A 71,806-nucleotide genomic window follows, 5' to 3' on the forward strand; every position below is an offset into this window, starting at 1 on the left:
GGAACCACACTTGTTTAAATGTTGTTGGTTCTTTGTTTTAATTGTTTGTAACGTGGATGTAAATAATTAAATGTAAATAAGGTGTAATTATTTTATGTTTATCGGTGTACAGTGTGCGAAACAGTATGCAGTTTTAAAATGATTGCGCAGTGAAATGATGCTGTGTGGCTTGGTGCTTTTCTGAGAATTGCGGTCTCGAATCCTGTATTTGCACGCTTTCCGTTGATTCGACTGAAGCTTTAAGACATCTGCCATGTGTGCTTCATGGGTACAATTTGGGAAAAAACAACGTAAATGTTTGCGCACGCACGACGCTGTTTGCTCGGTATGCAGAACTTGTCAGAAAAATCAGCAAAAAAAAAAAAAAAGAAGAAAGAAAGCAGAAACATTGACCTTAAGCAGAAAGCCTATAGCACCACGCTCATTCCTCAGTTGACAAAACACAATAGAAAAACCATCAAACAACGAAGAAAAAGTATCCGCACGCTAGCCTACATTGAGCACAGCGTGCGCGGTCTGCTGGGTTGGCCAAATGTGATGAAAAAAGGAGCAAACAGTAAATACACAACGTAGGTACCTTTCCTATAAAACACCTTGGTACATTATTAGCACTCTCTACTATTTTGACACTAAAAAAGAACTGTAGCTCCTCGGAGACTACCCGACGCACGCCTGCCCGGCGCTTCCCGAGGCGAAAAAGCGCTCGGGCGGGGCTCGCGAGCGCCGCTTCGTGGGGTTGACAATAAGTGCCTCCCTCGGAGGCGGCCGCTTTTTCCACTACCCACTAGCCTGGTCGTGCGTCGGAAGAAAGAAATCGGAAAGGAGCGTGTCTCGAAGGGTGAGACAGCGGAACCTAGCCATGCTAATGTGCTAGCCCGGGGCTACACCACCGCGCGACACAAGTGTAGGAACCGAAACAATTCGGCACGTGAGCTTAGTCATTCCAATTTATACCGATTTAAACTAGTTAGTTTAGTCAGTTTTACAAATTCGAGAAAACTTAGGGAACTTTTATAATCGCTATTTATCAGGACCAGTTGCTCTTTCCGCCCTTTGTATTACCTCTTAAAATACAACCAAATTGGTGTTCATCAATTTAGAAAACAGAGTATCATTCGTGGCAAGCAGTGCGCAAAAGGCTCGTTTCTCTGAAGGCAAGATGTCTATATGTGGTCTCTCCATTTTTTTCCCGCCCTTCAAAGCAATTTTTAACGTATCTTTGCCGTACAAACATAATGCTTTCGGATCCCCGTACCCAGGAGGTGCTGTCGAACAAGTTAGTCAAGCGGTGCGAAGGAAGTGCGCAATGGACTCGAAGCTGCGCCGAAACAGGCCCAGAAGAACCCTCGATAAAGCAGACGACAAAGCCGTACCCGCCGGTGCCCGCCGTCTTAAGTAGGCACCTTCTCGCGGAGAAAGCTAGGTAAATTCGCCGCGCCATCTACGGTGTGCTCCGTGAGAGAAAACCTCTAGCACCCTCCCGTCCAACCGCCTGCACCGCCGCAGCCGCGTTGGGAGTTTATGGTCCCGCATGCCGCGAGAGAACCGTTGGCAGGTAGAGGTAGAAAGCTTTGCTTTACAGAAACGTTTTTTTTTTTTGCTCAATTTTTTAGTGCTGTATTTTCGTTCCTAGGTCAACCCGCTATACAAACAAAGTCTTTATGTAGGTTTCATTGCGCAAATGTTTTCCCTTGACAAGCTTGAAGTATTACCCTGTGAGGTGAACGACCGCATCAGTAACTGAAATCAAATAACAGGTTCGCAGGGACACTTAAGGCTGCTTATGTCTTTTACCCTTTACTATGTATGTTAAGCACTACTCTTTGTTTCAGCGAGTTTGACTTGTAATTTTTTAATTGAGTTCATTTTAATAATTGAATTTAAATTTATTCTTGCTCAAAAACCCGCAGTGTCATACACCGCAGTTGTTTTGTTGAGGAAACAAAGCAAAATGTGGTTGATCCCTGTTTCATAGGAATCGGTAAAACACAGAAGTGAGATGTGCCTTCACATGATCAGTTGAATGTTTAGTCTGCATTGATATGAACTTGCACATCGGTACTTATATTTCGTCGGTATGGCACCGTCACACTCATCAACACTAGGCTCTGGATTGCACGCGCGGGAGCACTGCGTAAACCCGAATGAAACCACACGCGCTCGCAAACCATGCGAACGAAGCCGAAAGGGTTACCAGCGAATCGTTTGGTGAACTTACTGTCCGCTGTAGCGAAAGGGCATGATTTGTGGGGGCTGTCTTATGGGTGTGCTTGGCGAGCGACAACCTGCTGTCCCGTCGCTGTCGTAAATGTGCGAATACTGCGTCCCTGCTCCGTGGAGTGTCCGGCAGACGGTTGCGTTGCGAAGAGCTCAGCTGGCGCCAACTGTCGGCGCTCTTTAGCATCGTGATGCACTACTTCGCGTGACCTCGCTTAAGCGTGAACCGCATGGAGCGTTTTTTCACGCGATTTGCGCGCGTCGGCGTTGCGCGTGCGTTTTTTCAACGCCCGCGTCGACGATTCCGCGCCCGCGGCAGCATCTGCCTTGGCTAGATTTTGACGCGCGTCGCGCGCAGCAGTGGGAGGAGCTTGGCGACTTGCGCCAATGGGGAGGCGCGCGCCTCATTGCGGCGGTTTCAAAGCACTCGAGACAGCCGCCTGGCCCCGCCGGGGATCTTTAGGCTTACCACCTCGGCAGATATTGCTTGGGCGCATTCAGTAGTAGGGTTGCCACCTGACCGGTTTTGGACCGGCCCGACCGGTTTTTTAGACCGCGGACCGGTTGCCGGTCTGTACCTAACACCGGCCGACACTGGCTGGTTTTTTGGCCATCCCGCAGAGGCTATTTCTTTTTTGTCCTTTTGTAAGCGTCAATACAGCCACTACCACGATAAATGTGTCGACAAGCTCTGCAAAGACACGCAAGCCGAGAAAATATGTGGCCGAGAGCGATTCCTCAGATGGAAGTGGACCAGGGAGGAATAACACCACGAAAAGCCGCCGGCGCGGTCAGCAAGCGCGGTTAGTTTTCGCTGCAGCACATTAATAGCAGTAACCAAAATCTCGATCACTTTGAGTACGAACGCTACAATAGATGACATTTGTACATCAAAAAAAAAAAAAGAACGTGACGTCTGTTTTTTTAACACAAGTTCAACTTCTCTATAGCACGCCCCCCCCCCCCTCCCTCCCCCTTGACGGGCCGTTTTTTTCTGGGGAAAGGTGGCAACCCTATTCAGTAGCGGCGCGGATGATGTTTTATAGTACCGTTTTCACCCACATTATAAGCTCTTTTACCGCTCAAGCAACTTTGTGCGTGTCTTGAGCGGCGTATTAGAGAACGCTCAGAAGCGGTCGCTCGAGCTCCCGACGCCACTTCGCGGCCGAAGCCGCCGCCATGTTTCCGTCGCCTGCCGCGCCGCGCGCAGCGTGCGGGTGGCTGCGCGGCAGTGGCAGCGCGCCTGTGGCGTGCGGGGCGCGTTTTCGCGAGCATAAACGCTCCATGCGGTTCACGCTTTAGACAGCAGCACCATCTAAATGGAGGAGTTTACACGAAGGATATATGGCGCGTTCATACAGCTGTCTGCGCTTCTTCTCGTAGCGGAGTCGGTAAAGCGCCTGGCACCTCTCGTTGCTGCGACTGAGCAGCCGGCCCCAATCCTGTCGCAGCCGCGCTTTCCTGGGGATGTCATTTTCGTGACGGATATGACGTCTGCCAGATCTTGGTGGCTCCGGATCTTGATGGATCCCAGCATAAAACACTTTCGTATTAAAACTGATAAGTGGAACCCTTTCAGTTTTTCCTGGCGTTATCGTAATCTGCTGTAATGAGAACCGCTATGCAAGCAGAACAAAAGGGAAGAGCTTTGCGCTGGTCGTCACTGTCTAGCAAGCGTAATCATGCGAATGGCATGAACTTCCTGGGTGGCTTGTGACGGGCTCTCCCGCGTGTACAAATCACGCAACCCCACCCGAAGTTTCTGCAGGCAAGCAGGCAGGCAGGCAGACAGGTAGTTTACTGGCAGTCGGGCAGCCTTTTTGGAGGGCAGGGAACACCTCCAGGTAGCAAAGAGCCGGCCCGGCTGTCATTGTTTTAGGGCGGCCGCCTGTGGGCTGAGCCGGTGGTCGCCGTAACCAAGGTAACGATCGCAAGACCGACGAGTGAAAGAAAATCCTAAACGATGAAAGAAAGCAACGGAGGAGAGTGTCGCGAAATGGGGGGGGGGGGGGGGGGGGGGTGCGGGGCGGTTCGCCGTGGCGGCGCGAGCCAGCGCATTCCGAAAGTATGCGGTGGGGGAGGGAAGGGGCCAGTATGCTGTGCCCGCACTGGACGGCGCGACGCTGTGGGGGAAACGTGAGGGGGGCGTGCAGGTGACTATGATGTGTGTTTACTTAAGAAGCAGTTCGCAGTCCCTTCCTGTCACGCGGTTCGCGCCGCCGCCACAGAGGCTCTCTATAGCTGTCGTCGAGAGAAGCCACGAGTGAGTACTGCCGCATCGCACTGCTGCTGCGCCCTAATATCGCATTAGGCAGTATCGTAATCGGCAGTTCTTTTTTTGGGTAACATCTAACGTCTACACATGTACGCGCGCACGCACACGTATTTCCGGACAAGGAGAAAAAAAATGGCATTTTAAGAAAACTGTTTGATCTGCCACGCTTTTCATGCACCTATGGTTCCTGCAGAGGTTTAGCTTTAACACGAGATTAGTAGAAGTAAACTGTCCGGCGTTGGCGTAAGCCTACATGTGCAAGGCGTGGCAGGCGGCGTTTAGGGCGATTTCGTTGTCCCCATTTCCCACGTGCGGACGGCCCAACTAGAAGGAAGAAAGGGCTATAATGACTCACTGAATACAGGAAAACACTATGATCGAATCCTGCTAATGACACCTCTGGGACAGGTGATAGCGAGTGGGTTCAAGTAAAGGTTCTAGTATTTTTGTGAATTCTCAAGCAATTTGTAGGACGGAATTTTGCAGCAAAAAAGTTATAGAAATAGAAAAGCAAGATCTTCACATAAATGATGTGACGAAACAAAAATATAGGTTAATTCCTTTACCCCAATGCTGAAGAACAAACAAAAAACGTCCGCGAAAGAACGTTGGAAATACCTACAAAAAAAGCCTAAATGGTTCAACTCTGCAGTTCGCCCTACATTGCAGAAAATTAACTTATTTGTGAAGTAAACCCACTCAATCGCTCTACTGGTATATTTTTTACATTACTGGTGAAAAGAAACGAAATGAAACTTAAAACGAATAAATATTCCAATGTTTTTCGCTGCTCATATGCATAGTTGGCTACAGAAAATTCAGTCTGTAAAAGCGGCATAAGGATGTTACGCATTGGCAACCACTTCTCTTAATTTCTGCAGATCTTTTTCTTCCAGTTTAGTTACAATCTTACCCATTACATACAGTGAAACCCCACGAAGTCGAATTCATAGGACTGAAGGGATTTCCCGAATTTTCCCGAGTACGGTCATAACTACTAAATAACGCTTTCAATAACATGAAACCTTTATTTTTTTAAACTCAGCCACTGTCCTTTACTCACAACACAAAAGTGTTTCACACAAACGACAGAAAAAAAGACAATTTGAAGATCGCTTTATTTGCCGGCTAGATGATGGCCTCAGAAATGGGTACATTTCCATTCCCTTGGTTGTGAACCAGTGCCATGTGTGCGTGCTTGCGGGCGGGCGGGCGTGCCTACAGGCGCATTCGCGTGCGTGTGTATGCGGGTGTGGAGTGCGTGCGTGCTCATGGGCGTGTGTGTGCGTGCGTGCGTGCGTGCGTGCGCGCGTGTGGGTGTGTGCGCTTGCGCACGTGTGCATGTGTGGGCTTGTGTGGGCGTTTGTGCGTGCGTGCTTGTGTGCGGGTGTGCGTGTGTGTGTGTGTGCGTGCTTGCTTGTGTGTGCGTGCGTGCATGTGTGTGCGTGTGTGTGTGCGTTTATGTGCGCGCGCATGTGTGTGTTCACGTGTGTAGTGTGTGTGCATGTGTGGGCTTGTGTGCGTGTGTGTATATGGGTGTGTGCGCATGTGTGTGTGTGGGTGCGTGTGTGCGTATGTGTGAGCGCGTGTGTGCCTGTGTGGGCGCGCGTTTGAGTTTGTGCGCGCGTGTGTGTGCGTGTGCGCGTGTGTGTGCGCATGCGTGTGTGCGTATGTGGGTGTGTGTGCGTGTGCGTCTGTGTGCGTGTGTGTTCATGAGTGCCTGCGCGGGAGTGTGTGCACGTGTCTGTTTGCGTGTTGCTGTGTGTGTGCGCGTAATGCATGTGTGCGAGTGTGGGTGCGCGTGTGTGTGCTCGAGCGCGTCTGTGTGCGTGTGTGAGTGTGCGTGTGTGTGTATGCGCGTGTATTTGTGTGCATGTGTGCGCCTGTGTTCGTGCGTGTGCGTGCGTGCGTATGTGCGTGTGTGGTTGTATTCGTGTGTGGGTGTGTGTGCGTGTTTGTGTGTGCCCGCGCATGTGTGTGGAGGGTGTTCGCGCGCGTGTGTGTTCACGCCCGTGAGTGTGCGTGTGTGCTGAGTGCGTGTATGTGCGTGAGTGAGTGCGTGTGTGTTTGGCGTGTGTGTGCGTGTGTGCATGCGCGTGTGTGTGTGCATGTGTGTGCATGGGCTTGTGTGCGTGTGTGTACGTGTGTGGCGTGTGTGTGCGTGTTTGGTATGTATGGCTTGTGTGTGCGTGTGTGACGTGTATGTGCGTGAGTGCGTGCGTGTTTGTTTGGCATGTGTGTGCGTGCGTGTGTGTACGTGTGTGCGTGTGTGCGTGTGTTTGTGTGCGCGTGTGTGCGCGTGTGTGTGTGCATGTGTGTGTGTGTGGTTGTGTGTGTGTCTGAACACGAGTTCGTTCGTATCCAGCTCCGATCTCAAGATTTCTGCTGCGAATCCAAATTAACTGATTGCGTCCGCGTAAGAATGCCCTGTATGTAAAAAACACAGCTTCGATTCTGCGAAAATTCTCCACAGATGTAGGCCTTCACGGGCTCTTTTATTATTGCCACAAGTATGTTGCATCTTTTTGTTCCTGGAGCGCTTTCAGTGCCAGAGGGGAGCCTTATTCCCCCGTGTCTCCACGACATTGATTGATTTTGGGGTTTAACGCGCCGAAGCTTCAGAGGCGATGAGGGGCGCCGTCGTGAAGGGCTCCGGATTAACTTTGACCACCTGGTAATCTTTAGGATGCGCCGAAATCTCGAACACACGAGCGTTTTTGCTTTTCGCCTCAATCGGAAAAGTGGCGCTGCGGCCGGGAACCGAACACGCGTCCTCATGCTCAGCAGCGCAACGCCTTAGCCGCTGAGCAACCGCGGTGGGTCTCTCCACGAGGAGTTTGGCCTCGGTCGTCCTGGAGTGCGGACGTGTTTTTCGTTCGCTCCTGCGCGGCCGGGGTGGTATCGCGATTATGCCGGCCACGCGTCGCGAGCCATGGGTGTTTTGTTCGGATGGCGCGCGCTCTGCCGCGTGGGGCTGTCGAGCGCCTGCTCCCGCTCGCCAGTAACCGCTCGTCTGCCTCGAACTTCACTCAGCAAGCTCCCCACACTTCGGACCTCCGCGCACGACTCATCGCAGCACAGCCTCGCCTCTACACTCCACCGCTCCCGTCGAGAACTTCTCCCGGACGCAGCATGACGCCAGGACCTGTGTTTGTGGTGTGTACTGTGCTCGGTGGCCCCCAGTGACTGTGGCAACGCTTCTTTTCCTCGCGGCGCCTTAACTTTTTCTCTCTTTACCTATCTCCTTTTTCTCTACCCTATCCTATTCATCCCCTTCTATATTCCCTACCCCGGACTGGGTTGTATGCCGGTGCGCCCCCAGCTGGGCTCAATATTATCCCCAGTCCGTTTCTTTTCCTTTTCCATCTAACCACCTAAGAAGAAGAAGGTCTCTCCACGACGTACAGTAGTGATATCGACTTCCCTCAGATTTCTATAAATTATACAAATTTTGTATAAACTGCAACTGTTCCCTCCCCGGATACAATAACTGAGATGAACCAGAAAAAATGAAATTTTTAATTTCCGTCTTTGGCACCATATCAACCTATCTGGCCGAAGTTAAAGTGTACTGATTGTGTAAAACACGACAAAACTCTCACGTTCAGCGCCAGATTTAAAAAAAAACGCTGTTTCAATTTTTGGTGACACTTTCCCAAGATGGTGGCCGTTAAATTTACGTTGGATAGAATTAACAGCACCATGCATCATATTGAAAATACCAAAAAATATAACACCTTTTTACTACAAAGGTGGATCCGCTGGAACGTAGTCTGAAAATCCGCTCAGCAAGGAAACGGTGTTCTTAGTGGTTAGTTCTTAGAGCTTCCACTGGATTTGCTAATGCACTGACACTCTTCCTTTTTAAATCTTATGGTGTTTTTCCGGGCCGATTCATGTCACAAACACACTGGATCGGTGCCCACCGCTGTATTAAATGCTAGGGTTATATCGAATATATCCAAAAAGACAGATTTCCCTGTTTCCTGTCTAAACACCCCGCGAGGAGCATGGCCGGCAGGTATACATGCTCGCACTTAACACACTTTAGTATGGATATAAGGCAAGGTGTTTATATATATAATGAAAGTACATTCGTCCGTCAACAAATTGGGAAAGTTTCACAAAAATGACAGTGCGTTTTTTTAAATCTGTGGTGGAACATAAGGGTTGTGTGATGTTGTATCCAGTCGGTACTCTTTAAATTGGTCGGAGATAGGTTTTTATGGCTCACACGTAGACACTAAACAAGGCATTTCTCTGTTCTATTTTCAGTTCTACAGTTCTACAAGTGGAGGGGTCATTTGCCTTTTATACAAATCACACATAATTTATACAAATCTGAGGGCAGTCTCTACCACTACATTTTGTCGTGGAGAGCCGAACTCACTGAGCTCTTCTCTCGCGCTGTACACGCTCCAGGAACAAAATAATCATTGCGCCTACCTGTCACTTGAATCACGTCGATTAGTTTGTCCACTCTGCCTTGTCCATGCTTTTGTCTCTCGCCGACAATCACGGAACGTCCTCTTACAACCTTCCCACAGAGGTTCCTCCCGCATAAACCACAGCCACGCTATAGCACCAATCAACTGCCCCACCTCAGCCATGAACAACTATTTTTTTTCCAATAGAATAGCACTATGGAACAACCTGCCTGATAACAGTGTCGCGTGCGGCAACCGAAAAAAGTTGCGAAATAAACTGAACAGTCAGATGTAACAATCTGAGTGAATGCAGCAAATATATGCCCTCGTAGATTACTTTCTTGGAGCCATGTTTTTGCCTTCATTTTTACTGCAACACTTTTTGCACCATTGCGGTTTTCTCTTTTTTTTCTTTTTTCTGCTGTTTGTGTTCATGATTGAGCGGTAAATCATACCTTGTTCGTACCCCCCCCCCTTATGTAATGCCTTGGGGCCTTTAAGGTGGAAATAAATTGAACGAAATGAAATGTTTTTCGTGATAATGACATAACATGTGAGGGCCTACACCTGGCGACCCTTTCAGAAACATCGATGATGTGTTTTTTATATTAGTGCGTGTGCGTTTGTGCATTTGACGGATTTTTTTAACTTGCGCGCTAGTTGCACCTTAAGCGTACAGTATAGAGTTAATGTATAAGAAGCTCACGCGAGTAAAATTTGAAGGTTGTAACTTAGGTACTTGTAAAATGCACTGGATATTCCAAAAGAAATCCTGCACCCCTCCGTCTAAAGACTACGCCGGTGGAACGGGAAGCTTTCTTGTGATGGATTCTTTGGTCGGCAAAATTTTGGCAAAGACTGTACCTGGGGAGCAACGATTCGTCCAGTGACGGTCCCATTGAAGCTTGAGCACAGTGTCGTTATTCCCAGGCGGGGAGTCGAGCGTCTGTTGAGCACATCTGTTCAAGACCGTCCCTCCAGACAAGGGTTGCTGACATTTGTCCCTCGGGATCTCGGACCAACCGGGGGAGAAGCGGTTACTATTCAGCGCGCCCGTACCCCGTTCGCGCGTGCTACATGTTGTAGTAGTGAAGTTCTCCTCTGCTTTGGCGGCAAGCCCGCCTACTCGAACGTGTTGACACAAGCACCCGCTGTGCCCCCCCCCCCTCCCAGACCCCCAGCAATGACTCTAGACGCGGCAGTTGCAAACTACAAACCAAGTTATGCATGTACAGAAGTGCATCTGTGGGAGACGCCACACGGCGAGATCTTTTATCCTCTCTGACCTAACGTGCGCCACTACTCCCGGCTCTCACGAAACCGGCAATCCATTAAAGTTGTCTCCCTCTCTCTCTCTCTCTCTCGTAACTGACCATGTATTCCCGCCGGCGTTCAGATTTGGCTCGTCCCACGCGGAGGCCGAATCCCTTCGTGGGCGAAAGCTAACACCGACAATAAGCTACCTGATTCTACCGATCAGCCCGGCTCAGTCAGATTTACTTTTCGTATTTTTAAAGACGATAGCCTTTGTTCGTTTCTCTCTGTACTGTGTTTGAGCGAGCAATAGAGCGCGCGCGCAGCGGGAAACGGTGCGGGCGGTGCAGCGTCAAGGTGTCGATCGCTAACACCGGTCGCAGTTTACAGATTCTCTGGTTAGCCATCTGTACGGTGTGCATTGACGCATTTTTTAAGCAAAGCTACCCTGGCGCCATCTCTCGGTTCGGGCCGTTCCGGGCAAGCTCCCAAGAAAATTCGGCAGGCGCCTCCTAGGTGTTGTGAAATCGCCCCCTTCCCCTCTCCCCCCCCCCCCCCCGTACCAGATAATGGCCGCCGCGAGAACAGTCTGTCTTGATTTGACCTAACCAGCCGAACCGCTTCCGCTCACTGACTAGCCAGAGTCACTGGTAATTATTGATAGTGATGCTGGATAGTCAGTGAGCGGAAGCGGTTTGGCCGGTTAGGTAAAATCAAGACAGACTGCTCCCGTCCAGTGCAGCTGGTGTCGTTTCACAAGTGCGAGTGATTAGTCTGTCTTAATTTTACCTAACCGGCCAAACCGCTTCCGCTCACTGACTATCCAGCATCACTATCAATAATTACCAGTGACTCTGGCTAGTCAGTGAGCGGAAGCGGTTCGGCTGGTTAGGTAAAATCAAGACAGACTGTTCTCGCAGCGGCAGTCTCGGGATGGGGAGGGGGGGATTTCACAACACCTACGAGGCGCGTGCCGAAAATTCTGGAAAACGTTAGAAAAAGAGTGAGTGTGTACCTTTACGTTTTCTTATACATCAGTTTAACCCATCAAGAACGCTCGATTATCGAGCGTTCAAAAACAGAATTAGTGCGAGTTATGTATAAGAGAGGCATTAAAAGAATCCTTACCTACGCAGCACAGGTAACTATTTTAACTCGGAAGGTAACTATTTTAAGGAAACTACAGGCCAAAGGTTGCCGTTACTAATGATAACGAAAGCTTTTAAAACAACATCAAACCTGTCCTTAAACATTATGGCAAAAATCCCGCCAGTGTATCGAACAATTGAAAAAGAAATTGAACAATATAGAGTACAAAAAGAGGGCAAAACATTTTCATGTGACGACAAGTTATACACAAGTAATCAAATCATGAAAAATGAAAAAAAAATACGATCTCTGGACAGATCACCCAACAAACAAAAGCGGTATTACAATCACTCCCACAGAAGAAATAGTAGACTAACGTATATATACGGATGGTTCAAAGACGGAAAAAGAAGTAGGAGCAGCGTTTGTAATATTTAACAATAACAACCAAATAGTAAGAATGGAAAAATTAAAGCTTCCAGAATACAGTTTCAACTACGCAGCAGAACTGATAGCCATTAAAAAGGCAATACAATTTATAATAACAAACAAAGCAAACAATAGCCATCAACTATTTACCGATAGTTGGTCGGTACTCCAAGCACTAATAAAAAACCCACTTAACCCAAATTCAATAATTAACGAATTAAAACTAGTCCTTAGAGAGAATGCAGCAGTAAGTATAAAACTCAGTTATGTAAAAGCACACAGCCCTTCAATAGGCAATAACTTTGCAGATGAATTGGCGAAAGAAGCCGCAAGAAACGGAGAACCAACTTTTGTTCCAATCACAAAATCATTCATATCGAAACATTTATATACCAAGTTAAACCAGGAGTGGAATAAAGTGTGGAATAAAGATGGCAACACAAGTTATACTTATAGGTGGATTAAGAACGTTAATTTTAATCCGGACCACTTTCCTACAAACTTCTACTCTTCCCAAGCCCTGACAGGGCATGATAGATTCCCGTTTTATTTTTCAAGATTCAGAATAACACAGGCGTCTACATGCAAGTGTAGCTAGAATATAGACAACTTTGATCATTATCTAAAAGAATGTCCACACTTAATAAATGAAAAGAAAAGACTCGTTAAAAAACTAGGTGAGCACTTAGAGAACAGAAAACTAGAAATAATTAAAAAAGAGGAAACAAGAATAATTTTAGAAGAGATGGTTTTAGAAATGAGCAAACTCATTGTACAAGCAAAATAATAGACCAAACATAACAGAACACCAACACGATCAATCACGACAATATAAAAGATGGGATATGATACGGGGATGGAGCAGAAACGCCATGTTGGTGAGGCTTCCTCCGCCCACATCTCCAGTCATTTCCTTCTTACACCATAACATCACAAGGAAACCAAGCAGAACACCAACAAAACATAATCACAAATCATCAGGCGTAACAGATCTATATACCCGGTCAAGTCAGGTCACGAACAAATCATGAAGAACAAGATCAACAAACCAAGATCAAATAATCAAGAATCAAGTAAAGTTCAGGAACAAGAACAAACAAGACAAGACGTCTACCAAAGATCCAAGTCAACAGTGAAGATCAATTTTTAGAACGAAGTGTTCTTAAGGTTTAGTGCTTGTTATTTTTCTTTCAATACTTGTAGAGTTTTCTGATTTTTGTTTCAAACAAGGAAATTTTCCTTTCATGTTCAAAAGAAAAATACCCGCTGATAGTTTTCCCGTTCCCGGGTTGTGGTCGCTGATCTATCTTCTCTTCCCAATTACCCCTTCCTTTTCCTGCCCCAACCACCTTTGTACCACCACCTCAACCCATATTTCTACCCTCTTCTCTTCCCTTTCTCTCCCTGCAATACATATGTGGTGCAGGCTGGGAACCTCTTTCCCTCTCACAGTCACCTCGCCTCATTGTGTTCGAGCCATGCGGAATGAGGCTTGACCCTTGCCTCCTCGGGGGATAAATACGTGGTTCCTTCGAGCGCATAATTCATTCGGATCCCGCTGTGTCTCCGGTCGAGTCATGCTGTAAGCTCTCCCGGAAGGGCGTTGTTCCTGTATCGTAGCTGTTCATCTGTCGCTATGCAGTAAAACAGTAAAGTTCTGCCTTCGGCTTTTTGTCGCCATCAACGAGGCAGCTGCTTCTGCTTGCCGCGCGTAGACTTTGCTGCAGTATATGGCGGAGGCGATTGAGCACGGTTCGGAGACGCCTTTGACAATGTTACAGTACGTGTACAGGGGGTATTAAAAGAAATACGAACTACAGAGCGCACAGCATACGACGGATGCAACACCATCTGGCTGCAAAGACAGTAAACTGCGCGCATACGCACTTCCTTTGGAACGTTTGAGAGTGTGGCCTACGTTTATGGGAAATGCTTGATCAAGAAACGATGCCGGTCATTTATTTTGAGGCAATTGTTAACGCTGCGTCGGCACTGAGCAGGACGGTCGTTGAAGGGCATCATGCTAGCTGCTATCAGCCTGCTGCGCGCTTCGCTCCGAAATGTCGCAGATAACAGACTGCTCAGTGGCCACACAGCATAAAAAGACGGCTCAGAATAAATGACCGGCGTCGTTTCTTTATCAAGCATTCCACCTAAAAGTAGGCACCGCTCTGAAACGCTCTAAAAGAACTACGTCTGCGCACAGTTTATTGACAGTGCAGCAGACGGTGCGGCATGCTTCGGAGGCTCTGTGCTCCATTGTTCTTAATACTTTTATTCCCCCCAGTACGTGTGCATGCACGTGTGTGGGCGTATGCATGTGCGTGCGTCTGCTTCTCTGTATGTGTGTATACCTGTGCATGTACAGTCGGCCAAATCTTTAACTGGCGTGCGCGAGCGGCGACTTTTCTGTGCGTCAGCGCCATATGACGGAGCCAAGTTGCAAACTGTTTGAGGCTAAGTGCATGCCCAGAAAGCCGCGCTCAGTTGTGCCCATCGTCTGCTAGGCTGTTCCTTCCTTAGCGCGTCACCCCTTATGAGCGCACTGCGAACGATCCAGGCAGCGTAGTAAAGCGAATGGTTTGCTCTTATTTTATTTTCCCAAGATTAACGTTGCAGCAATCAATCGAGTAAATTTCAAGATACGCCGAACACGCTCACTCATGAGATAAGCTGAAGAATAGGGTTTACTCATTTTTTACTTTGTGACGGAAACGCTTTCTCGTGTGTATTAAGGGCAGTTATCAGTCGTATGCGCGCTTGATATCTTCAACGTGCTGAAGCCTGTGCTGAAGCTATAAAGTAGGCATCTACAGAAAAAAAAACCGAAAGAAGAAATAAGTAGCCCATGTTCTTCGGCTTATCTCATGATTGGGCGTGTTAGGCGTATCTTGAAATTTACTTGAAATTCAACCTGGCTGGCTTGCATGCGCGTTCAAAGCAGTAGCTTCATTGATTCTAGCTGCGAGGTTGCAGAGGAGATAGTTAAAAAACAATTACTTTAAATATATGTCAGTTTGTGCACTATTGCAACTATTAGGCGTGTTCTCATGTCTGGCATGGCCTTAGTATTAATAGCGCTTCTCGCATGAAAGAATGTACCAACAGCAAGGCAACAGAGCTGCCGTCGTGGGTTACGATAAAACTACATTATACTTTAGGTTTCATTCACCTCGAAGCGTTCTAAACCAGAGACCATAAATACGCTTTCTTTTTCTCTCGGCTATCGCGAAAAAAGCGAATCACTTTTTTTATACTTAGTGCACACCTTATAGGCAGTGCTTTACGCGTAATAGAATCAATAGTGTGAAATAAGTCCTACTGCTCTACGTGAAACTTAATAACGGTGCCTGGGAAACGCTGAGTGGCGTTTTGCGTTTCCCGTCTCGGGGCCTGTCGGGTGCCGTCGGGCATCGCGCTTACACTTGGCGGCTGTGGCACGGTCGTAGCGGCTGTATTTTGGGCTAGTTCCCAAGAAGTTATTCTATCTCTTCGTAATGAATTCGCTTCACTATCCAACACGCATAGGAGAAAGCCAGTTTTCAAAGACCAAGTTCACACCAATCTCCTAGTCTTCCTACCTGCGAACAACAATGCATTGCTCAGAAGACATTCTTTTTCTTTTGTAATGTACGCCAATATTTAAAAAAAAAACATTAAGCGCAGGAGTCGAGCAGGTCGTCCGTAAGGTGAGGGACTGAATTTTCTTCTTCTAAAGAGGTCGAAAAACGAGCCAGTCAGCTTTTAACACTTCCGCTCTTAAACACGCGGACACGTCAGTTTGCTTCACGTACTACAATGTTTGTTTACGTGAGAAATATTGCCATGCAGCGGCCATTTGATTCCACATTCACACGATTTTTCAAATACTCCTTTTCACTTCTGAGAGTTGAAATTTCGCTCCGCTGGCCGAGTTATTGGGTGCTCTCAGTCATTTAAATTTATTTCTAACCAATACGCAAGGCCTAGAGATGCAGACGCGATCACTATTTACACCACTAGACAGCGGACATTTCCACCTTCTCAAAATTTTAATTGTCACAAACTGTTAAACAGTGGTGCATGCCGCGTGCTTGGAATAAAACCCCTGACTAAACCTTCCTTGCTTGCAGGCACATGCTATCCCAACTGAGGCGATGGAAAACATTTTCCACAGCGTTTTCAGCACTGCTTGGAAGCTTATCTATGTGCTTTAAAAGACATTATATTCTCCTCAACTTACGCCATAGGCTACCTTTTTAATAAGTTATAACGTAACTGCATCCCCTAATAAACCTACCCATCTGCGGGCGAATAGCTGGATGCGTAAGTATTCTGTAATACTAAGTGTACATAAACAACAGAAATGCACGAGTGACTGGTACTCGTACTTGTCTCTGGGACGTGCTTCCTTTTCTTGCGAGGCCATGAACCTACTACCAGAGTCCGTCAAAGCATTGACGGACTCTGCTACTACTTTTCTTCCTGCTGTACCTGTTTTTCAGTGGTTGCAATGCACAGGTTGTTTCGGTCAATTTTTTGTTACGTAAACAAACGCCCCATCCACTGCCTCGCCGTCAGCCTCAAAAGTTTGCGCTGCACTCGGCGTTCGCTCTTTTAGGGGCGAAACAGCTGAAGGCCGAGGATAGTCCGGAGTCCGTGCTCACCACACAGCACCGTATAAATCAAAACATCTGTGAACGAAAGGTTCACAGAAGGTTAACAAGAACAAAATAAAGGTTCACGAAAGGTTAGAGAGAGAGGGAGAGTTCTCCTTAAGAGCAGTGCTTCGCATATTCGAGGAGCAATAGATTGGATTGGATTAGATTGAATTACATTTCAAAATGGATTTCATTGGATTGTTTTGGATTGAAGTGGATTCGATTAAATTGGAATAAATTGAATTATATTGCATTGGATTGAATTGGAAATTATTTTAGCAGCCGTAAGCACTCTCACGGGTGATTTACGGTGAGAGCGACCCCAGTGCTTCGCCCACTCGTCATGATTCACTTCGTGGAGATGCGTGAATTTTTTTTCTCTTTTCTTCGGACACTCGCTCGTTCGCTATGTTAGGCGAACCTGGAAAGCAAGCAAAATTATGTAATGAGGCTCTATATTTGTGCTCACTTCGCGTATTAACTAGTCTGTTTTTGACTCCGCAGTTGACGTGATATTCCTGAGGATTACAAACTGAAGCGTGTCCCACTAATAGTCTGTTGGGGCCTCGCCGCTTAACGTTAGTTTGATCGAACGATAGTTCACAACCACATGTCCGGCCATTTGAGTCTCAGATTTTAACTCTTAGCTATGCCACGTGTTCAGCTTTCCTCCATAGACAGAGAGGAGTCAGGATTATTGTGATTATGATGTTGACGATGATGATGTTGATAATAACTGCGATGATGATAATAACGATTTACATCGGATTATTATGAACGAATGATAACGCGCACTTCTCGGGAAGGTTCGGCTACAGAACAGGCATCTGTATTGACTTTGTGCGTTCTGGAAAAAAAGGTAAATTGCTTTTTAGCGATTCCAATAAATTTGCCCCGCATGAGACTGCAACCCAAGAGTACAGTACCAGGCAATGCTATTGCGTCATCGGCGTCGTCTGCCAAAATCAGCAAAACGTGACGCCTTTATGCTTTAGGAAGGGTGCGTAAAGGCATGTTTATACCTATTATTTGTAACCACGGCAAGAAATGGCACGTAGACCATTTTTTTCTTCTGGTGAATAAAAAGAGTACTTTTTTTACAAGCAGAAATTTCTGGTAAACAAATCATTTCACCTTTGCCTCCACAAATTTTCAACCTGCGTATAGAAGCGAAATCTCAGTCCTTGTTGCATTTTGTGACTCTTTGCAGTGCAAGACCAATACTGTAAGTATAAAAATAAAGACATGCCATATTTTTACTACTTGATAAAATATATGTTCGTCAAAACGTGTACACACAACGCATTTTCTTTAACAACTTGTTTAGGTACTCAGCAAACCACTGTATTAAAAGGAGAGGCTAGGCGTTTGTAGCTGTGTCACTTTTTTTGCTAGTTGATATTTCTAGTGTTATCAAGATTGTCAGCTTATACTAAAAACCGTCTCAGGGGAAAAACGGTTATAAAGTAACAAACGAAAACCCCCGGCTGACGTCAAATAAACTCTGATAATTTATCACCAGGTTAAGCAAGCTCGTGATATCTCGGAAAAGAGCTGAGGCATCGACAGCCACATTTGCAGGACGAGAACCCGGATGACGACGGTGATAATGTTGCGTAGTGTTTGCTTTAAAGCATACATTGAGTAACTATAGTGATGATGGCCAACGAAAAGAAAAAAATGGCTCCACTACACGCTGCGAAGGTGATTGGAAAGCAAAGCTCTAAACCACACCTACTACACTTGCCCTTACGACGTCACTTGAATTTACGCACGTGAACCCAGAGATTCTCCAAGCCATTGCCTGGAATTCTCGCGGACGGCGTCACGAAAGCATCTCGGCCACGGCCGGGCTAGAGAAGTGGACGACGCCGCCGGTGTAGCCCGGCCGTGCGTCAGCAGAAAACTTACAGGAGCGTCTTTTGAAGGGTGAGACAGCGGGACCTAGCCATATTGATGTACTAGCTCGGGGCTTAACCACTGCTCGACACAAGCGTAGACACCTAAACAATTCGGCATGTGAGCTTATTGATTCCCATAGATGCCGATGAAAACTAGTTAGTTCAGTAAGTTTGAGAATTGCGAGAAAGCTGAGGGAACTTTTGTGGTCGCTATTAACCAGAACCAGTTGCTCCTTTCGTCTTTTGTAATGCTTTTCGCCTTGTATAATAACAGGCAAATTCGTCTTCAGAAGTTTAGAAAACGGAATCCCATTTGTAGTAAACAGGGCGCAAAAGGTAGCGTTTCCCCAGCGGCCAGACGTCTGTATGTCGTCACTGCATTTTGTTGCCCGCCCTGCGAAACAATCCTAACGTATATTTGCGGTACGAGCACTTAATTCAAGCGGATCCGGGTTACCCAGGAGGTGCTGTCGCACAAGTTACTAAAGCCGTGCGAAGGGAGCGCGCAATGGATGTAAAGCTGCACCAAAACAGGACCAAAACAACCGTCGCTAAAGCAGACGACAACGCTGTACCGCCGACGAACCCACCGGCGTGCAGGCATCTCCGTGCGGGAACGGATGGTGAACATGCCCCGGCATCTACAGTGTTCTCTCTAACTGGAACCCCCTACCCCTCATCTCCACCCCCTCGTCGCCGTTTGGAGTTCATTGTACCGAACCCCGCGAAAGAACCGTTGGCTAGTAGCGGTAGAAAGCCCTGCTTTAAAAGGCCGCCACAACATATATCTTGAATAACACATAGTTTTTACTTTTCAATACTTCATTTTGGAAGATGTGAAATAGTAACTCGGAATAGTAAGTCGGACTTTCGCACCACTGATTGCGAAAGTGTGGATAGAAAAACGATCACCAACGGTAATTTTCAGAGATCTTTTAAGGTAATATTTTAGCGTCCCAGAACTCAGTAGGTTGTAGTATCGTGTCTGATGACAACACTCGCATTATCCCCAAGCGCCTTGAGAACAAAGAAACTGCTGCTTCTCCGGTTAAGAGTTCTTGAAGGGCGCTTCTTACGATAGACATCAGCACTACTGCGCTTTGGCGGGGTTGGACTATGTGAAAAAGTAGCAGATCCAGTAAATACAAGGTTCTGGCAACGGGGCAGGTAAGGAAACTAAAATACCCGTTTCACGAAATGTCTATAAATCTGTAAATACTTGCACTATCAGCTTCAATTTGTTGATAGGGTCCGGGTGTTCTGGCTTTTTAGACACAACGTTAAAAAACGGTTTTTACGTGCAATAAAAAATTTAATTGCCTAATCACCTAATTCTTTGTGATGGCGGTGAAATTAGGAAGAATTCCAGTATCTCTGTCATCTTTATTTGTCCGCTTCTTATGTCCAAGAGTGTGCGATAAAATGCAGAAAAACCATTTACGGTTGAAATAAAAATTCTAGTGCCGAACGGGGGACTTCACCGTGTTTTCCATGCTTTCATGTTCCCCTTTCTTGCTCCGTCTACGTTCTCCCTGTTTCAATACGGCTGACGCTTAAGGGCTACACGGAACCGCAGGAGCGGGCGCTTAAGGGTGCGGTTTAAATCATCACTCTACCTAGTCGCCGGGGTGCCGCCTTGTGATGCATTCCCTCTGCCGCACCAGTGGCGGGCCGCAATTCGTCTCGAAATTATGCATTCCTTGGCTCGGTCTTTGCGAGCAGGCATGTAGCCTTCTGGCCGAGGGGCAGCGCCGCGCCGCGCCGGTGCCGCGGACTCCCTCCTCCCCTCCCCCGCCTTCCGCATCCTCATTGTCGCTTCTTCTCCGGAATCTTCTGGCAATAGACAGTCTCCGTGTAGGCTGCAGATTTCCTGGCCAGTCCACTAAGCAGACGACCCTTTAGTGCACCTTTGTTTCTTGGTAGCCTAGAGTGTAGCCGTAGTGCGGCTTTGCGCCCCCCTCCCTCCACCCTTCCTGGGTGGCTTGTGACGGGTGGTCCCGCGTCTTCAAATCACGCATCATCACCGGAAGTTTCTGCTGAAAAGCAGGCTGGCAGACAGGTAGTTTACTGGCACTCGGGCGCCCTCTTTGGGGGGCAGGCAACTGTTCTGGGCCGTCACTGTTTTAGGGCGCAGCCCTTTGGCGCCGCCTCAGGGCTAAGCTGGTTGTACCCGTAGCCGAGGGAACGATGGCAAGACCCAGGAGTGAAAAAAACATAGAACGATGAAAGAAAGCAAAGGAGGAGAGTGACGCAAAATAGGGAGGGCGGTTCGCCGTGGTGGCTCGAGCCAGCGCTCTCCGAAAGTATGCGGTCGAGGAGGAGAGGGGCCAGTATTCTGCGCTCGCACGAAACGTGGACGGCGGGACGCTGCGGCGAAAATGTGAGGGGGGCATACGGGTGACTATGGTGTGCGTTCACCTTAGAAGCAGTTCGCAGTCCCTTACTGAGACGCGGTTGGCGCTGCCGCCGCAGAGGCTTACAATAGCTGCCGTCAAGAGAAGCCACGAGCGAGTACTGCCGCAGTGCACTGCTGCTGCGCCCATATATCGCATTAGGGAGTGACGTAATCACCAGTTCCTTTTAGATGCGGAGCATCTCATGCTCGGGGATCTGTCCCTCCTTTCCGTGTCGTCCGCCGACCACACTCAACTGCACATGCGCGTCTCTTCAGCCCCGTGTGCGTTTGGGCTGAAGTCAGCGCAGTCCACTATAAAAAGAAATAGTCAGGCGGCGCCCGGTTTCGATCCCACGACTCTCGGGCCGCAACAAGAGGTACGTGGCTCTGTTACCACTGCGCTACAAACCGCGACGGGAGCATGTGCTATGAACGCGCCTTATGTCCTTCACTCATTCAAACTACGTCAAGAAGCTACTGATACAACGAAAGCACGCGAAGCTGAACGTCAACGGAAACGAGGAACTTAAAACTAATGGGAACTTCAGTCGACCCATTGGCTGCTTCGCATACTACTGAGGGTTTCCCTACGGGAAGATGGTGTAATTTTTTCGGTAACATCTTACGTCTACACATGCACGTGCGCATTAACACACATTTTCGCACAGTGACGAGAAAAATCGAATTTTAGGAAAACAGTTTGGCCTGCTACGCTTTTCATGTACCTATTGTTCCTACAGAGGTTGAGCTTTAACACGAGATTAGAAGAAGTAAACTCTCCGGCGTTGGCGTAAGCTTCCACATGCAAGGCTTCGCAGGCGGCGTTTAGAGCGATTCCATTCTCCCCACCTTCCACGTGCTAACAGGCCACCTGAAGGAAGAAAAGACTATGATGACTCATTGAATAAAGGGAAATACTGACGATTGAAACATGCTACTGCCACTTCAGGGACAGGTGACAGCGAGTGGGTTCTGGTAAATGTTCTAGTAGACTTGTGAATTCACAAGCAACAGTGTAACGCCCTGCATTTGCACAAAAATGCAGATTGGGGGAAAGTAACAGCCGTAATCATTACAACAGCGTATGTTAAATCTCGCGCTGGGTATGCGCCATTCATCATAATCATCATGAAAGCGCCCCTGTTAGTAAAGTTATCGTCGCCGCGAAAGGCAGCCATGGCCCAGGTCTCGCTTCTCTCGTTCTTCCTTAATATTTTGGTGCCGAAACCCGGGAGGATGACCGCACACGACGAAGGAGACCACCGACGTCCCCTCCGGCTTGAGGTACCCAGAACCCCGTTCCATTGACTGCTGTTTCTGCTGATTATCCCCGCCCTCAGCCGGAGGTCGGCATGGCTGGCCCAGACCGTCCAGTGACGATCGACAGTAAATGTCGAATAGATAAGCTGCACAGGCAGCAACGCATCTTTCGAGTCGCTACTGCGAGACTGCTCAAGGCAGCGAATGAACTTTTGGAAGCCCCCTCTTCATCTTCGCATGATTTGCAAGCAGCCATTGACCTCCTTGCAAGTAAAGATTCCGCACTGTACGAGATTGAAGGGAGAATCGTAGAACTGCTTGACCGTGACAAACTGGACCAGGACTACTTCGACGCGTTGGCTTGCCGAGAAGAGATATGGCGTACCCTCATGTGGCTGCGCGACGCTTTGAATGTCTCAAGGTCGCCCGCCGTGACAGCCACCACCAACGGCACATCAGGCACGCCAATTTGCCCCCTCCCATTGACTTCTGTGTTCGACGGCGTTCGGCCGGCAACGCATCGAAGCGACCCCTCTGAAGTGCGCTCACTTTCATCGACCTCGAAGGTTACCTCGCCAACGTTCCATGTTACCACCGTTAAGGTTGAGCCGCGTGAACTGCAGAGGCTTGGAAGCATTTTCGAGAGGACTACGCGCGAGCACAGGGACTTGTCCGAGATGGAGCTGACAGATACGCGGTCGTTCACGTCTATCACGCCGAGAAAACGAACGGAGAGTGCACACCGCGTTGTGCACATGACGAAGTATGGAACATCGACTCGAGATAGCGTGAGGCCAGCAGGTCGGTCAAAATACAACGGCTCCCGGATGGTCATGCAGGGACCCGTTTCGTTTAACGCGACGCGCGACGCTAGGAAGCGCTTCTTACCCACACCCGACATGGAAACCAATTTTCCCGCAAACGTCTCCGAATTTTCCGCAAAGAAAAAAATTGTCGCTGCAGCTCAGGCTTCAGCATGCAAGGCCGAAGACGAGGCTGAACGACAGGACCTGAAAGTGGGTGCCTGCTACGAGGGAGCATCGAACATCCCAACGAGAGAAGGGGGTGCAGACCCCGAGGCTACGCCTGCCGCACATAAGGACGGCTCAGAAGCTGCAGTCCAAACAGACAACGAAAACCCTGTAGCATTCAAGGATGACAGAGAGAAGGCAGAGTCACCACCGTGCGATATCGAGTGTATCTTCCTTTCAGACAAAGTGAAGAGCGAACGCTTACTGGAAGCAATGAAAAGCCGGCGAACTCTAATCAACGGAGGATTGCTACACGTTGCACCCAGGCACGAATCTGAGGTGTTCCGTCTCAGCGAAGTATGGATAGCCGAGAAACCCTGGCGTGTCACGTCTGCCCCATGCGAGGAGGCAGCAAGGCCCGGTGGAGAACCATCTGAACCATACATTGAGCTGATAAGAAGCACGAAAATGATCTCGTCAGGAGAGGAAAAACGAATGGAAGGCAAGCACAAAGCCGGCATGAGAACACCACTAGACTCCCTGCGCAACAGCTACCGTTTCACCAAAATATTAGGACGTGCAAGACATCGACTTCGCCACAATAACTGCACGGCTAAAGGACTGCAACATTCTGAGGCAACTGGATCCACAGTCTGGTTATCGTCCGCATTACATTGGCAACCCTTGGCTGTCGTGAGATCTGCACGACGGCGCAAGCACCGGTGGAGACGAAAGAGCGGATAGCATTCCCCGACCGCGCGGCAAGGACTTACCTTATGGACAGAAAAACCAAAATGTTAGGATTGCGGATTTATTGTTCACCCATCGATCATCTCGGGCGCGGGAGGATGTTAAATCTCGCGCTGGGTATGCGCCATTCATCATAATCATCATGAAAGCGCCCCTGTTAGTAAAGTTATCGTCCCCGCGAAGGGCAGCCATGGCCCAGGTCTCGCTTCTCTCGTTCTTCAAAATATTGAGGAATAACGAGATAAGCGAGACCTGGGCCATGGCTGCCCTTCGCGGGGACGATAACTTTACTAACAGGGGCGCTTTCATGATGATTATGATGAATGGCGCATACCCAGCGCGAGATTTAACAGCGTAAACGGAGATAATTTCAACGACATAATGGTAAGGCAAAAATAATAAAAATAGAAAATCTAGATTTTCACAGGAATGGTCTGACAGAATAAACATATGAGTTTATACATTTCCCCCGAGACCGAAAAATAAACAAAAACACGTCCGCGAAAGAGCGTTCCAAATACCTACAAAAAACTCGCCTAAATATACCAAGTCTGCAGTACGCCTTGCATTGCAGAAAACAATTTATTGATTACACGCACTTCATCACTAAAGCACTATGTTTGTTTGTATAATTGGTCAAAAGAATCGAAAGACAACTCAAAAGGAATAACATTCCAATGTTTTATGCTACTTATATGCCTAATTGGCTGCAACGAACTCTCAGTCTACACAAGCGCCATAAGGATGCTACGCAATGCCGTTTCATTGCTTCGTACAGTCTTACCTAATACACACTGGGAAACCCCATCAATAGACCTTTCTCTGGCACGCGAGCGCCACGAGCGGCCGCGCAAGTGGTCATGGGAAATGTTTGTACGCGCCCGCTCCGGGCCACTCCAACCCGCGTTTCTTTCGGCCCGCTATAGCAGCTTCAAGTGCTGCGCGCTTGAAGCAGTAACTCGAATAAATCCTACGAGATGACGCCTGTTACCGCCTAACTCAAAAAAAAAAAAAAAAAAAAGAGGACACCTCTTTCTTATCCATCTATCTGCAACAACCTCTTGTCAAACCTGCCAAGCGGATGCTCTTTCCGAGTGCTGCTCCGGACGGAAGGTTGCTCCGCGACGAAAGCTCTGCGCTCGACTGTTCCTTTCTGCGTGAAAACACCGGGAATCGACGTGCTTGATACTGCGGAACGCTCCAGGTAAGGTTTTAGGACATGCATGCGTTTGACGAGCGTGAGCACATAGTCGTTTTCATATATGTATCGCGACTGGTTCGAAAAGGCAGGATGACGCATCGCGCGCGCAGCAGGCGATGGGCGCAAAGCCGCCTGTAAACATCGCGTACTTCTGTGGCCAATACTCCAGTTTAAAAACGCATCACACTCTGGCGTGAAAACCACCGTACAGTCGAAAGCTTTGTGACAGTAAACATGCGAGCGCGTGCCGTTTTGGTGAAAGGCTGGTGCGCTATCGCAGTTAGCGCGTTTAGCGCGCGCACGCCCTGAAAGCTATTTATCGCGCGCCTGCCTGCGGCGTTAGCTACGTCACGGCATCTGTAAGTATGAAGACGTGAGGATAACGCATTCTTATCGCCAAATGAGGCAGCAAAAATCAAACGTTTGAATACGTTCGGTGGCTTTCGTGCTTGATAAAAAGCCCTTAGCTGCACATGTATTCTCTGGAATCGTTTCGACATATCTGAAGTAACTACCACAGCAGACAACAGCACAATCAGTCGTTGTCAGAGGGTGTATCTGCAAAATGTACGAACTACGAAATTTCACCAACCTATCGTTAGACCGCTCGGCATGTGACTTTACGCAGCCATGCGGTCACCTGTTTTATGCCGCGCGCGCCAACCTTTTCTGCCTTTCTGTCGCGCTTTCTGCTTGCGAACTTTGCGGGCTTGCAAGGCGCGTCCTTACCATTTTTAAATAATGCAGCGGCACGCCTCGCGGAACAGGTGTTTTGAGACTGTGAATGATCGAGACGTCACCATAAGATCAAATAAATACACAGAAATGTTGGGTGGTATTTTATTACGAAGTTCTAAGTGTTTATGCGTGGTCGCGTAAACATTTCAGAGCATTTAGTGCGGGGAGGGGGGGGGGGGGGAGGTGATTTGCACTGAAGCTACATCTGGGTTATGGCACCCGTGGTGGGGGCTGCGGATAAATGTAGACCAGCTGGAGCTCATTAACGTGTTCCGCAGTCGAAAGAATTGGGCGTTTTCGTTTTCCGCCATCATCTAAAAACCGGCCAATTCGACCCTGTTCGACCGCGTCCCTGGGCGCAGCAAATGACAAAAAGAAACGGTTGAAAAGTTTTGCTTGGCAGGTTTAAGATCGGCCGGTAGTGTTGTGGAAAGCAGCATAATGTTTACGCCAGACAGCATTTGGCTGACCGGTGTGATTTTGCATTGTTTTTTTTTTGGTCGATTGATGCAGTACAACGCCTGTTATTTATGCTGTGTTGTACGTTTCTGCTCGTTTAGATGGCCCCAACACGGGGGAAAAGCGGGCAGACCTGCTGTGTGCCTGGCTGCGACAACAACACCGTGAAGAGTCCGGGGTTGTCTTGGCACAAATTTCCAAATGACCCTGCTTTAAAGAAGGTGTGGCTGAAGCGCATCAACCGGAAGGGACCGGGAGGAAAATTCTGCCTGTGGACACCAAAACCAAGCCACAGAATTTGCGGGGCTCACTTCAACAAGACAGGACGGAAGGCGTACGAAGACAAAGCTCCACGTTTCTTCCCCACCAAGACCTACCCAGAATGGGCACAGGGACCCCCACGCAGGTGTATGTATTGTTCCAGTGAAAATTCATGATGTGGTTGAAAAATTTATATATCCACACTACGACGAGCAGCATGCTTTTTATTGCTAGGCTATGGCTGTCAGGAGCTATAACTTCCTATTTAGTTTAATTTTCGTGAAGCTAAATGCAGCAAAAACGACAATACAAGTAATTATTGTTTTTAGCTGTGTAAAGCACATTCAAGGAGTGTTAGAGTTTATTGGCATCCTTATAGCCCTAAAGGTGTTAGTGCAGCACGTTCCTTATGGATCTTGCAAGATTACATCAACAAGGAAACAAAGAGCATGCTGTCGTTGAAAGGCAGAGTCAAAATGAAAGTGAATCACTTGTGAGGCATAAGCTGAAAAAGTTTGTTCTCAGTGGCATTGGGCATATACGTGAACATTTCTTTTTTGCTTCGCAAAGATTGCTATCCGTCATAATATAGCAGATATTCACAGGAGGTTAGGGAAATATGAGAGAAGCGCGACAACAGAAAGTAAAGTTCTATGTAAAACAAAGACAGATTCGTAAAATGGTGGTAGGGCTTTGTAAGAAATTGTTTCTAGGTCAGTTCTGTACAAAGCAGGAAAAAGCCGTGGCAGCCTGGTGCTACATGGTACGCTCCCCTGCATGTAGGATAATGCAATCAATGCCGACGCATCATGTACCAAAGTGTGGCTTGTAATGTATGATGTGCAGGTCGAGTTTCAAGGCAGCCACCATGCAGTGCGGTTACAGCAACTCCAGTGGACCGTCAACCCCAAGAACCTGTGGTTCTTCCAGAGCTGGATGTGGCCAGCATGGTCACTGTTGGACCTGCAGTGCATTCTACCAGTCTACCCGAGGTTCGTGAGGAAAGCTGGAAGCCTGCACAGCCTATTGGTAAGAACCGAAGCTTCTCAGTGATAAAAAAACAGGTTCTTGTGGGATATGAAGCATGCTAATCACTTAATTGATTATCACGGCCAGGAAGTGTAGCATTCAAATGTAAATTTGAAACTAACTCTGCATTGCCCGTACAAAGCCTACGATGCATTGCTTTTCAAAACCTGTTGCAACAGCTTCAGCAGCTTCTTAGTCCACTTAACACAAGAAACTGTCTGCAACATAGAGCACAACTGTAGTAGCTTTACATCTTAGGTTTCTTCACTTTTGCTGCTTTTTTGTGACTCTTAAGGACATGAAAGAGTCGTAAGCTTTGTTTTATGCCATGGCCATTTAGAGAACCTTTACTTTCTAAATTTTTTCTTGGGTCACTTTGGTCAAGTAGTCTTTGTGCCATCGAGCTACATAATCATTATCAGCTTTGTTATACCTGCATTTCCGTTTGCACCGGTTTTTATTTAAAACTTCAAAGAAAGTCAATAATAAGCTCCCTGTCCACAATTTTTTTTCATGAACAGATCACTCCTACTCTGTGGGACAAGTTAGCCCGCAGCAGGCTGTGGAAGAAAAGAAAAGGCAGGTGGCTGCCCTTTTTGAAACTTCCAACACACTCCAAGCTGAAGCTGAACGCTTGGAAGAGGAAAAAAGGCTGCTGAAAGACCGGAGAAGGCAACTAGAAATCACTGTGGCAAAGTGTCAGTTGCAGAGCATAGAGAAACCAGTGCCTAGCAACCAAAAATCTCTGGAGATCCTGAATGACCCAAAAAAGCTGCGCTTTTACACAGGGTTTGAAAGCTCTCAGAGGTTTATTCTTTTTTACACCTTTGTGAATGAAGGGCTTGCCAAATTCAGTGAAAATGGTGGTAGCGGCTTACCAACAGTTGTCCACACGATGGACCAACTGACGTGCGTGCTGATGCGGTTGCGGCTCGGCCTGCTTGAAATGGACTTGGCTTACAGGTTTGAAATTAGTGTCAGCAGCGTGAGTAGGATTTGTGTCTTCTGGATTGAGTTTCTAGCCGCATACCTAGACAAAGTTCCTAAGTGGCCAAGTCGAAAGCTTATTGATCGTTTCATGCCGGAGGAATTCAAGAAACTGTACCCCAAAACCCGGGTCATTTTGGATTGCACAGAGCTTTACATCGAGACACCGAGCGACTATGCAACACAGAGTGCCACATACTCGCCATATAAGCACCATAATACAGCCAAGGGATTGCTTGGCATATCTCCTAATGGAATGGTTACACTTGTGGCTAACCTGGCACCTGGTAGGTTGTCAGACAAAGAGGTTACACGACGGAGTGGGTTGTACGAACTCCTTGATGTTGGAGACTCTGTTATGGCAGATCGCGGATTCCTTATTGAGGAAGATTTAGCCAAGGTAGGAGCTACATTGAATATTCCGCCTTTTTTGAAAGGCCGTTCACAGCTGTCAAGCGAGGACGAAAAAAAGACCAGGCAGATAGCAAAGGTGAGGATCCATGTCGAGCGTGTCATCGGTCAAGTAAAAACATTCCGGCTCGTGAAGAATACATTTTCAAACAGGATGGCTCATAGGCTAAATGCTGTGTGGAAAATTTGCACACTGCTCTGCAACTTTGTGAACGAACCTTTGGTCGACCGGTAGTGTTACACTTTTGTGTTGTTGAAAAGTTTGTCTTTTTATATCTGAGCAACGTGATGTGGCTTTGCAAGTGCTCCTAGTCGAACAATAATTTTCAAATCATAGCATGTAGTGTTAATTTTCACCTTCAACCCATATTTTTGTATTGTAAAGGTGTGTAAAGCTGCCATCAAGTTTTCCTTAGTAAATAGGAGTGTGGAGATGATGTGAACGGACTTCTTAAAGAGTGTGTGTTGTGCTGCTAGTGCTATTTTATTCTAAACCACAGTGACTTGCATAGTGTGTTTTACAGAATGGCCTTGGGAAAAAAGTGCATGCAAAGGAAGTTTCCACTTCTTTAAACTACTGCAGCACTTTCAAAAGGTGGCGAAGCTTGCACTAAGTCGCGCAAGGCTTGAACCACAGTGAAGCTGCAGGATTTCTTTGTACGTGAGCACTGCAGGACACCTCACCACGCATTTGGACAAGTTTGAAATGGTTTATTTACATGGTCCATCGTCCCTTTGCACTGTGCTAGCAATAGTCGTCGTCATATGCATAGGTAGTGCCGTGTTCCTCATTTAAAGCATTATGTGCGCACTAGCACTTGATTTTTTGTGCTAAAGCCACTGCGTGAGCCAGTGACATAAAGGTCACTGCGAGGCAAGCGCTCACGAGTGCTCAGCATTTTCTTGGCATTTTTCCCTGCAACACCGAACTTACTACCACTAACAACAGCTCCACTGTTAAAATATTGGAGGACTTCAAAACACTCTTTGATGTTGTCAGTGTGAAAGCATTAGTAGTAAATTGTGGCATGGACATGCCGATTTTGTGTGCACTGCCATGTTCCACACCTGCTGTACGTAGACTATTCAGAGTCGATCGCCACATGAGCCGCAGCAATGAAATATGCATAACAAGTGTCATTTGGAATTCAGCGCATTCATTCTGTTTATGATAATGAAATGGTGCTTGTGTTCAGTGTTATGATTGTGTCCTGTCGATATCATTGTCATCCTTTTCTTTTTGTAGTGTTTATTTCTTTTTTGGTTGCTTTGACTGAAAAGCTTTGCCAATCACTATTGTTAGCTCTACATATGTGGTGTGAGCAAAAACGTGCCTTGCTACTCGCCTAGATCCTACTTGTGTAATCGCCATTCCTAAATATTTCCTGTAGTACTGAGTGTCTCTTACGTGTTTTAAATGAAAGGCCACAGCCCTTTCACTAGATGCACCATTAGCCAGCTAAAATTGCCGAGTTGTGGTTTGGGCGCCGTGTGCTCCTTTCCTATTCCAGAGGCCCACCCAGAGCAACGTTTACCCATTCTTTACCCTGCTACTTTGATTACATGAGCTTCCATAAAAAATGTATCGCTGTTCCGAGGGTTCATTGCGCTGTTTTTTCTCTTTGAGCAGTTTTCCTTTTGGTGTGCCGTGCGTTCGGCCGTGTGCCGCGGGCAGTGGATTTTCCGCCAATGTATTGAACGAAACATTTTGCATTGAAAATCTTTGGTGTGTGTAAACAGTATAATTTTATTACAAGTGTGCATGGCAGAACAGCTGTCACTGAAAAGATAATTGCGACCCGGACACGCGAGTCGAGCAATAAATTTTATAACACAGCTTGGTGGTTTCAATGTTGTGGCCCGTCATAAAGAACAGAATATTACTAAGGGTGACATAATATAAAGCTTCTGAACCCAGCAAAGGCAATGCACCTTGATAAGAAATAAACAATTGAGTTGCTTTCCCACACATGCCACAAATAGTGACTATATATCCGGAACAATAAAAATGCACGAATAAGTTGGCAGTTCACGGTGACAGATCAGAGCAGGGACACCAGAATTAGGAAAGGTTCTTTACCCCTTATCTGAACACTTCAAGACGCACGCCACTTCCATCGTGCTGCTTGCTATGCAGCAGTCAAGATCTAGTGCATGCATAACGTTCATTCACAGAAGGTAAATGTACAACTCAAAGGAGGGAAATAAACAATGTTCAGGAATCAGTCAAACATTCAACTAGTATTACACAATTTTAGGGAAACACAAAAATGTTATAAACATCACTACATACGAAAACATGTTAGCTGCAGCATTGTATAAATACCTTTTATGCACAGAAAATCTTTTCGCCACTGTTACAGTAAGAACTCCAAGAACGAGCTTCGAAAGCACCCATCACAAAACCCTAGTTTGCTAAGTCGATCTTAAAACAAATAGAAAAACGTTCCACGTGGAAACAGCAGCACAACGAGCACAGCACAACTACCAAACCGGGAACTTGTTTCATGAAGAGCGATAATGTATATATACAAACATTCAAGGGGTTTTTACATTTCTCTGTGAATAATGCTGGTTAGGTGCTAGTTCAGCACTCTGCGGTATGCGCAACTTTCTGTGCTGCTTCATTTCTAGCCCAAGTTTAAACGTTATTACAACAGATGTGTATGGAAGGATCCACCCATTCAAAAGGTGCATTTCAATGCCGTTGTGGCAGTTTTTACGTGCTCTTACAGTTCACATATTAACACCTAGCACTAAGTCGCGGGTTCGATACCCAGTCGCGGCGGCCGCTTTTCTGATGGGGGCAAAAAGCAAAAATGCCCGTGTGAACGAGATTTCGGCGCACGTTCAAGATCCCCAGGTGCCCAAAATTAATCCGGAGCCGTCCAATACGGCGCGCCAAATCGCCTGCATTGCGTGGGCGTGTTAAACACTGCAATGAATCACATATTAACACCTTATACAGGGTTGTTCTCGCTAGGTTCAAGGTGAGTCGTGTAGAAACGTTGCAGTATAGCAAACATGTCCTCCCACACCTGCGCATCGAACATGATGCGCTCGACATAAATGTCGCCTCCACTATCAACAACAAGATCGCACCACGTCAAACCTGTAACACCTAGCTGTCCCTGGATTTGGTAGAAGTACTTGTGTCGCTCACTTAGCTTTCCTTCCTTGAAGAAGGGCACTAGGCGTTTCTGAATGGCTTCCTCTACAGTCAGCCCGTCCTCCATTGCTTTTGCTAGCGTCTTCACCTCAACAAGGCCAAAGTCATTGTTTGTCTTGTCCCACACAAGGCCGTCTGGGGAGGCACCAAGAAACGGAGCACCAGGATTGACGCAGAGTCCCACTGGGTGAACCTCTACACCACGCAGTTCCTTGTACTTCGAAATTGCATTTTCTTCGTTGTCGTGGCCGACCTTCATGTAGTGCGTGGTGCAATTTCCTTGCTTCAAAAATGATGCAATGAATTTTTCACTCACTGCTGCTTTCCGTAGGACCACATCCCCAAACCGCGAGGCTGTGATCCTTTTCTTCCGCTCCTCCAGCCACAGTGGCGTGTTTTGGCCTCTGGTCATTTTCTCCAGCTCATGGGCCTCTTCCATTGATAAGGAGCATGCCATGTCCTCCCTGATTTCACCCCCAAGCACATACAGAGGCAGCTTGATGGGCGCTTCCTCTTCAATCCACGATTCAGTGGGCTGGCAGGTATTCACAGGCTGGTAGTTGACTTCATCAATGTGGGCAACAAGCATAGGAGAGAAGCCACTTTCCTCTAGGCCAACACAAAACGACTTGAGGGCAGATTCAGTCATCACAACCTTCGAGCTGTCCAACGGTTCTACCTGCTGCTTCGGGGCTTTCCCAGGTACGTGTTTTTTGAACTCCAACTTCGAGAATTCGGTGACTAGTAGCTTCCGCTTGCGGAGGCTTACGGGGCCCCACGTTCTTGGTTTCGATGTGCACGACACAGCGTCAGGTACAAACAGGTGGCCCATTCGCTTGACATCCAGCATGTGCCAGAGCAGAGCCGAGACGTGTTTACAAACACCACCAGCACCAGCTGCACACAAGCAGTGACCTTTTTTTACACTGCCGTCAGCATGTACAATACACATCACATTGTACAATTTGCCTATGCTAAATGACGCCTCCACTTTGGCTCTGATGTAGGTTCCCTTTGAGTCGTGATGCAAGAGTATGCCCGAAACTTTGTCAGCTTTGAACAACTTGTACCCGGAGGCAGTGTGCTTCGTAGCCCCTGCTGCTTTGCCGTGCTCTGTGATGCTGTCTTCACAGAACCCTTCTGGGAAGCCCTTCATCTGTTTAGTCCATGGACCCTTTGGCTCTGAAGACTCTTGTGCAGGGGCCAAAATAGATCTGTGTGGCAGACAAAAACACACAAACCAAATAAATATTGTAAAAGGAGAGCCGAAATAAAGCCCAGCTAACTGTCTGCAACAACGCCGAAAGAGCTCTTAGGTGAATTCAACTGAATGTTTGTTGCGAGAGCCAGATTAGGAATACCACGCCAATATTATTTAACCAGCGAAACAGCTGTCTGTAGGTACGGGAATGGCAGCTCGCCACTTTTTCCCACCTCAACCGGCTGTATGCCGGAAAAACTAACGTCACGCGTCACTGCGGTATACCTCTTGGCACAAGCAGAACTTCTACGTTTTAAACAAGCGTTGACAAAAATGCGCAAGTGCTCTCGCAGTTGATCGCCGATATCGGTGCTCCAACATCTACCCCCTCCCCCGTTGCCGTGACATGTCTTTAAAACAGAACAAAGGCCCTACTGATTATTGGCTCCAAGTCGGTCGCAGCTTATAACCGCTAAGCAGATTTGCGCTTCATGGAATGAGCGCCGCAAAAGTAAAAAAAAAAAAACATCGCAGGCTGCCTTCACTTTTACCGCATCTCAACGAGAAACTGGAGAAACCGAACCGTAATGTCACATCCCAAACAATATTTTCTGATATGCAGGGGCTGAGATGAAATAACATTTGTTTTTGAACGCCAGTAAGGCAGCGAGCTACCCGAGATACATCGGAGAACCAGCGCGGCATTCGCACAACCGCAGCACAGCGAGTGCCGGGCGGGCTCAAAAGCAGAGCAGCTTACCTTTTTTTTACAGAAGCCATGGTCCCACTGGCTGCTTACTCGCTGTCTCGGGTTGCCCGAACAACGTTACGTCCTGTAAGCGAAGTTTCAATAGACGAAATCAGTGCTAATTGACCTGCTTAACTGCGGAGGCGAGCTTTCCACAACAAAGCAGCGCAGCCGCTCAGTCAAGTTCGCTGAGAGTCTGTTATGTAGTTTTCACAATGTATATGAAACGAAGACAAAAACGTAGATGCGTGAAAACACGTACTTACGTAGTGGGGTGCGTCGAGAAACAAGCGGCGGGTTTGGTGCGTTGTCTTAAGTCAAGCTCCGTCGCTGCCGAACGCTTCGCTCGGTTCGCTCGGCCGGCGCGGCGTACAAGCTTTTCCCATACTGCATCGCGCGGCCGCGGTGCGCTCTGGGATCGCCTGAAAATGGTCTATTCGGAGTCCACGAGATTTAAGAGATTGTCCGAATTAACGGAACGCCCGAATTATCGCGAGTACTGTCATAACAACTAAATAATGCTTTCAATACCATCAAACCCTTATTTTTCTGAATCTTACTCACAGTCGTTCACTGACAACACAAAAGTGCTCGACGCAAAAGACGGAAAGAGAAAGACAATTTCAAGGCTAGATGATGGCCACACCAATGGGCATTCTGTCTTCCACTTGGTTGTGAACCAGCGCCATATGTGTGCGCGTGCGCCTGCGCATTGCTGTGTGTGTGCAAGAGTGAGCGTGCATGCGGGTGTGTGTGTGCGCGTGCGTGCGTGAGCGTGCGTGTGTGTGCGTCTGTGTGCGCGCGCGTATGTGTATGCGTGGGTATGTGTGTGCGTGTGTGCGTGTCTGCGCGTGAGTGCGCGTTCGTGCGTTCGTGTGTGTGCGTGTGTGGGTGTGTGTGTGCACCCGCGGGCATTCGTGTGCGTGTTTGCGGGTGTGCGTGCGGTGCGAGTGTGTGTTTGGGCGTGCGGATGTGCGTGTGCGTGTCTCTGTGTGTGTGTGCGTTCGTGTGTGTGTGTACGGCCGTGCGTATGGGTATGTGTGTCTGTCTACGTGCGTGCGTGTGTGCGTTCGTTCGTGGGTTGTGTATGTGTGTGTGTGCATGCGTGCGCGTTCGTGTGTGTGCGTGTGTGTGTGCGTGTGCATGTGTGTGTGTGTGTGCATGCGTGCATGCGTTTGCGTGCGCGTGTGCGGACGGGCGTGCATGCATGCATGCGCGTGTGTGTTTGCGTGTGTGTGTGAGTGCGTGAGTGTCTGTGTGTGTGTGTGTGCGTGCATTCGAGCGTGTGTGCATGTGTTCACTTGCGTGCAGGTGTTTGTGCGTGGGTGCGTGCGTGCGTGCGTGCGTGCGTGAGCGTGCGCCAGCGCTTGTGCGTGTGCACGTGTGTGTATGTGTGTGTGTGCGTTCGTGTGTGTGTGCGTGCGTTCATGTGTGTGTGTGCATGTTTGAGTGTGCGTTCGTGTGTGTGCGGGGATGTGTGCGGGGATGTGTGCGGTGTGTGTGTGTGCGTGCGTGCGTGCGCGAGAGTGCGCGTGTGAGTGCGTGTGTCTCTTTGCGTGCGTGCATTCGTGTGTGTGTCTGCGTGTGCTGCGTGTGCGTACTTGTGTGTGTGTGTGCGTGGGCGCGTGCGCGCATGTATGTGTGTGACCGCGCGCGTGTGCGTGTGTGCGCGTGCGCGCGTGCGTGTGTGTGTATGTGAGAGAGAGAGTGCATTCATGTCCCACTACAATCTAAAAGTTTTATCGATGCGCCTTTTTTTTCTGTTGCAAATCCGAATGAGCTGAACGCGGCCGCGGAAGAATGCCCTCTATATAAAAAACACAGCTTCGATTCTTCGGGAATTCTCCACAGATGTAGGCCTCTACATGCTCTTTTATGATCTCTACAAGCAGTTGCATCCTGTTGTTCCTGGAGCGCTTTCAGTGCCAGAGGGGAGCCGTATTCCCCAGTCTGTCCACGACGTTGATGGATTGATGGTAGCGTTTATTGCGCAGACGCGTCACAGGTGATGAGGCGCGCCGTAGTGGAGAACTCCGGACTAACTTTGACCAGCTGGAAATCCTAAACTGCTCCGAAATCTGGAACACACGAGCATTTTTGTCTTCGCCTCCACCAGCAAAGCGGCCGCCGCGGCCGGGAATCGAACCCGCGTCCTCATGCTCAGCAGCGGAACGCCTTAGCCACTGAGCCACCGCGGCGTCCTTCCACGACGTATAGTAAAGATATCGACTTCCCTCAGATGTGTTTAAGTTATACAAATTTTGTGGAAAAGGCAAATTATCCCTTCAAGGATACATTAAGTCAATGAAACAGAAGAAATGAAATTTTTAATGGCGTCTTTGTCACCGTATCAGCTAATCTTCGCCCCATTTAAAGTGTACAGATTGCGTAAAAACCGACAAAAGTAAGTTTCAGCGCCAGGTTAAAAAAACGCTGTTTTAATTTTCGTGACACTTTCCCGAGATGGTGGCCGTTAAATTTTCTTTGGCTAGAACTAAGAGCACCTTGCATCATATTGAAAATAGCAAAAATATAGCACCATTTTACTACAAAGTCGGCCCCGCTGGAATGTACTCTGAGAATCCGCGCAGCAAGGAAACGGTGTTCTTCGTGGTTAGTTCTCAGAGCATCCACTGGATTTCCTAAAGCACTGACACTCTTCCTTTTTAACTCCTATAATAATTTTCCGGGCTGATTCATGTCCTCAACACACTGGATCCGTGCACACCGCTATCCCAAATGCTTGGGTTATATCGAATATATCCAAAAAGACGCAGATATTAGTGTTTCCTGTCTGAGCGCCCCGCGAAGACCATGGCTGGCAGGTATCTATGCTCGCACTGAACACACTTTAGTATCGATATAAGACAAGGTGTTTTTATTTATAATGGTATTACAGTCCACTGTCAACAAATTGGGAAAGGTTTACAAAAATGACAGTGCGTTTTTTTAAATCTGTGGTGGAACACAAGGTTAATGTGGTGTCTTATCCAGTCGGTACACTTTAAATTAGGCGGAGATAGGTTTTTTATGGCTCACACGTAGACACTAAACAAGGCATTTCTCTGTTCTATTTTCAGTTCTACAAGTGGAGGGGTCATTTGCCTTTTATACAAAGCGCACATAATTTATACAAATCTGAGGGCAGTCTCTACCACTACATTTTGTCGTGGAGAGCCGGACTCACTGAGCTCTTCTCTCGCGCTGTACACGCTCCAGGAACAAATTAATCATTGCACCTACCTGTCACTTGAATCACGTCGATTAGTTTGTCGACTCTGCCTCATCCATGCTTTTTTCTCTCGCCCACAATCACGGTACGTCCTCTTACAACCTTAACACAGAGCTTCATCCCGCATAAACCACAGCCGCCCTTAAGCAGCAATCAACGGCCGCACCTCAGCCATGAACAACTATTTTAGATGCGACGCATCTCTTGCTCTGAGGCACGTCCCTCCTGCGTCGGCGTTGTCCGGCGTCCGCACGCCAGCTGCGCATGCGCGACTCTCCTCCCGTCTTCTCTCCGAGAGCTGTGCGCGCAACGCTATCACTCCGTCTCATTATCATAAACAACAGCTGTGTGCGCGCGCTTCGCTCGCTTCGCTCCGCTCCCGTCGCGCAAGTGTGCGCATGCGCGACTCTCCTCCGTTGTCTCCTCTCCTTGAGGCACTGTAAATATAAAGCGGGTATCGCACTGCGGCGGTTCAGTCAGCGCTCACTCTCGTTCGACTTAGCGTCACTTTGCTTGGCGACTGCGTGCTTGACTTGATTCTTGCGATGAAGACGTGATGGAAGCGACGGTCCCTTCAGCGAGGGTGGGACACAATCCAATACCAGCGTCACTCCAAACGAACTCCCCGATGCGTCGCATCACACCAGGGTTCCCTCGGTGGAAGATGGGCGTAATTTTTTTTCCTATAGAATAGCACTTTGGCAATAGAATAGCACTTTGGAACAACCTGCCTGATAACATAGTCACGTGCCGCAACCGCCAAAAGTTGCGAAATAAACTGAACGGTCTGATGTCACAATCTGAGTGAATGCAGCAAAGCTACGCCCTCGTAGATTGCTTTCTTGGAGCCATTTTTTTGCCTTCATTTTTACTGCAACACTTTTTGGACCATTGTGTTTTTCTCTTTTTTTGTTTTTTCTGCTGTTTGTGTCCATGGTTAAGTTGTAAATCGTACCTTGTACGCCTCCTCCGTCCCCTTATGTAATGCCTTCGGTCCTTTAAGGTGGAAATAAAATAAAGGAAATGAAATGTTTTTGTGATTAGGAAATAAATGTAAGGGCCTACATCTGGCGAGCCTTTCAGAAAAATTGATGTTCTGTTTCTTATATTAGTGTCTGTGCATTTATGCATTTGAGGGAAATTTTTAACTTGCGCGCCAGTTGCATCTTAACCGTACAGTAAAGGGTTAAAATATAAGAAGCACTCGCAAGTAAAGTTTGAAGGTTGTAACTTAGGTACTTGGAATATAGACTCGATATTCCAAAACAAATCTTGCATCCCTCCGTTTAAAGACTACGATCGTGGAACGGGAAGCTTTCTTGTGATGGATTCTTTGGTCGGCCAATCCCATACTGCGAGAATGTGCTTCTCTGGAGGTAGGCACCACTTTTCTAGAATACCCACATCAGCTCTCGGGTGCGCACTCCTATGACTAACGCTGGGGTTTGGGATGTACGGCGCGAATCCTGTACCTGATGCTTGGCGTTCACGCGGGTGCTATTCGCGGCCGCGGCGACCGCTTTTCTGATGGAGGCGAGAAGCAAAAACGCCCGTGTGTGCGATATTTCGGCGCGCGTTAAAGATCCCCGAGTTGTAAAAATAAATCCGGAGCCCTCCCTCCACTACGGCGCACCTCGTCGCCTGATTTGCGTCGTCACGTTAAACCATTTAATCATTCAGCTCTTGGCGTTCGCTTCGACCGTGTCGAAGTGGAGCTATCGGTCAGACGCCGTCTTTATAACGCAACGCACCCAGGTAAGACTCTGGCCACCGCACCCATGGTCGTTGATCATAATCGTCAGAAAAAGTTGGCTTTCCTGCACTGTGTCTTGGCGTACAACGGCATCAGTGGAGCCGCTAAAGCTTGTGTTTAAAATCGGTCTTGGAGCCGAATTTGACACTTTATTGCCAAACATTTATATTCTTGTCAGCGACAAAACATTTTTGGAGAATTTACGCGACGTTTAAATTCAGTATAAATATCCAAATGGCCCCTCATGAATATTTTAAAGACGTCGCTTAAGTTGACTGAGGCGCACGGGTGGGTAGCGAGGGGGCTCGACCTTGTCCATTTTCAATTCTTTTAGAGTAATAGAAACCTTTTCCAAACAAAATATTGGTAAGTGTAAGCATTAGAATATTCAAGCAATGATATAAACAAATTTAAAGCAAACCGAAGTGGGCGACAGGGTGGCCTTTGTTCGTTCTTATCTGAAATCACGTGGATGGCAATTTGATTTCACTGTATACTTCTTTTCAAAGCCCTTGAATGAATATGAAATGTGCATTAGGGAAATATTTATCAACTTCCATGCGTCATGCCAATGGTACGCTAGAAACAACATAAAGGCACAGTATCTGCAGAAAGAAAACTTTTTTATAGCATTCAGCTGGTTGTAATATTTTGTGCGCAACGAAATTTCCGAATTGGTCGAGAGGGCGAGCGCCACAAAATTTCCAAATGCCAAGAACTCCAAAAATGAGGAGTGGCATAGTTCGGCTATGCCAGGATTTACGTAGCGTGTACTAAGGTTCAGCAATCCAATCCACTACAGTCCAGTCCAAGCTAATTCAATCCAATTCAATCCAGTCCGGTTGAGTCCAGTCACTGCTCCTCGCGCATGCGCAGCGTGGCTCTCCCGGACCCACGCGAAACGGCTATCAAGTGGCTGGGGCCCAACGTCACACTTGGCTACTGCGCAACGGAGGCGCACAGCTAGGCATAGCTGGGCGCCAGTCCGTCTGCCGCGGCTATGACTTCACTCCTCTGCAATGCGCAGACCGGCGCATGTGCAGACCAAATTCTTTGGACACCCGTACTCCAATACAATCCAATTTAATTCAATCCAATCCAACCCAACCTACCCAACCCAACCCAATCCAATCGATTCCAACGCTCCTCGCGCTTGCGCAGCACGGCCCTTCAGTATCCACACGCAGCTGTTCAACCTCGGCCAGTGTAGTTTACGCTACAAAATAGCGATGCTTTTATGACCCGTTAATCCAACCTAATGGCCTGATAATTCATCTACTCTAAATTATTGAAATTCCAATCCTACTAATTCACATTAGCGCACCCAGTAATTCCATTAGTCGACCACAGATACCAGCTAATTAGCATTAATGGTCTTTATTCCATGGGCCCTTTTTAGGGTTGAGCAAATTCAAGATGATTGAAAATGGTGTCACATCAATTTTAAAAGCGGCGTTGAAAAAGCCCCCATTTTTTTAATTGTCACACGCTATTAGAGCGGTTAGCAAGGGACACGATATCCATGTAGAAGAAGTGCCGAAGACGTAGTGAACTGCGACAGTTTCTGTCTCACGGCTGTTTGTGTATAACGGCCTATTCGAGCGTGGAATAATTGGAAGATGTGGATTGATTGTTGTTGATGTACCTGAGGTCCTTCGCAAGGGCCAGGGGTGCATTAAAATTGCAAACACATTGAAAACATTACACAATAATAAACACCGTTTATATACGAACCATAAAGAAAAAGCCATAATATGTAGTCTTGGAATATACGTTTGACATAACCTATTCTAAATGCAAACGAAAAGGGCGGGCGGGGCGCCGGTGGGGGGTTATGGGCAGAATCAAGTGCAAACCGATAGTTTATGCTCTCAAATTTAAAATATTTCAGGGTAACAAGACGAAGAGAATCTGATGGGTCGTGCAACTACAGACAATGCACAATATTTGGTGTTGCTGTCAAGCGAGTGGTGAAAATATCTCCAAGCGCGAGGTAGAGCACCATTATAAAAAAAATTACACCATCTCCCCAAAAGGAACTGTGGTGATGCAAAGCATGGGGGTTCTGTGTAGGTTCCACACGGGAACAAAACCGGCGCATGCCGTGTCTCGCAGCAGACTGAACGCCACGGAGCGTGCGCACCTGCTTTATACAGCTGGAGGAGAGGAGAATGAAGGAGAGTGTGTGAAGAAGTTTATTTGTCCATCGAAGCAGATACATAAAATGCCTCGATGGAACAACGCATCGGGTAACAAATATACATTACAAAAGGGAAACACACAGAAAAACAACAATCCAGAAGTGGCTGCTGCTGGCCTACACACAAGTTGTAACATTTTGTACCACGCAGGGTACAATATAAACAGAGTAGAAAGTCGAGTTGTTGGCAAACGCGAACAGTAGTTTCAGGGTCGCAACACCACGAATGTCGAATGAAGGAGAGACGCGCATGCGCAGTGGGGGTGTGGACGGCGCAACCACAAGGGAAGGACATAGCCCCGACCATAAGATGGCTCCTGGAGCGACAGTGTCGCCGGTGTCTTCCTGGACCGGCACGAGACGAGCACGCTTCCCCTTTAAGGGCTCATGGAGCGACAGTGTTGCCGGTGTCTTCCTGGGCCGGCACGAGACGAGCCGAGTGGCGAGGAGGAGAGCGGTGTTATCACAGCTGGGGTAGAGAGGGGGACAAGGTGGAGAGGTGTGGACGCCGGACCCCGACGGACGATGGAGGGTCGACTAACAAAAGCTTTGCATCTAAACCTAGAAATTACCGTTTTGAAACCTCGGAACCTGTTCGCAACGGTTCCTCCAATTCCTTCCGCTTTGGGTTCAGCTCCAGAATTGCGGAGAAATACCCGTGATAAAGAGGTTTATTTGTCAATAGAAGCAGATACATAACATGCCTTGATGGAACTATGCTTCGGGCCACAAATGCACAATACAAAAGGGAAACACACACAAAAACAACAATCCAGAAGTGGCTGGCGCTAGCCTATATACAAGTTGTAGCATTTTGTGCCACGTAGGGTACAACATAGATTGAGTTGAAAGTTGGGTTGTCGACAAACGCGAACGGTAGCTTCGAGGTGGAAACAGCACGAATGTGGGTAGCAGTGCAACAGTCTTAGATAGTTACAGATACACACATGCTAAAGTGAACACTGCAGGTAACTATGTATCGCATGTAGTCTGGTTACAAGGTTGATATTCTAACTTGTTTTTGTATGGTTACAAGGCTTATATTCAATATTCGAAGTTACAAACGTGCGTTGTTCACCTTGATGAAGCGGCACGACCAACCCAGGAGGAACGCGTCTTCCCGCAGCGTGGCGAGATCCGCTTCCAGGTGTTCGAACAGACGCGTGCGCATGCGCAGCAGCAATGGGAACAAAGCCTTGTGAGGCCCGGACCGGAGTGCCGCGACACCACGACGCCTCCACGCAACCAAGGCACACACACATGACAGAAAAGTCACTAGGGCATCTCGAGATTTTGTGCGCTCCCCTAGGCGTCCATGAAACATCCTAGACATTAGCGGCCAAAACGTCCTTGCTACAGAACACTGAAAGAGTGCGTATGGCAAAGTTTCATTTTGTCCGCATTGAGGATACCGCGCTGACGGTGTTACGCCCCACGTTGTAAAGCGGTCTCTAGTGGGCAGAACGCCCAAACCACGCTCCCACCCGAAATCTCTGACGTCCGCTGGGAGTACCGAACAAGTCAGCTGCCTCCAGCGCGGTTCGGTTGGATACGGGTTTGGTTCGATTCTGGTCCCGTACAAAAGTTCGGCTTCGGTTGCGGTTCCGTTTCTACACCCTGATAGTCGGAACCATTCGAATTTCCTAAACCGCAGTCACTTTTCATAGATGTTCCCATTTTTTAGCGCAAAGGAAATTGCAGGTACATTTCGGGCGAAATCGATGTAATTAACCGGCAACACCCACGTTCATTTTGTTAGAAAAGTTTGTTTGGTTGGTTTTTGCCATAGTAAGCGAGAAAAGTGGCCGTGGAAGACAAAATACGAAGCGTTCGTAACTTCGCAGTAAGGCTGCGACACGTGCGAGACGAAAGGAAGCACCGAAAGAACAAAACTCCCGCCCGTGCTGTTCCAGGCAGAGGGCGCGCGAGCACTGCGAAGGCGGGAAATTGGAAATGCGTTCAAGTCATCGAGAGAGGAGTGAGACAGGGAGGCGAAGATCGTAAGTGGTGGGAGCAGTAAGCGTAGAACGGCGACACCGCCCATTTTGGCGAATCGCTGCTCTGCCCTTCCGACAGCTTTCACGTTGAGTGGAACAGCTTTAATTTTGTAGGGGCTCGGGCTGTCGGCGTTTCATGTGGTCACGGTACTAAAACACCGGAACACTCGTTTTCCGACACATGGAGCCAGTAGATAACGGGCACTAAAAGAACACACCAGGACACTAGTTTGCCAACGCCTCGCTTTAGAACGTTTCATCCCCACGGACAAAAAGGCGTTCAAAAAACACACACCGGGACACTGTATCCAATGCCTCGCGCTAGAGCGCTTAGTCTTCTAAGAACCCAGACTTTTACAGCAAAGCTATATACTTCTACCCCGAAAGGGGTTCATCTCCGTGGGCAAAAAAATTAGCAGTGGCTTATCTCGGCTATGCCAGGATATACGTGGCGTAAGCTAAGGTTCAGATGGTTATTGTTAGCTTTCCTGGTTGTCTAGGATTAGCTTGATTATCATGCTTACTGCTTCTTAAATGGCACACACACATTATACGCGTTATGTGACACAAGTATATTTTTAAAGTGGCTCAGGCGGAGCGTTACGCATCGTCCCAGAGCTAAGCTGGTTCCACAGGCAAACGCCGGTATTGCTGCGACGCACGGGACACCGGTTCCACGCCCGGCTACCCCTTGAATGATCATCAAGTGGACCGGGCCGCCACGTGCCGCGCTTGCGCACCACGGCTCTCCAGGAGCTACGCGAAACTGCTTAACCTCGGCGAGTGTAGCTCGCGTTACAAAAACACCAAGGCGCGAAGGCCATGGACACCGAGCGCTCAGCGTCCAAAGCGCATTATACACTTCATTTAACTGCCACATTACATCATACGTCGAAACGGCATAATTTAAACCGCATCGCACACTTGTACACCGCATGCTTCGCGTCTCCCTAGGTTTCACGTTAGTGGAGATGGTCCGGTTTCTTCGCGCGACACTTGCTGAATAGCAGCCGATGGGCGTATATTTTAACCATTCTCTCATAATGGTTCTGTAGCGGTGAGAACGTAGCGCCGACTGCCCGTGCAAACCCCCGCCCTTCTCCCCCGTGCACCCATAATGACCCATAATTGGGCGGCCGGAGATGTTTGCGTGCTCAGACGGAAAGTACACCGGCTGAAACGTCGCTGCAGAATCCTGCTTTCAAATTGCACGTGTCTTGATAACAAAACTACTGGCCAAGCGTAACTGCATCAACAATGAGGCAATTCAAAACATTAGCTCTGGAGAGGAAAAATTCCTTTCTACGTTGATTTATCCGCGTACGTTTTATTGTGAAACCGGAGCATGTGCAGCTTCACCGTACAAATATTAACAGCGGCGCTGCTGTTGCTGGCCCTATGTTCACCGTTGCAGGAAATAATACCAAGAAATTTCGAGCGCTCCTGAGCGCGTGCCTTGCAGCGCCCGCCGAGAGTCCTCCGCACGCTCAGTGGCTATAGCAAGAAAATTGCCAAATACCTCGAGGAGCCAGAAAATTCCGAGCGCTCCTGAGCGTGTGCCTCGCGCCGACAGCCGACTCCTCTGCTGGCGCAGTGGCTTTAGCAAGAAAGATCTACAGCGCCGCATTCAAGCGCTACCGCACATGTAAAAAGAACCCTCCAGCGAATGCTAAAGTTGAAAAGCCACCCGGACTGGGAGAGGTCACCGCGGGCGCCGCGTTCTCTAGAAGCCATAATAGATAATTGAAGACATGGCTATGAGTGCGCCAGCCCTTCGTGAGCTGACTTGCAGATACCGCCACCACTGCCTCAAGTCTGTGACGAAGAGCTCGTTCAAGTCGACAACCCTGAGGATGACTTCCCGTCCACCACACGTCGCGATCACGACGGCTTCTACGCTGCATCTCAGGAAGATTACTAGCGCCGCAGCTATAGAAGTAAACCATGATACTGAAACTTAACTATGCGTCCGGCAATGCACGCCTACAGCAGCTTCGCCATTTAGGTGTTGAGCGTGAGTGAGGATTTAATGAATTTTTAAAATGCACAAAAATAAGGGCCACAATAATAACTAAAAAATTTAGCGAAGCTTGATTTTACCCGCAACACTTGAATGACGAAGCAGTTCTGGGTGAGAATTACCAGACCCATAGTTAAGGTTCATTGAAATTGGTTATTTGCATATTCGCGTCGGTAGTAATCGCCGTCATTAGCATCGAAGAAGTCGTCGTCTTCTTCGCGGTGAGTGGTGGATAAACAGTCATCGTCAGCATTGTAGACTTCCTCCAGTTCAACTGGCTAAGCTTGTCCGAAGTCGTGCAAGGCTTGAACCATAACTAAACTGCAAAATGTCTTTACTCGTGAGCTCTGAAGGACACATCTTCACGCATTTGTACAAGTTTGAAATTGTTGAGTTACATGTTCATGCGTTGCTTTGCGCTGTGCTAGTGCTATCATCGTCCTGTGTATCGATATCGTCGTGTTCCTCATAGTACAGAACATTAAATGCGCGGTAGCGCTTGACGACAGCACAAAAGTTTTTTTGTTATGTGCGCTGCGTGAGCGGGGAATGCTCGGCGGTCTTCGGGAGCGCTAACGAGCTCTCCGCATTTTATTCGTATTTTTTCCTGACACACGGAACATACGGCTTGCACAAGATCTCCGCTGTAAACACACAAAAAAAATGCAAGTATACGGAATAATCTTTATGGGGCAAAAGGGTAATCTAAGGCCTATGAAAAGAGGGATTGGTTCGGAGGGGATGCCGGGCTCCTGTAGGGTTTCAATTCTTCGGCCTACCCTCCTTGTGGGACGTCGCAAAATTACAAAGAAGTTGGCAGATATGTCACCATATAGTTTATTTTTGCGTATGGCGGAGTGTAGGGCCACCAAAAATTATGTGTAGGGCGATGTACGTGTTTTTCATGCGGTAATGGGGCCCCATGGTCGAAATTGCGTGTAACAGTGGTTCAGATTTGCGGGATGTCTTGAAAATTAAAGCCGTTCCACTCAATGTGAAAGCTGTCGGCAGTGCAGAGCAGTCATTCGCCATAATGAGCTGTACCGCCGTTATCCGCTTACTGCTTCCACCCCATGAAATTATAATTTCCCACCTTCGCAGTGCTCGCGCGCCCCCTGCCTAACTGCGCCAGCGGAGTTCTGTTCTCTTTGTGCTTTTATTCCCGCACGTGCCAGCGTTGCACTTTAGAATTTTGCGTTTGCTATCGTAAAAGCCAACCCAACGGGCGTCCTTAACTATTGGAACGCGGGCGCTGCCGGTTATTTCCGTATATTTTCCCTAAAATGTACCTATAGTTTTCTTTGCGCTAACAAACGGGAAGATTTATGACAAGCGCCAGCGTTTCACAGGTTTGAATACTTTTGATTATATAAAGCGCTCGAATTTGGAATCGTGTAGGATATTTTCACAAATATTCATGTCGCAAGAAGTGTATTAGAGTGTTGCGACGCTCAGGGGGCCACGTGGCGATGATCCAAATTGATTTGCAGAAGGCCTTTGAGCGTGTTGCGCATAACATTCTGTTCTCAGTGTTCGAAAACCTTAACGTAGGATCCGTCATCCTCGAAGGTGTAAAGATGTTGTACACTCAGTGCTCAGCACCCGTGACGCGCGCCACGGCAAGGAAGGGAAAGCTGTACACGAAGTGGAAGCCGCACCCAATGCCCAAACCCGCTCCCGAAGACTACGTTATAATCAAGCCCAGGTAACGTGTTTCTCTTCACGAGGCGTTCACTTCCATGCTTGCAGGCACAAGCTATCCCAACTGAGGGGATTGAAAACATCTTCCAAATCGTTTTGAGCACTATTTGGAAGGTTATCTATCTGTTTTAGGTCACACTCCATTCTCAAATTTGGCCATAGGCTACCTTTGTAATAAGTTATAATGTAACTGCGTCACCTGCTTAACGGGCAAAAAGCTTGATGACCGCATGTGAGCCCGAAGCAGCAAGTGGCGTTTTATGTGTGTGCTTATTAAAAAAAATTCCCCCGCATTTCCCCGAGGGGGAGAATGTGAAAGTGCGGATGCACGGTTGCCGGCCCGCTTGCGGCGCTTGCGCTCGGCCCCCGCAGCCCACCGCCTCGCCGCCTTCTCTTCCATCTCTTCCATCGGGTTTGTAGTATCACGTGTACACCACGCAGTTATCAATCCGCTATAACGCCGCTGAGTCGCCAACGCACGCCGCTGACGACGTAGTTTGAATGCGTTAAAGATATAAGGCGCGTCTCTAACACTGATATCACCGTCGCGTCCGTGGCTTGGTCGGTAGAGCGTCGCGCTGCGGCCGCAAAGTCCTCGGATCGAAACCTGGCGCCGGATGCTGTTTCTTTTTTAAATATAGAGGAGCACTGCGGACGCCGCCGCCGCCGCCGGCGGTGGATGGTTTGGGGTCGCATTCGCACTTAATAAAGCTTGCTCGGCCGTCCCGTGCGAAGTATTCGCTACGACGTGCAAATACCTATGCCTCAGTAACATCTAGAGAAGAACGCTCAACGGTCACGCCACGAACTCGTACGCAGCGATCATGCCTAGAGCCCTGTTGGTCCAGGGAGCAGCGCGCGAAACGTCTGGAGATGTATGCGCTTGCGCAACACGGCTCTCCAGGAGCTACGCGAAACTGGTCAACCTCGGCCAGTGTTGCCAATTCAATCAAAACCAATCCGAGTAACGCTGTTGTTCGCGGAGTACCCCACAGACTTCGAAAGCCAAGCGGTTTATATAGTCGAAGCGTTCCAAACTGGTGAAACGCTGGCGCTTGTCATACATCTTCCCTTGTTTAGCGCAAGAAATATATAGGTGCATTTCAGGAAAAATATACGTAATTAACCGGCAGCGCCCGCGTTCCTTATTTGATTAAACACTGACTCAGTTTGTTCGATGTATGACCAATGTTGTGTACTGCATTCCTATGTCCTGTGGCCGGGTGTACGTCGGCCAGACAGGCCGCTGTCTCAATGAACCTTTAAGGTAGCATCATTCCTCCTTCAAAGGAACGCCCTCCACACATTTGGCGCTGCACTATTCAGACTGGGGTTGTCAGCCATGCTTCACAGACACGCAAGTGCTGTTTAAACACTTTCATATCCAGATTAGGGATTCGGATTGTATATGTCACCCGTCACTGTGTATTCTAGATAAAGAAGTGCTACTTCTTAAGGGGAGGTACTAGAGGATGAAAGAAAGATAAAGAAGCGAAGGTAAGGCGGCGCGGTGTTTTTATGTACTGACGTCCGCATGTGCGACGGTCACACGTGACTAATTTTTGGGTCTTGGCATGATATATTTGTGCTTCTAATTTTATTAAATCTTTCAGTTGATAGTAAGCGCTGGTGTCGTTTCCCTTTCTCGTCCCTGTGTCTGTTTGCGCTCAAGTTTCACTCATGGATGTTCACCAACTAGCTCGTCTCTCCATTTTGCTTGTGTTTAGGCATCGAAGAAAATCGTTGTTTTTACCAGGTATAGTTGCTCGCAATATTCTTCCACCTTTGTACTGCATGGTGATAAGATGCATTTATTTAATCATAACATTTTATTTTTCAATATTCTTGCGCGTTCCCAGATATTCCTGTTTATTTTTCGCCTTATGCCAGGAGAATGAGCACTCTGCAAGAACTAAGTGTCCATAAACAACAGAAATGCACGAGTGATTCGTAATAGTACTTGCCTGTGGGACTTCCTTTTCTTGCGAGGGAATGAGCCGACTGCTTTTCTTCCAGCTGTTCCTGTGTTAGGGCTGCAAAAATTATTTTTGCAGCCCTAAGCACTCTCACGGGTGATTTACGGTGAGAACGACCCGAGTGCTTCGCCCACTCGTCATGATTCACTTCGTGGAGATGCATAAATGTTTTTTCCTCTTCTCTTCGGACAATCGCTCGTTCGCTTTGTTAGGGGAACCTCGAAACCACGCAAAATGAGGTAATGGGGCTCTATATTTCGGCGCGCTTCGCAAATAACTACGCAGTTTTTGACTCCGCAGTTGACGTGATATTCCTGAGGATTACAAACTGAAGCGTGTCCCACTAATAGTCTGTTGGTACCTCGCCGCTTAACGTTAGTTTGACCGAAGGATAGTTCACAACCACAAGTCCGGCCGTTTCAGTCTCAGATTTAAACTCTTAGCATTGCCACGTGTTCGGCTTTCCTCCTTAGACAGAGGCGAATCAGGATTATGGTGATTATGATTTTGATGATAATGATGTTGATGACTATTGCGATGACGAGGATAACGATTTACATCAGATTATTATGAAAGAATGGTGACGCGACTTCTCGGGAAGGTTCGGCTGAAGAACACGCATCTGTATTGGCTTTGCGCGTTCTGGAAAAAAGAGAAATTGCTCTTTAGCGACGCCAATAAATCTGTCCTGCATAAAACTGCAAACCCAAGAGTACATTACCAGACAATGCTATTGCGTCATCGGCATTCGTCTTCAAAAATCCGTAAAACGTGACGCTGTTATGCTTTAGGTAGCGTGAGTAAAGGCATGTTTATACCTATTCTTTGTAACCATTGCAAGAAATGGCACGAAGAACTATTTTTTTTCTGGTTTACAGAAGTACTTTTTTTACGAGCAGAATTTTCTGGTAAAAATCATTTCACTTTTGCCTGCCCAAATGTTCAACCTGCGCATAGAAACGAGGTCTCAGTCCTTGTTGTTGCATCTTGTGACTCTTTCCAGTGCAAGACTCATACTGTAAGTATAAAAATAAAGACATGTCAATATTTCTACCATTTTAGAAAACATACGTTCTGAAAACTTGTAAACACAACGCATTTTCTTTAACCAGTTGCTTAGGCACTCAGCTAACAACTGTATTAAAAGGAGAGGCTATGCGTTTGAAGCTGTGTCACTTTTTTGTTAGTTGATATTTCTAGTGTTATCAAGTTCGTCAGCGGATATTAAAAACCAACTCAGGGAAAAACGGTTATAAATATGCCGCGCCATCTGCAGTGTTCTCCGTAAGTGAAACCCTCCGCCCGCCCACCTCCCACTTTTGCCACCTCGGCGGCGTTTGGAGTTCGTTGTACCGAACGCCGCGAAACAACCGTTGGCTGGTAGCGGTAGAACGGCCTGCTTTAAAGGGCCGCTGCAGTATACACCTTGAATAACTTGGAAGATCTGAAACAGTAAATCTGTTTTTGACGCCATTGACTGGGAAAGTTTAATACAAAAATCATCACCACCGGTATTAGCGTCCGAGAAACCAGTAGGTTTTGGTATCGTCTTTGATGACCTCACTGGCAATATCCTCTAGCGCCAAGAAAACAAATCAACTGCTAGTTCTCCTGTCAAGAGTTCTTTAAGGGCGCTTCTTACGGTAGACATCACCACTGCTGCGCTTTCACGGGGGAGAACGATGGGGAAAAAGCAGCTACAGTAAACACAGGGTTCCTCAACGGGGTAGGTAGGATAACTGAAATACCTGTTTGTCGTAATATCTATAAATCTGTAAATACTTCCATCATGAGCTTCATTTTTTTGGCAGGTTCCGGGTGTTCTAGTTTTTTAGACATAAAGAAAAAAACTGTTTTTACGTGCAAAGAAATTTTTTATTGCCTCATCCCCTAATTCTTTGGGCTGCCTGTGAAATAAGGAAGAATTGCAGTACCTGCGTGATTTTCTCTTTGTGCGCTTCTTAGGTCTAAGAGTGTGCAATAAAATGCAGAAAAATCATTTGCGCTTGAAATGGAAATTCCCGGGCTTAAAGGGGTAACTTCACCGTGTTAACGGCCCCGCTTTCTGAGAAAAATATATTTTGTTTGATTTATTTATTCATTTACACATTACTGCATCCCCGTCAGAGAATATTGACGGAGTGAGCATATACATTCAAGTATACATTCTGCATTCATTTAACAGAAAATATTGCTCTGCACGTAATGAAATCTTTGCTGGAGAAAAAGTTGCCACGCTTTGGTTTCCATCAGATGAAAACAAATGACATGGAACACGTGACGTGTTACATTTGCTAGGAAACTGTGCACGTGCCCGCTGTCTGGTCGTATATTAATTGAAATGCGTTTTACAGATGACCCTTCTGCCATACAGTCTCCATACACAGACGTAACGGGTAAGTGTTCCTAACATTGTGCGTTCATTATTCGGAGCGGAGGGATTATTATCTATTCAAATTTCATCTCTTACGTGTATTGTTGTTGAGAAAGTGCCCAAATATATTTCATAAACGTAAATGAACATAAATATCTATTGGCCGTTTTGCTCCTCGCCGGATAACGAACCATGGATCGGTAATATGGTCTTATAATACGAAAGAGTATAAGAAGATGGGCGCGCCGGCAGCGCGAGGCCGCAGAGCCCATCGCGCGCCTTAGTAGCTTGTTTCTTGCCTCGAGAAGGCGGAGTGAACGCGCGCCTTTTCTGATGGCAGGCGCCCACAGTCTCGCCCCAATAGTTATCATCGCAAGCTGCCCCCCTCCACGAGAAAGCAATGCAATAGACGCATTCACTTTTTCTTTGAGTCACAAGGGTGCACATTCATGGACGCAGAAAATGTGCCCGTGTAGACGCACACGTCTTCGCTTTAAAGGTTCCACAGGGTCCCCAGGGATGTCTTCACGAGAGGTGAACCTATTGGCGTTTTATTTTGTGAAATTCGTGCACGCGTCTGCCAAGAATGTCCATGCTAAGCCCGCCTCCTTGACATCCCACTCACTGCCTCTGCTAGGTGAAAAATAGATTCCTCTCCGCTCCTACACTTCCACAGAAGCTGGGTGTAGGCATACACACCTCTATGTCAGTGTGCAGCCGTCGTCTTGTATGTCTACTTTAGACGCCATCGAATGCGCTGCTGATAATGCGGTTTTTAGGTACCCGCCCTCTGCTTTGGATTTCAATTCTGACGCCCGTGTTGTCTAACAACTTACAGCCAAGGGAAAGAAAAACAACGCCGCATTCCAAAATACCGCGCTGGGATTCGTCAGTGCCGCTTGCGCCTGGGCAGGAGGTGTCGCAGTTGATGAGGAAATCGAGAGGGAAGGGCACTCATCGTGAAGCAGGAAATTATTTGTAGAGGCTCCAATAGCCAGGTAGTCACTTGGCTTTTCGTCCCTCTCCGGGAAGTTACCTGCACCTTCGTGGTAGCAACGGCCCGGAACACGTCTAGTGAGGGGTTACGTCACGGCATGACCCAGCCGATATCTAATGGTCGACAGGAGCCAACACAGCAAACCACTGTGACTCGAGCAAAGGCAAAGGAAAGGGCGAGTGTGGGCCAAATACCAGCAAAAAGGGCGTTGCCTCAAGTGACGTTTTCAGCTTCAGTACAAGTGCATCGAGTGATTGTGGTGTTCAGGCGCCGACGCTACACAAGCGATGAGGCGCCCTGTCGTGGAGGGTTCCGGAATAATTTTGGCCACCTGAGCATCTTTAACGTGGGCGAAATGTCGAACACACCTACACCAGAAAAGCGGCCGCCACGGTCGGGAATCGAACCCGCGTCCTTGGGATCAGCAGCACAACGCCTTAGCCACTAAGACAGCGCAGCGGGCAACATAACATAAGTAATGGATAGCGTTGATTAGAAAGGTAGGTGCAAGAGATGAGGAAGATAGTGGAGGGGGGTTACACGACGCTATGGACGGACGTTTCCGTTAGGTAAACGTTAAGAGATATGAGTGCTGTCTCTTGCACTATGCGCTGGGCCTTTGGAAATAGGAGATAAGTGGTCGTTCTGTAGTTCAGGCGTTATGAAGCGAATGTTGTGAGTAGATTGCAGCGAAGGACGGAGTGTTGTGAGCGTTATAGTCGAGGGTGGTGGAGGGTTTCTTCCGCAGTGCAGTTGCAAGAGTTGGCACTGTATCATAGTCCAATACTGTGTATGTGGGAGGCACTTCTGTGGCAACCGACTCAAAGACGAAGTAGGAGTGAAGTGAAGGGGTGAAGTAAGTGGAAGTGAAGGCCGGTTGCGATGCGAGAGCCTGGGTAGAGAGGGGCGAGCTCTCCTGGGATGATAAGTCCGGCCTCGTCATTCCGGGCCACCTCGGTGCAGGCAGTCGTGTGCCATTGGACGCGCGCCAGCGACATACCATATCCTCCCCAGGCGTGCGCCCTTATTGGTCCGCTCCCAAGGATGAGCATGCTTAGTGGCTTCCCCTTTGTAACGAAGTGGTGTTGCACAGCGACTTTAGTCGTAACGCCACGGCACAATCACCTCGTAAAAAAAAAAAAAAAACACGGTCACGGAATTTTTGCACTAGTATGACTTCTATGTTCGCATGTCTTCAAATATTGTTCTCTGCTCTTTTCCCTACCACATTCTAATCTTCGTTACGGACCTCGCTGCTGCCTAATTCACTTTTCCGTTAACGGTAAAGCCGAGGGCTTCCAGAAAGATGGATGCCTCCCTCACTGAGGGCTGGACGGATACCTTTGCACTACAATATGTCGCAAAGTTTCAGGCTGCCTGCCTCACCCTGCGCACAGTTCTTCCTGGAACTGCTCGCTGATAAGCGTTTTTGCCCGCAACCAACCAGACCGGGCTTCAAAAAGCAATGCACTCGCTTTGGTAGTGATGAGGATGACGATGATGGTTGGAGGCCCTCCCTTTGTATCGGGGCGTCGGTTGTTAGAAACCCACTTGTATGTGTTATTCTATTTATTTGCCCTACCCTTAACTAACCCAATGGGTTAGCCCCTCCCCCAGATTTTAAACTCGCTTTGCTTCCCCCTTTCCGGCCCTTGCACACCTGTTTACCCCGCCCCACCCCTCTCTCCCCCCCCCCCCCTTCGGTTCAAAATTCAAATTCGGTGGGTTACTCTACGGTCAGGCTGGTCAAGCTGGTACGCGCCCTGGTGGTGGGTCGGGGAAGCATCGTTTTTGGACACCGCTTAAGAGACAGCCAGACTCGACTTGACACGGCTCCCGCTTCGAAAGCTAGGGGTAGTACCCGGTGTTGCCAGGGAGGTCCTATATACCAACGAATATAAATACAGTGACTCTACCTGTCAGAGTTATTTAGTTCACTGTCTAGTTGTATACAATAAGAACTGTTTCTCCTGCTGTAAATAAATGCGCCCCTTTTCAGAGGCGTGGGGTTGTGGGAAACAGAACGAACTGGTGCTTGTTCGGATATATCCCGAAGCATGAATGACCTCGGTGTGCTGCAAGGGCTGTTAAGAACGCGAATTTCGTCTCGCAAGGTTGCATTGGTAAATGTCACCCAAAGTTTATCAACACATACTTTTGGGCTCGCAAAAGAGGCGTTTGAGAACAGAAAATGCTGCCGCTGTCCGAACAGATAGCCTTCGAGGTATGAGAAGGAGAGGCAATTTACATCAACGAAACAAACCTCCGTGACACTAATCATGGGAGTGGCGAAAGTGAAGGGGGAGAGCATGAGTTGTTTAGGGGAGAAAAGGATGATTAGAAAATACTAAAGAGTGATAAATTGTAAATAAGGAACTATCGCGTTTTGTTCCATGCACACCTTTTACGTGCCATCCCGATCAATCATGTTTTTTTGCCATGCACTGAGTGCCTTCGCTGTCCAGCCGCGTTAACACGGTGGCTGGGCGGCAATTTTCCAATATGATAGGTGTTTTTGAGCTTTCTCGACCGGAAAATGCGCCGGTATTCTTTCTATTTGAACAACACATGGCTAGGGTTTTTGCTAGAGCAAATGAAATAAACTATTAAAAAGTAACCTCACAGACTTCGCCGTTGTGCCAACGCGTGAAAATAAAATTGATTGGAAATCCATCACGCTAGTTTCAGAAGCGGCGGAAAACATGGTAGAATTAGGCGGGAGAGAAAAGCCATAGTTACGTGGCGGAGATGGCAGAAGAGTCGCCTTTCTTCGCAACAGTCTACTGTTTTCTCGATAGGAGAGAGCTTTTAACGTAGAGCGGACACACACAGAACGGAACAGACGTACAGAATGTGTGAGGTGCCACCAACAATGGAAGTTTATTCACAACAGAAAGTGAATGTGCATCTGAACCAGCAGTTTTGCCCACCGCTGTACGCATGAGTCAAGCTTGCTTACTTATTCGGGAGAACCTTGTTAAGTGTTCGACAGACACTGTGTACAAAACCCCTATTTGTACAGGGGCATACATAGGACGAAGTGCACCATTCACTTATTATGGATTGGCCCGAGGAAAACTGCGTGCTCTGTCAGCCGACGGCCATTATGTGTATGCTTTCAATTCACTGTGCCTATTGTAGATGCCCTGCGGCACTTAACAATATCGCGGTCTTTTTACAAACGGGCGATAAAAACAACCAGGCAAATTATTGTGGGAGTTTGTATTACATCGAAAATAGATGGCGAGTGTATTACCTTACCTTCCATTTTCCTGCTAGCGAGAAACACGTTTTTACGAAAAATAAAATAAAATTCAGACATGTGCATAGTGGTAGCAAAAGTAGTGGTTCGCGTGTGTATTCCTTTTCTGTTGTCAGTAAACGTCAGTTAGTTGCACTTCACTTGTTGTGTACTGGGATTACTTTCTATATTTTTAGCCAGCAGGTTAAGCGACTTCCCTTCGACTGCATACCTATGCCAACTAGCACAGCACCAAGCCATCATATTCTTTTAACTCCCTTCATGCTGTAGTAAAACGTCACAGACTAGTTAGCTGTTTTATAATATTTAAAAACTACATCTAAAATTTTGAGAATATACGTACAGCATTTCGTAGAGAGTTTTGATATCACACTTTGGACATTTTTCATTCGTCAGGCGCGTAATTTTAAAAATACCACTCAGAAATTTATATGCCATTTAGGATGAAACTGTGAGATATTTTCTGGGCATTTGTGTAACATTTAAAAGCAAAAGCCAATTGTATATATGAAAGGACGCATGATTTATTGAAGAATCGGAAACAACACGCACCTCTGTCCAAATCAAAAATAGTCTATTAGGGGTGGGTTAATCCAAAGCACATAGAGTAGTTTCTAGACAATCTAATGGGTTACCTACACAAGAAAAAAAAAACAGGTGAAAATGCAAACAGGTCTGCAAAAAAGGCGGTATTTAGGAAAATTTTGTGATGCCCCTGTTTACTCTTTGAGGAGAGTAGTTTTTCCTTAAAATTCAAGTTACACTATATATCTAGGAAGGACAGGAACGTTTGCTTGAATTTGAAGTCGGGAGAACCAGCATTTTAGCTGGATGCTTATCTCACCTCTGAGGCAATTTCTTTTATTTGAAATGGAATTTTAAACACTACAAAAACCTTATCAACATTTTCGTGCCATGTTAGGGTAAACTTTTAAAATTGTTTGGGTGTTTGTATGGGTACCATTTATCAAAAAGCATCAATTTTTGTATACCAATCAGGCCCACAAAAAATTCAAAATCTTAAAAAAACACCCCGTTTGTACGAAATGCAGATTCGCGTCATAGTAATTGGTTATGGCGAAACCCTGAACCCAATTTTAGAAACATTTGAACGCTACAACCGCAAGCAAAAACACCTTCGATATCTCAAGGAAAAATCAAAGTACTCACAAATGGGCGAAAACAGAACTCTCCTGTCCTGCTCCGTTAGGCGTCAAAGTGTCTAAATTTCTTAATGAGCATCTACACCGTGATGAAAATGCACTTTTGAAATATACCCCGAAGTGCAGAGCTTTTCGGAAGGCGTGGAATAATTTATCAGTTGATTGGTGGGTCTGTCTGCCTGCCTGCTTGTCTGTCGTTCTATGGGGAACTTCTCCTTTGACGTATGGATTTTGTGGGCATGGATTTTATTGATGGGCAATGAACAAAAAATATCATAAGATCACCCATCGTGACGAACGCAAAATATGATTTTTTATTAATAAAAGATCAATCGGCGCGTGAAATTTGTGTTAAACTTTTGACTTTTACAAAAACATTGTAAGATTTTTCCGTACCAGCGATTAATTTAAGTGCAATTGTTAGGATAATATTGCAAAACATTTTTACAGAGTGGCAATAAATGCCTCTCTTTCGAAGCCAAACACAAGACCAGAAGTACAACTTCCCCTTTCGATGAGCACAATATTTTCCTGTGGTTTCAAGACGATTTGCTAAAAAATAGCGTTAAATATTTTGCACTCTACTGAAGGAAAGTAACGACATCCATCAGGTGACATGTCATAACGTCTGATAGGAAGTCGTTTCCATGTTCACTCTCCGGTAATACATTCATGGAAATATTCTTCACAGGTCTCCACACAAACCAAGAATACACAGGCCAAGCCACGGACGCATCCCGTACGTATTACAATTCCCGCAATCGTATTATTTATAGCGCACCTCTCGTTATCTATTTGCAGGTTTTCATGTCTGAGATTTCTGCTTTTGGTGGAAAACTGTACGAAATAAGTTTAAGAGTCCAAATATATTATAAAAGCACAGTTCTAGCAGTAGTGTAGAAATATTGTTGGAAAGTTAGTACACGACAGCCTTTCATTTGGGCAGTTTTGCTGGCGATTTTTCGATAGTAAGCCTGTAAGCTTGGTATCTCACTCACTGCCTCTAGTAGAGCTGGAATTACAATCCTTTCTTCTGCTGCCGTAAAGCCCTCACAGGAGGGCAGATAGTGTGTGAGTTGCCACCCCCTTGTTCTATTTCGGTTTTACACGACATGGAATACCAATTCGGGCGTTGTGGTGCCCGTGCGTTTCTTTCTGTTTTATTTCTGAGACCCGTTACATGCGCATGTCACTACCAAACCAAGCTGAGAGATTGCTCACTGTTGCTGGAGCAGGAGTCAACCTTTTCTTGACACATCTTCTGAACACGTGTCGAGGGCGCTTTTAAATACACTACTCTGTTAAGCAGTTTGAAGACGCCATCACGATGCCCATTTGAGTAACTTCACAACAGCCTGTTCTACTGAAAACAATACCACGTGACTGAGTTTCGCGCTGGGACTGCCTCACTTCCGCAGACAGCGTTGCGGGAGCCATTCCAATGGCGGACGAAAAGTGAGAACGAGGGGGCACTAGCGAAACGCTACGAAAAGGCGAACGCGTAAAGAATCGAACCCCCAAAAAGCCTAAGGATAACGTCGCACGTCCGGGCACCTGTGAACCAATGTCAAAGAAATCTACCTTGAGCTTCATAGCAGAGGAAGAAAGCCTGGTCTACTCTGAGCGCGTGAGCATTGATGCGCTGATCACGTGAGCATCAGAAACCGTGACCTCAGGTGTTTAACACGTCAAACTTGTAGCATGGGAACGAGCTGACGAAGAAAATTACGCCCATCTTCCCGCGAGGGAACCCTGATGTGATGCGACGCATCGGGGGCTTCAGTTGGTCGTAACGTTGCCTTGAGCGTTTGCGCTGACGCTGGTATTTGATTGTGTCAGCCCACTCGCTCAAGGGACTGTCGCTTCCATCACGTCTTCATCGGAAGAATCAAGTCAAGCACGGAGTCGTCAAGCAAAGACACGCGGCGCCGAACGAGAGCGAGCGCTGACTATACCGCCGCAGCGCGCTACCCGCTTTATATTCACAGCACCTGAAGGAGAGGAGACAGCGGAGGAGAGTCGCGCATGCGTGCACTTGCGCGCCGGATCAGACGCCAGCGGAGCGAAGCGCGCGCACGCAGCTGTTGTTTATGATAATGAGACGGAATGAGAGGGTTGCGCACAGCTGTCGGAGAGAAGAGCGGAGGAGAGGCGCGCATGCGCAGGTGGCGTGCGGACGCCGCTGACGCCGACGCAGGAGGGACATGCCTCAGAGCAAGAGATGCGTCGCCTCTAAAAAAATGGTTGTCCAAACAAACAATACGGCGGTGGCATATTCGGTGAAGTTGTTTAGGTTTGATAACGTAGCAGAAATTCACGAAACATCACTAACCGGGGTTCAGCCCCGAGGACTGCACAAATTCGCGTCCGGTTGGTGCTTTGGGGGGTCGTGTTATTGGCAGAGGGAGTGGTGGTGTAGCCTCCCAAACCGCACTCTCCCCTTCACCAGGTTCTTTCGACTGCGGATGCTGGCGCTCGCCCAATGCCCAACCCTCCAGCATTACGAAGTGCCGACCCCGCCCTCTCTTCACCTTTCACCTCCTTACATGGACGCGCGGCAATCTCTCCTCTATGCAGTTCACCCGACAAGGCGCCGAAGCTATGTTACCTTTGCTCCTCGTCTGCCACAGCGCAGGGCCCACACTTCCTACCCGAATTTTCGTTGGCGAACATTTTCCGGCTTGGATACCTCCCTGTCCTAGAGAACTCCTTTGACGAGTGCATACGTCGGACAAAAGCAACAAGTTTTTTTGCAAAGAAGCAGGAAATGCTGCTCAGGTGGCTTCAAATAGACTGGTTCGAAGTTTTGCCAACGGTACTAGATAACGTTGAACGGGAGCGGTGCCTACTAAACAACCTGCTCGTAGACCCTAAAAGAAACAAACATTCGCTTTGCGGCGAGTCAAACGATAAACGTAACGACATCGGCCAACGATGCCGTCTTTGAAACTCCCACACGAAGCGCATCAATGGCACAGAGGGGCGCGATGGTCCGGTCCAGGTACACTGAAATGCACTGGCATGGTAGTTCCAAGGCTTGACGCCAGCTCTTCTACATTCTATTGGGGCCGGCCAATTGAAGTGGGCCGCGAGTCCCACTTCCTACTACGGCTTTGTGAACAATGCGAGTTGAATGTTACACTCCTATTTCGTATTTTTCTTAATATGCACATGTCGCCGTGCGTGTTCAGTCTAGAGTGCAAAATTGCAGTGAGTTTATCTGTTGGCTAGCCTGGCATAAATTGTTTTGTGCTCGTTTCAAGACTCCGTGCAATCTATACTTTGCTTGCACCTAAAGCCGGTCGTCCAGGCCGTACCCTAGTGTCAATGGTTATTTTAGGCGGACGCAACTCTTATCCATGAATAATGTCACGAGGCGACAATGATGAAGGGATCGGGGATAGTGCTATGGGCCCAACGTCCGTGGAAGGAAAATCTGGCCAGCCGCGCACCCAACGCGGGCTCTGACTTCGCCGAGATGTAAATGCTCTAAATATATCGTTCGCCACCTCATCGTTCATGTCCTCTCACCTGCTACCCCGTAACATTTTGGTAGGGTGAGTTTATTCTCATCGCGGCAGCCAAGCTTCATCCCGTTGTGGCTCAAGAAGCGACCGCCTCAATGCTCGCACTACGCCGGCCCGCCGAGTCAAAAATCTAATTAGTGTCACATGATGGCGGCGATGGGAGCAGACATAGTTGACTTTACCCGACCGTCCGAACTGCTTCCGCTCACTGACTAGCCAGAGTCACTGCAATTATTAGTAATGACTCTGGCTAGTCAGTGAGCGGAAGCGGTTTGTCCGGTTGGGTAAAATCAAGAAAGACTGATCCGTTTGCAGTTGCGAAACGACACCAGCGAGGATTGCAGTACTGGATGGGAGCAGTACGTCTTTAGTTTTACGCAACCGGCCAAACCGCTTCCGCTCACTGACTAGCCAGAGTCATTATTAATAATTACAGTGACTCTGGCTAGTCGGTGAGCGGAAGCGATTCGGCAGGTTGGGTAAAAACAACTATGACTGCTCCCATCAGCGCCTTTATGCGACACTAATTATACCGTTGCTCCCGCCGAAGCCCGAGTGAGGCATGGACGCGTCCATTCTCCAGCCTCGTGTCCCCAGCCCATGACCTGCCGAGACCAACCGACGTGACCATGCACATCCTACCATACGACGACGCCGTTGCCCAGACCAGATCTCCGGCGCGTGTCAAAGGGCTTTATACGTTGCTTTATGGCGTCGACGGGCAGTGCTCCTCTGGGGCCGGTGTTCACCAAACACCTTATCCTCCTTTGTGGCGGCAACGTCATATTCAGTGTATATTGTAATTTCCTCGTTCGTACTCACCACACTCGCCTAACTACAAGGCCTCGACCGGGACGATTTTGCCCTGGACGGCCGGGCTGTGTTACATGTTAATTGGAGGAGCGGAACATGGTGCAATGGGCTAAACGTCTGATGAAGAAAAAGCTGGGCAGTCGAACTCCCATTGGAGGCTGGGCCTTTGCCGACATAAAAATACCATAAATAGTTCGTTCGACACCCCTGCTTTTATGTCCTCTGACCTCTCTCCGCTGTAACATTATAAACACCAAAATTGAGACCAGAGTAATGAAGAGGATTTTCGCATCAGAAAAATGGGCAGGCTTGTTTATGAGATACCGATTGTTGTGCTGCCCACGCTGGGAAATAAATTACGTTTAAATGCCAACCATGGAAGCCGAAGTTCGTTGTCTGTATAAAAATGATGAAAATGAACAACATAAATTGGAACATGACATTGCCATATTAGTGAAATAGCGGCATTGCTGGCACGCTAGAATTGCCAGCGTTCCCTACTTTTTTTCATATTTTTTTAGGGCTCTCGTGTTTTAATCAGTGTGTCGAACCGAAAAAAATACCGGTTCGGTTAGGGTTCTGGTTCAGGCGAAATCATTTCGTTGCGATTCAGTTCCGGTTCGACAAAATCACGTAGCGAACCGGTTCGCGAACCGGTTCGGGAGCTTGAACCGGTTCGCGAAGCGGTTCGATGAGTTGAATTATCACTGAAATTAGAAAAAAAAACAGGTGGTAGTTTGCAACAACAGTCAAATCAAAATAAAACAAAAATTTGAAATGCGACTGTTCCCCATCGGAAGTGGCGCAATTGCAAAGCAAGCTTTAAATAATTACGAGATATTAGAAAAATACATGAAGTGGCGGCGATTTACCACCTACTTTCTCGCCCAGACTTTATGTTGTCCTAGCGACTATTCATAAAGCCACTGCCAAGAGATGTGACGGTGGGATGTATTTTCGGCCCTTTCCTTTTTTGTTGAAATCTCAGCCGTCGCTATGGAATCGCCCATCACGCTAAACTTGAAGACTTAAATTTGGCCTGCCTACTGGCGCGTTCAAATATCAACGCCTAATACCAATGGCGCACATTTTTATATTTGTAACAAAACAGAAAATTCCTAAAACATGCACATAAATACTACCAATGAATCAGATTATTTGGTCACCCTGAATAATTTGTTAGCTGTCATCTCATCGAATGTGTTAGCCATACTTTTGTTAAAAGTCAGCTTCAGTTAACTTTCAGTCACCGCATTATTGCTCTGACCACTGCAATTCCTTTTGCGATAGCTATACCGGATAAGTAAATTACAATCAGTATGTCCTTGTACCGCCTGACCCTCCGCTCACCCCCACGCCCCCCCACCCCCGACTATCGTTCCGTGTGCTACATTGCCGTTACAATTATGCCGTTACAAAATGAAAGGGAAATTTGACACGCAGAGCCTCAGATAGGACTTCTCGGGTAGACGCTCTTTAATTCGTCCTCAGCAGTACACTGCTCTGGAACCAGTAGCAGTAGAAGTAATGTAGCGAGTTGGGCAGTCAGTACAAGTGCGCCTTCGAAAAAAAGGAGATGTGAAAGATGCAATACTGCAGAACAAGCAGAAAAGAGGATTGCTGGGTGAATGGGACAGTGTGAGGTACCGGCCTGCCTTTATGCACGTGTCATCTGCTTTATTACTGTTTCTGCTTCCAAGACAAGGTCGAGGTTTTCTTGCCAAGGGATTAAGTGCGCACCTTCAAAGTTTTCCCTGACATATCTGTTGTCTTTTGTATCTGTAAAAAACAGAACTTTTCCACTGTACTGTCCTCAAAAACTGACCACGCAAATCACTTCCTTCGCACCATGACACGTTTGGTCGTGAAAGGCAGGGCAAAGAAAGTATAGAGCAATATTCGTGTTTTGGTGTTTTTTAATTATTCGGTGTTACTTACTTTTTACGTAATATTTTAAAGCAATGTGATTAGCCTTTTGTTTTTTGTTGTTTTCCGTGTAAACACGTTAAAAAACTGGGTGCATTTCATGCCCCGTTGTATACCTCTGCTACGAGGCGCAGCCTATGTTGCATGCCAGGAGACTTATTTTACCCACATATTGATATTAAACGTGGATCATAATCTGGATATATGGACGTTTTCGATTTTTCATATACTTGGGAAAACCGGTCGTCGGGAAGGGAGATCTACGCCACTTGTGGTCAGCAGCAAACGGCTGAGCCACTGAGCAGCTGCTGCGGTCAGACGTTTCAAGTATTAGCAATTTGCAGGTGACAGATCTTTTAAACAAATTATGAAATGCAAAAAGTTTGCAGACATCGGGTGTGGGCTTTCGCTGTTGCGCAGTGGAGCACTCCTGCAGCCTGATTGCTCAATTAAAGTTGCAGCTAGGAAAGGGGCAAGTCGTTTTATATCCCCTGCAAGCTGCCGAGAATGACATTTCGTTTGGTCAGCTTGCACTACGCTCGCGCTTCTAGCAGCAGCAGACCATAGCTACATTGGTGCTTATTTATTTCCCTGTTATATACAGCGTGATAATGTTGAATTGTATGGAGGGGAAAGTGCGCGAGCGGGCAAGAATGTTGATGGTACGTGAAAAAAAAACGTCTGAATGACATTAACTGTGCAATATCAACAACGGGGGGTCGAACCGTTTCGGCATGAACAGGTAACCGTTGTTTCTTTTTTCGGTTCAGTTCCGGTTCGGGTTCAGCGTGCTCAAAAAATAAGGGTTCGGGTTCAGTTCCGGCAAAAATACCGATAAATTTCCAGTTTTTGGTTCGGTTGGGTTGCGGCTCGACACCCTGGTTTTAATTGATTGTGGTCTAGCTTTTTAATTATATTGTGTGTAGCGTTGGTATGCCTTCTGTATCCAACGCAACCGATACAAACCTTGCGAGTGCTGGAGTGGCGTCTTGTGGCGACACGAGTTAGTACCGTAGCTACGGAGACGTTCACGAAAGATTTTCGAAGAACATTGCAACCCTGGCACAGGGCACAGCGACACAAAAGAAACTTTGTCAGCTGCAGTGAAAAGTTAGTTCTTAGATAAGCAACTTTGATCGGCAGCGCACAGAACTTTAGGGGACCACCGCAGGTCGATCAAACTTTCCCGCGCAGGCGCGCCGTCCTAGAGCAACTGCTCGCGTCCCAGGAGTAACCGCTGATAGGTATAGATTGAGGTGTTGTATGTGCGTTTTTACTCGTCTCAGTTATGAGAACCCTATCTGTGTCGCTGATAACTGCCAGGTACCATTAGCATGTACACCGGCTCGTTTATGGGCAATCAGTGCCAGTGTGTCCTCCGGAAGAGATCGAAAACGTCACACTGAGTTGCATGTCGCCCTCAACGCGCGCTCACATAAATTAAACAGTTAAGTTTGGCCTCTCGCCCCTCGTAGACCCAACAGAGGCCACTCTATCCTCAAAACATCTCGCCACCACGCCATATTGGTGACACGTGCCCATATTGTGTTTCCAGTCGCCACAACGTCCACTCCACTGCACTCTCAATACCCCGCAGTGAAACTCCAGAACGGTCCTCGCAAGGAAAAAAGAGCACCCAAGAGCGTTGAGGTCCAGAAGACCCGATTTTCAAGTCTCACCATGACCCGTTCGGGATGCGAATGAACTGCTTTCACCCCTCGAAGCGACACGCCTCGAGATTTCTTGATCGACACTGCGTGCGCTCACCCATAGATCGTCTAATCTTGTTCAGCAAAATCGCGGAGCACTACCTACTTCTTTGTAGCACTTTCTTGTCTACGCCACACCCACCCTCCTCATTCCCACCTCACAATAGCCCCAAATTCGGCCAACGTGCCACTCTGTACTACTCTATGGGAAGATGCCCTCACGACGCCTACCCGTAATCACAAGCAGTTAGCAGTAGTGGTGTTGCGTAGCTCTACTCAGGACGTTCGCAAGTCCTGATAGGCAGAGCTAACGAAGTCGCTGCTGGCCTTCGCCCACCCGCCACAAACCCACAGGAACCATGACACAAACAAAAGTTTTCTACATCTCTATCTCCCTCTCTCGGGTGTTTTGTTTGTCCGTCCATGCATAAAAGGGACGTTATCGACCTTACCATAGCATTACCAACAATCCGCATCCGCGACCACCATCGCTAGACTGGTGGGGAACTACACATGCCTATCACAATTTAATCACCACCGAAGCCCCCAACCTAGACGTGTAAGATGGTCGGCTAAAACAAGTCTCGTGGCATGCTGAAACAACTAGGCAGAATGAAGCACGCTTGAACAGCCTGTGGCACTCACCTCGCCGACGAGGCCACTCATTTTATCGGTTCACCGTCAAAACGCCGCCGATATTCGGCCGCCGATCGGCGCGCACACGCTCGCAAACGCGCACAGTGCACACACGCGCACGCGCACGCACACGCACACGCACACCCACACATGCACACGCACACAAACAAACACACACAGACACACACAAACAGACACACACAGACACGCACGCACGCACACGCACACACACACACGCACACACACACACACACACACACGCACACACACACACACACACACGATCGCGCACGCGGGCGCGCGTGCGCTCTACATCTTGGTGTTGCCTCTGGACGCCCTATCACTGCTACATGTGAATCAGCAAGGACGGGAACGCTTTGAACATGCGCAGCGCAGTGCTCTTCGCGAGCGTTTATGGGTGCGGCGAGCTGCTTCATCACGACACAGGGTAAATGAGCCAGGTATGCTCGCCATCCAAAAAGCCGCAGCTGAGCTAGCGCTCCACCACCTCGACGGCATCGCAGGCGCACCACGGGAAATACAATGGAACTGATTCTGGAGTCGTTCGAAGAGCAAGGTCTGAAATAAGAAAGCTCACTGGCCTGATACACCACATCGCCGAAAAACGGAGACCGCAAAGCGTTCCGCAGCTATTGCAAGAAGTACCACCATCGGACGAAGCAGAGATATGACGCATGTCTTCGCTGAAGAAAACGAGGCAGGGCTACCATATCAAAGCGTTAGTCGGCCGAAGAACGCGTGAACGAGAAATGCGAGGACCTTCGCCGGGTGTACACTGAGCGCTCAGTAGACCCAATGCTACGCATAGCAGCCGCCACCACTCTGTAAAGCGGCAGGAATGTAAGCGTAGTGACCGACGTCCGTCGCATGCATCATTGACTACAGCTGAGCTCACGGCACTCAGGCTCAGACCATGTCTGGCTGGTCGGCAAGTTGCGGACGCAGAGAGAATTGAATTCCTGGGCACCTCTAAAGCTGCTCTGGGCCTCCTGTGGAGCCCAGATCGAACGCCCAGACTAGCTAGGAACACAGTGGCGAGAGTGGGCTATCTGCAGCGACGAGGCTGGGATGTTCCATACCTGTGGGTGCCTGCACACTCCGTCATTTCTGGAAACGAAACGATGGACAGAATGGCAGCAGCTGCTCTGATATACGCAGTTGAGAATTCACCGTCCTGCCCGTCGATGGCGTAGGCCTACAGATCCGTGCGATTACACTGAAACACCCAGAACTAGAGATGAGCACTTTTTTAACCCCGGTCCCGGAAATAAATAAACCGTTCTTTTTTTGATGTTTTAAGTATAATAAGCTAACAAGAAACGTTAAATTCCATTTTGCTAGTGTTTGTGCCCTTCATAATCATACAGTCTTCCGAAATGTGATTTGCACCAGTTTGTAACATCGAAAAATGGTACACATAAACCACACCTTGAGCAAATTGTCATTACCACTGAAAGTGTGGCATTTATTCACTCACATATCAATTGATCCTACTGCGCTCCCAAAGCATTATCGAACGGTAATCATTATTGCAAATAGACAGAATAAATGCCCCATTAGCCCAAAAGCCGTCCTTATCATACGCCCCTTCTAGAAAAGATGCTGCTCCTAAGCTAAAATCGTAGATGTGGTTGTCAGCGGGTATGAGGTATATTGGCTAATACTTGAGGTGCACCTTGTAAACATAATGTATTTTTCTGACCAGATTTTGTGTCATCGTAATTTCCAACTTGATGAGAGTAAGATTGCAAAAACAACTAAGTATTCTCGTCATCATCGCGCTTCTTAGGCCTTCTTAGAAATGTTTCGAGGACTTGGGCTCTACATCGGATTTTTTTGTAGGTCACTCACGCCACGTTTACTTATTACACCTACTGCACACGTATGGAGTATAATTTTGTTCAGTGTGTAATTTACTTGGAAGTCACAGGGCTAAAGAAAAGGAATGGTTTCTTTCAGTGTTGCAGCTGAGCGAGGCGCCATAACTGGGGTCTCAGTACACCGGCAGTAAATGTTGCTGTGAACTTTCTAAACTTTGTTCCACCACTGCTGAATGCGAAACTCAAGCTCTAGGCTTACGATGCCTGCTTAGGTAACAATTAACATGAGACACTCACTGCAAAAAAGAACACCAATTAACTGCCTTTGCCTTTTTTTGGATCTCAATCGCGCGAAAGTTGTAATGTACGTGTTTATCGGGATCGGTTGTCCATGGATAGTTAAAGACATTGCAATCAAACGTTTCAAATGTTTCTAAAGCACTTACACAAAGACATAGCTACTCCTTTTCTATCGTAAACTTTGCTTTATTCTTTCTTAAATATTCCGGATATACCATTCAAGTGTATTATCTTCTCTTTCGTTTGAAGGCTTGGACCGTGTGTAAGTACATTTGAATTTTACATGGCTATTTTTTTTCTGTTTTTTCTTTGCGCATGGGATATTGAAGAGAGTGCAAAATTGTTTTATTAAAAATAAACTTCATTCCTGTAATTGTGTCCAGCTGAGCAAAAGCACCCGGGATGATGGAATTTTTTGTACGTTTAAATGTTTAACGACAGCAGAACCTCATGTACAAAACAGTTACTTTGCGATATATGAAGCCCCCAATAACACGGCCTGAAGGCTAAGGTACAAATTTAAAATACTGACGAAAAATGACTCGTACTGTGGTGTATCAAATTCATTTTGCGACGTCATAAATTTTTTTTCACAACATTATCGGGGAAGGCACTGTAAATTCTGGTGTCTACAAAGGCTCATTAGAGGAAGTTTCTTGAGTGTGGTTGGATATAGGCATGACTGCGCTCCTGGTGGGGTGCTTCCATCCTTACAAATGCATCACGGACTGCGAAACAACAGTATTTCAGTTTTTTCTCGGGCATTGTTCGAAACATTGCACGTCTTTTTATCAATGGCGAGTCGGGACCATGACTGAAATTGTCTTTAAAAATATTGTCGCTGCATACACTAGAGGTACAAGGCTGCAGAAACAGTAGAGACGGTGGCCCCTCTCTCTCTGTCGGCTTTTGCATTTCGCACTTAGTTACTGCCTAACTTGCCGGATAAAGTTCTCTATGACTGGCAGACCCCGTTCGTTTCGTTCGCACGTTTCCACATCTCTTACAATTTGGACCGCGTGAGCACGCGCTCGAACCCGCGGTAAAGTCTAAATCCTACGCCCACGCTGCGAATCGAAATATAATTCGTCCTGCTTGGATGCGAAGATAGCTCAATCGGATAAGCGCCGGTTTCATAACACGAGGGCCCCTGGTTGGATTCAGACCACTGGAAACGTTTTTTTATGCAAATAGCTGCCTATGCTAATTTTGTTTACCGCTGCTAACCCCGTACCCCTCAGGCCTATGGGGTGGCCCAGTGGTTAGGTTGCCGGTTTCACAGCGGAAAGGTCCCGGTTTGGGATTTCCGGGACCTCGCTAACCACAATTTCTTCTTGAGACCTGGAGGCTTTGTGGTGCGACGCACGGACAAAGCTCGGCCGAAATAGATCTTCCAGTGCGATATCTGAAAGCTTTGTCCACTTCGTGTACGTTTCAAAACTGTCCGGTTTGAGGGAGCCGTGATTGGCTGAAAGCTAACACTTCGATGTGGCGCAACGCATGTACGGAGGAGTAACTGTGTTGAGCCGCGGCTTCTCGGAGCAGACGATTTTTGCAGTGCCTTGTTGTTGACTCGCTGTCGGAGCAGGAGGTTTATAAGTAATGATGACCCGTTAGAATTTCCGCGTCTGGAAGAGGGCTGTGCCGTGGTTCTGCGACGAGCTACGAGACGAAGTTAGCTGGCGGTACTGGGGGCTGAGTGTTGAGGACGAAGTCATATTGTTTCTTTAATACCGGAGGCTATCAGTCAGCGGCCGGTACCGAAGCAACGACATCGCTGTGGCAAGCCCCCGTGAGCCGGTGAATGAACGACGACGCCACCCCACAGTGAAATAAACGGTCGTCTGGGAGCTAGATCGCTGCCAAGCAGATGGGCAAAATATACAATCTTTCGGCATGGCATTTTATAAACATTTCTTGGTACTTGACGAATACGCATACCAACTACACGCTCATAGATTTGACGCAAAATAGACACGTAGTAAACAAACGAAAACCGCGAAAACGAACACATTTTCCCACTCTGATAGAACCACCGAAATACCAACGCCGTAACGAGCCATTCCAGTATCTTGGAAAATGTTGTGTCAGCACACCCCGAGTGCGTTGATGCCGACATACGTAGCAGATTATCTTGATACACAGTCATTGTCACCGACATAAAAAGCGTTGTCCAAGTACGAAAAAACAGCGGTCGCAGCGTCATTTATTTTTTACTGCCGCAGGAAATAGCTAGCTGCAGCTGTCGTCTTTCAACATTCGTCGCTGTGTTGTGAAACGTTTCTACTTCGTCATGTAAAAATCACATTATATTTAGGTTTTCCAAAAGGTCCTTTCAAGTAAACACATAAAAGATAGTTTTAAAAAGGTTAGTTGTTCAAAATGGGTTCAGAAAAACAGTTGTCCAAAATTCAACCATAAGCGCGCATACAACCGGAAGTACGAAACGATGAAATGGACGCCAAAAGGAGGAACTTCAGGAACTTCAAAAGGAGGAACTTCAGAATACCACTCTTGCCAAGAGGTACGTAATCCACCATTAAAAAGGCCGTCACACAAGGGCACGCGTTGTCTCCAAACAAAAACACATACCACGAAATAGACAACCTATAAACTGTTCATGTCTGCCGACATGATTGTTGTTTTTAGTGAGTGAGGCTAACACCTCCAAGTCCCTGTCCCTTGGGCACTCCCTGTCCAACACCTTCAATAGGTATATAAAGGAATTGAAAGCATTGTCAAACATTCATAAACGCCCGAGAGTTAACGGTTGTTAATACCACCATCTACAGCTTATGTGTATAGCCCAATTGCACTAGTTACTGCTGATACAAACCGTTGGAAGCTGTGTCGGGGCGAGAGAAAGGAGCCTAATGCAGGACGATCGCTAGTCGCAAGGCAAAGCAGTTTCTGTTTTTCGGAACTCAGCGAGACCGCGTGTTCACATGCCGTTGCGCGGCCGCGCAGCCCGTCACGCCATGTCACTTGGCTGCCGCGCGAGCAGCGGTGCTCGATCCAGCGATTTCGCTGGAGTTGCTGCTACAAAACTGAACAAAATATATTCGGGGCATATTTAGTAAGAACAGGAGTGAATTCGGCAAGCACTCTGCAGTAATCAATAGTAGGCTACGTTTGTTACTGAAAAGATTGTATACAACCAACACACTTTACTGGTGGTCGTCGTGACTGCCCGATATTGCTGCAGTACTACACATTTCGAAATAAAATATAAAACATCCCCACAATCTTTGGAACGAAAGGTGACAACCGAGACGCCTGGTGGTATGGAGCGGGTTTCTTGCATAAGAGAACACAGTATGGCGGAAGAAATATAACCGATAAAAGTGAAAGACAAATGGACGGGGGCCTTGCAAGTAACAGGGCGTACGTTGCCGATATGGCTGAGGGAGAAGCTGGCGCGAGATGCAAAAAACTCCCACCTCCCCTCGCGGGAACCCCTGTGTAGATGCGACGCATAGGCGGAGCGGCGAAGGGACCGCGTTTTATAGCGCGCATAACGTTGCGGGGACTGCGTAAGCCGGTCCCAGTCGATGACGACGTTGGCGTTCTTGTAAAGCGGCGTGGACTCTAGGTGTTGGAGCCAAGCGTGGATGTTACTTCGCTGGAGAACGGCACATCAGTTATATGCGTAGCGCGCCCGAAGGAGAGGAAACCGCGGAAGAGAGAGTACTGCACATGCGCCAGCCCCAGCGCGTCTGCTGCGGCTTTGACGCAACGTGCCGCGGCTATGACGCAACGTGCCGCGGCTATGACGCAACACAATTCAACACAATCCACTTTAATCCAATCAAATCCAAGCCAACCCAAGCCAAGCCAATCCAATCCAATCCAAGCCAATCCAATCCAATGCCCCTCGCGTGAGAGCGTTGGCTATCGGAGAGGAGAGGGGTGAGTGGCGGAGAGCGCAGCTGGCGCGGCGAGGAGAATGGGGGAGGGGCGGACAACGCCGACGACGACGATGCCGCAGGGACAAGGCGAGTGAATGAGATGCTCTGCATCTAAAAAGTAATTGAAGAACAGCAAACACTCCGAAACGCGATTAGGGGATGTCAACAATATTGTCACGGGAAGAAGAAGAGAACTATCGGCCCAACCTTCCGAGAAGCAGAAGACCAGCTGTGCGGTCTCCCTAGTGGCGAAATCGTGTATATAGTGTAAATACATCGCTCACACCTTCTATTGTTACTTTCCTGTGTCCTGCCTCCACGTAGCATGTTTTGGTTCAGTTCGCCGAGGTCATCCCCATCCTGGCCCAGCTCCGCTTTATCTCGGCTGCTGAACATCGATCAAAGGCTTTTGGATCGCGTCGGCATGCAGCAGCCCCGGTGAGCCATGGACGCACCATTCCCAAGCCCCGTGTCCCCATCCTGTGACTTGCCGAGACCAAACGACATGAAAAGCCGCGCCCTGAACAGGACACGACATAGTTCCCGTGCCCTGAACTCAGGCGCCCCTCCGAGGCCTATAGATGTTGCTTCACTGCGTCGGCAGACCTTGCTGTTTCGGGGACGGTGCTCACCACGACTAATCATTCTCATCCGTGGCG

The 71,806-nt window shown here is 47.7% G+C and overlaps 2 protein-coding genes across 2 annotated transcripts; one reads left to right on the top strand and one right to left on the bottom strand.

The window, feature by feature from the left end:
• The first annotated feature begins 24,552 nt into the window (after nt 1-24,552).
• Nucleotides 24,553-30,530, top strand: LOC144160940 (uncharacterized). The gene is made up of 4 exons (XM_077692020.1): nt 24,553-24,812; nt 26,108-26,414; nt 27,114-27,296; nt 27,818-30,530. Exons 2-4 carry the CDS (start codon nt 26,108-26,110, stop codon nt 28,927-28,929), a joined length of 1,602 nt encoding a protein of 533 aa, XP_077548146.1. The 5' UTR covers nt 24,553-24,812; the 3' UTR covers nt 28,930-30,530.
• LOC144160941 (uncharacterized) lies at nt 30,417-34,240 on the bottom strand. Its single transcript, XM_077692021.1, has 3 exons — nt 34,079-34,240; nt 33,825-33,897; nt 30,417-33,077 (listed from the first exon to the last, which is right to left on the bottom strand). The coding sequence occupies exons 2-3, from the start codon at nt 33,842-33,844 to the stop codon at nt 31,655-31,657; spliced, it is 1,443 nt and encodes a 480-aa protein (XP_077548147.1). The 5' UTR covers nt 33,845-33,897; nt 34,079-34,240; the 3' UTR covers nt 30,417-31,654.
• Nucleotides 34,241-71,806: the final 37,566 nt, after the last annotated feature.

This window comes from Haemaphysalis longicornis, unplaced genomic scaffold, assembly GCF_048455015.1.
Source record: "Haemaphysalis longicornis isolate Haplotype H1 unplaced genomic scaffold, Haemaphysalis longicornis Haplotype H1 scaffold_11, whole genome shotgun sequence".
In the NCBI taxonomy this organism is placed as follows: Eukaryota; Metazoa; Arthropoda; class Arachnida; order Ixodida; family Ixodidae; genus Haemaphysalis; species Haemaphysalis longicornis.

Bases quoted from the DNA above. Each gene is read 5' to 3' on its own strand.
- LOC144160940 (XM_077692020.1), top strand. From the start codon at position 26,108: ATGGCCCCAACACGGGGGAAAAGCGGGCAGACCTGCTGTGTGCCTGGC. The intron at 26,415-27,113 runs GTATGTATTGTT...TATGATGTGCAG, and splicing joins ACAGGGACCCCCACGCAGGT to GTCGAGTTTCAAGGCAGCCA. The intron at 27,297-27,817 runs GTAAGAACCGAA...TTTCATGAACAG, and splicing joins GAAGCCTGCACAGCCTATTG to ATCACTCCTACTCTGTGGGA.
- LOC144160941 (XM_077692021.1), bottom strand. From the start codon at position 33,844: ATGGCTTCTGTAAAAAAAAG. The intron at 33,078-33,824 runs GTAAGCTGCTCT...TCTGCCACACAG, and splicing joins ATGGCTTCTGTAAAAAAAAG to ATCTATTTTGGCCCCTGCAC.